Source organism: Amia ocellicauda, chromosome 14 (assembly GCF_036373705.1).
Source record: "Amia ocellicauda isolate fAmiCal2 chromosome 14, fAmiCal2.hap1, whole genome shotgun sequence".
In the NCBI taxonomy this organism is placed as follows: Eukaryota; Metazoa; Chordata; class Actinopteri; order Amiiformes; family Amiidae; genus Amia; species Amia ocellicauda.
Genome location: NC_089863.1, coordinates 36,003,871 through 36,075,604, shown reverse-complemented (window position 1 = coordinate 36,075,604; position 71,734 = coordinate 36,003,871). Strand labels below are relative to the sequence as shown.

The 71,734-nt window shown below is 42.5% G+C and overlaps 6 non-coding genes and 21 pseudogenes across 6 annotated transcripts; all 27 read right to left on the bottom strand.

Moving 5' to 3' along the window:
• Positions 1 to 41,959: 41,959 nt before the first annotated feature.
• Positions 41,960 to 42,078, bottom strand: LOC136768944 (uncharacterized; annotated as a pseudogene).
• A 213-nt stretch (positions 42,079 to 42,291) lies between these two features.
• LOC136769002 (uncharacterized) lies at positions 42,292 to 42,410 on the bottom strand (annotated as a pseudogene).
• A 215-nt stretch (positions 42,411 to 42,625) lies between these two features.
• Positions 42,626 to 42,744, bottom strand: LOC136768950 (uncharacterized; annotated as a pseudogene).
• Positions 42,745 to 42,960: 216 nt separating this feature from the next.
• Positions 42,961 to 43,079, bottom strand: LOC136768985 (uncharacterized; annotated as a pseudogene).
• Positions 43,080 to 43,291: 212 nt separating this feature from the next.
• LOC136769034 (uncharacterized) lies at positions 43,292 to 43,410 on the bottom strand (annotated as a pseudogene).
• A 215-nt stretch (positions 43,411 to 43,625) lies between these two features.
• LOC136769299 (5S ribosomal RNA) lies at positions 43,626 to 43,744 on the bottom strand. The gene has a single exon (XR_010822254.1). It is a non-coding gene; the product is annotated as a 5S ribosomal RNA (ribosomal RNA).
• A 216-nt stretch (positions 43,745 to 43,960) lies between these two features.
• On the bottom strand, positions 43,961 to 44,079 carry LOC136769254 (5S ribosomal RNA). Its single transcript, XR_010822211.1, has one exon. It is a non-coding gene; the product is annotated as a 5S ribosomal RNA (ribosomal RNA).
• A 220-nt stretch (positions 44,080 to 44,299) lies between these two features.
• On the bottom strand, positions 44,300 to 44,418 carry LOC136769397 (uncharacterized; annotated as a pseudogene).
• A 230-nt stretch (positions 44,419 to 44,648) lies between these two features.
• Positions 44,649 to 44,767, bottom strand: LOC136768877 (uncharacterized; annotated as a pseudogene).
• A 210-nt stretch (positions 44,768 to 44,977) lies between these two features.
• LOC136768958 (5S ribosomal RNA) lies at positions 44,978 to 45,096 on the bottom strand. The gene has a single exon (XR_010822051.1). It is a non-coding gene; the product is annotated as a 5S ribosomal RNA (ribosomal RNA).
• A 211-nt stretch (positions 45,097 to 45,307) lies between these two features.
• On the bottom strand, positions 45,308 to 45,426 carry LOC136769052 (uncharacterized; annotated as a pseudogene).
• Positions 45,427 to 45,642: 216 nt separating this feature from the next.
• LOC136769576 (uncharacterized) lies at positions 45,643 to 45,761 on the bottom strand (annotated as a pseudogene).
• A 220-nt stretch (positions 45,762 to 45,981) lies between these two features.
• Positions 45,982 to 46,100, bottom strand: LOC136769050 (5S ribosomal RNA). Its single transcript, XR_010822065.1, has one exon. It is a non-coding gene; the product is annotated as a 5S ribosomal RNA (ribosomal RNA).
• Positions 46,101 to 46,324: 224 nt separating this feature from the next.
• Positions 46,325 to 46,443, bottom strand: LOC136769632 (uncharacterized; annotated as a pseudogene).
• Positions 46,444 to 46,652: 209 nt separating this feature from the next.
• LOC136769658 (uncharacterized) lies at positions 46,653 to 46,770 on the bottom strand (annotated as a pseudogene).
• A 220-nt stretch (positions 46,771 to 46,990) lies between these two features.
• LOC136769051 (uncharacterized) lies at positions 46,991 to 47,109 on the bottom strand (annotated as a pseudogene).
• Positions 47,110 to 47,325: 216 nt separating this feature from the next.
• LOC136769287 (5S ribosomal RNA) lies at positions 47,326 to 47,444 on the bottom strand. The gene has a single exon (XR_010822242.1). It is a non-coding gene; the product is annotated as a 5S ribosomal RNA (ribosomal RNA).
• Positions 47,445 to 47,665: 221 nt separating this feature from the next.
• LOC136769068 (uncharacterized) lies at positions 47,666 to 47,784 on the bottom strand (annotated as a pseudogene).
• A 215-nt stretch (positions 47,785 to 47,999) lies between these two features.
• LOC136769372 (uncharacterized) lies at positions 48,000 to 48,118 on the bottom strand (annotated as a pseudogene).
• Positions 48,119 to 48,333: 215 nt separating this feature from the next.
• On the bottom strand, positions 48,334 to 48,452 carry LOC136769649 (uncharacterized; annotated as a pseudogene).
• A 223-nt stretch (positions 48,453 to 48,675) lies between these two features.
• On the bottom strand, positions 48,676 to 48,794 carry LOC136769335 (uncharacterized; annotated as a pseudogene).
• A 224-nt stretch (positions 48,795 to 49,018) lies between these two features.
• Positions 49,019 to 49,137, bottom strand: LOC136768908 (uncharacterized; annotated as a pseudogene).
• A 209-nt stretch (positions 49,138 to 49,346) lies between these two features.
• On the bottom strand, positions 49,347 to 49,465 carry LOC136769295 (5S ribosomal RNA). Its single transcript, XR_010822250.1, has one exon. It is a non-coding gene; the product is annotated as a 5S ribosomal RNA (ribosomal RNA).
• Positions 49,466 to 49,681: 216 nt separating this feature from the next.
• On the bottom strand, positions 49,682 to 49,800 carry LOC136769491 (uncharacterized; annotated as a pseudogene).
• A 219-nt stretch (positions 49,801 to 50,019) lies between these two features.
• LOC136768998 (uncharacterized) lies at positions 50,020 to 50,138 on the bottom strand (annotated as a pseudogene).
• A 211-nt stretch (positions 50,139 to 50,349) lies between these two features.
• Positions 50,350 to 50,468, bottom strand: LOC136769431 (uncharacterized; annotated as a pseudogene).
• Positions 50,469 to 50,683: 215 nt separating this feature from the next.
• LOC136769070 (uncharacterized) lies at positions 50,684 to 50,802 on the bottom strand (annotated as a pseudogene).
• Between the last annotated feature and the right edge of the window lie 20,932 nt (positions 50,803 to 71,734).

The window sequence follows — 71,734 nt, the reverse complement described above, 5'->3', positions numbered from 1 at the left end:
TACAGACAGGCAACCCAAGCTGGGTCTTGAACCTGGGACCCCTAGAGCTGTAAGGCAACACACCACTGTGCCACGACTGGCCAGGATCAAACATTGTATAATATAAAGTTCTTTACTGTCTGTGTTGATGGATTCTTTTTGTTTTCCTACATGAATCTTCCATTTTGAGGAGAGAGTTTTATTTTTCTAAACACAGTGTATTCTTAATGCTCAGTGTGAGAAACAGATATGATGTATGTGTGTGTGATTCTGACCCAATTCTTTGATTTTGAGGGCTGTGTATATAGTTTTTAGGCCAGAATTTTCCCCTGTGTGTGTTTAGCAGATGTGACTTTTTATTATGGGCATTGTGTTAACAGTTTAGGAGTATTGTGGTATAATAGTGTGTATGCAATTGGGAAAAACTATAAAACCATTCAAATGTTTTTAGAGAACTGCAAGAAAACCAGTATCTGGTCGACTGTTCACCCCAGAGCAGGAAACGCACATTGTAAATATAAAATAACTGCATCACACTCAGAGAACTGCAGGACCACATAATGGCAGATAACACACATTCCACAACATCAACAGAGTGAGTCTCTCGGCACTCTCTCGTCTACTGAAACTTAATAGAATTGGGATGAAGCAGCTATACAGAGTTCCTTTCGAACAAAACTCAGACCGTGTAAAACAACTGAGATATGAATATCTGCACGTAAGCTATACTATCCTATCATTGGTACTGGATCTGGAAGTGCACGGTGCTACATCATATTGACTGATCCCTGTCTTTTCATACTGTGCTACATTGTTTTGTCATGGAGCTAGAAGCAGATTCAGTGCATCGTGAGCTAATATATGTGGACGAGGCAGGTTTCAATCTTGCAAAAACAAGCGGCCACGGCAGAAATATCATCGGACACCGTGCAATCATCAACATCCCAGGACAACGTGGTGGCAACGTAACAATGTGTGCGGTCCTTCACCATCATGCAATCCTTGGCCCATACAACACTGCACACATCATCACATTTCTGGACACCCTCCACAAACAGACTAATCCCTAATGACTGGGTGCCAGAAAAGCCCAGGTACGTTATCATCTGGGACAATGTTAGTTTCCACCGGGCTGCTGTGGTCCGCAATTGGTTCACAGGTCACCCACTTTTCATCAAACTCAATCGCCCCCATAATCTGCGTTCTTGAATCCTATTGAAGAATTCTTCTCTGTATGACGTTGGAAGGTGTATGATCGCCAGCCCCACCAACGCATACCCCTTCTACAGGCAATGGAGGAGGCTTGTGGAGACATCGATCAGGGGTCATGCCAGGCCTGGATATGGCACTCCAAGCGATACTTTCCATGCTGCCTGGCTCAAGACAACATCGCATGTGATGTGGATGAAGTCTTATGGCCAGACCCACAAAGAAGGTGAGATGTAGCCTAATTTTTTCTGTTCTTTTTCCTAGCACAAATGTCTTTTCTTCTACTGCATTTTTGTTGTTTGAGGAGTGTTAGAACATTGAGAGAAAGAAAAAAAAACATTCCCCTTATTTGTATTGATAATGGGTTACAGTGAGGGAAAAAAGTATTTGATTCCCTGCTGATTTTGTACGTTTAAGAGAGTGCTCCCTTTAAGAGAGTGCTCCTAACCTCAGCTCATTACCTGTATTAAAGACACCTGGGAGCCAGAAATCTTGCTGATTGATAGGGGATCAAATACTTATTTCCCTCATTAACATGCAAATCAATTTATAACTTTTTTGAAATGCGTTTTTCTGGATTTTTTTGTTGTTATTCTGTCTCTCACTGTTAAAATACACCTACCATTAAAATTATAGACTGATCATTTTTTTGTCAGTGGGCAAACGTACAAAATCAGCAGGGGATCAAATACTTTTTTCCCCTCACTGTATGTTCGGGAATACACATTATTAGTATTATTTTTATTTCTTGGCAGACGCTCTTATCCAGGGCGACTTACAAAATAGAAGCGCAATACAAAGTGCAAGAATACAATTCAGTACAAGGCATCAAACATTACAAATTCAAATTTACATTATACAAGGCAATTCAAAACATAATACATTTTACAACTTCCAATTTACACAAGTAAATACAATAAGTAAAGTCATACATCCTGGAAAGTGAAAGCTAAGTGCTGTCAAGATGTTAGGTCCCAGTCAAGGGCTACGGGAAAGGGAGCAAGGGGGAAATCAATAATACAAGTATTAGTAATACAAGGCAAGAAGCATGGTAAAATGTTGTGAAGTGCTACCTTACAGGAGAGTAAAGGGACTAATATTACAACTAATATATCCTTCCGGCGCTAACTCAAGACATCTTTTCAGACAGTACTTGTAATATTAGTCCCTTTAATCCCCGTTAGATAGCACTTCATAGCATTTTGTCATGCTTCTTGGATTATTGATTGATTTTCCTCCTTGCTCCCTTTCCTGTAACCCTTGACTGTACCTTACATCTTGACAGCACTTAGCTTTACTTTCCAGGATGTATGTCCGCACTTACTGCACTTAACTGTATAAATTGGAAGTTGTAAAATGTATTATATCTTGAATTGCTTTGTTTAATGTAAATTTGAATCTGTAATGTTTGATGCCTTGTATTTAACTGTATTCTTGCACTTTGTATTGCACTTATTTTATAAGTCGCCCTGGATAAGGGCGTCTGCCAAGAAATAAAAAAAAAAATAATAATATTGTGTCGGTATCGGGAGCCAGTGGCGGGAGCGGAGCAGTGGAGTAGTGTGTGCGAGGGAAAGAGATTACCAGGCGAGCCGCAGAGTTCTGGATGAGCTGGAGCGGCGGGTAGTAATTGCAGGCAGGCCGGCCAGGAGGGAGTTGCAGTAGTCCAGGCGGGAGAGGACCAGTGACTGGACGAGCAGCTGAGTCAAGAAGTTGGTGCGGAAGGGACGGATTCGGCGTATGTTGCTCAGGAAGAATCTGCAGGTGCCTGTCAGTGTGGTGATGTGCTGGGTGTAGGAGAGCGCAGGATCAAGAATGACTCCTAGATTTTTAGCGGAAGAAGCAGGAGAAAGTGTGGTGGATTCCAAGGGGATTGAGATGGGGAGATCAGCAGAAGGTGAGGAAGAGTGGGGGAAAAAGAGGAGATCCGATTTAGAGAGGTTGAGCTTGAGGTGGTGTGACTGCATCCAGGCGGAGATAGCAGACAAACAGGAAGAGATGCGAGAAGGGATGAGAGGGTCAGAAGAGGGAAAAGACAGGAAGATCTGGGCATCATCTGCATAGAAGTGGTAGGAGAAACCATGGGATGCGATGAGGGGGCCCAGGGAGCGAGTGTAGAGAGAGAACAGGAGCGGGCCCAGGATGGAGCCTTGGGGTACGTCTATGAGGAGAGGTTGGGGGGTGGATGAGGAACCTTGCCATGTCACTTGGTAGGTCCAGTCGTTGAGGTAGGAGGAGATCCAGGTGAGAGCAGTTCCAGAGATACCGAGGTCAGCGAGGTAGGAGAGGAGGATGGAGTGATCGACAGTGTCAAATGCTGCAGAGAGATCAAGGAGGATGAGGACTGAGGAGAGGGAGGCCGCCCGAGCACACCGGGGGGAGTCAGTGACTGCCAGGAGAGCCGTCTCGGTGGTGATTCTGAGTCTGAGATGTCCAGGGGTGTCACGAAGAGTTGCGAAGGGGAACAGCCTCTAGACAAGATGAGGTCTAACTGGCAGCCTGCACTGTGAGTGGGTGGAGACGGAGAGAGAGAAGTTAAAGGAGTAAAAGAGAGGAAGAAATCCGGCAGAGTGGGAGGGTTTGGAGAGGATGGTAGGTGAGGACAGCGAGGGGAGGGAGGAGAGAAGAAAGTCGAGTTCATCCAGGAAGGTGGTGAGTGGACCAGGAGGACAGTAGAGAACTAGAAGAAAGAGGTGAGAGGGAATTCAAAGCTGTTGGAGGCGATAGAGGAGAGAGAGGGGGGTGGCACAGAGAATAGCAGAGAAGGGGAGAGCAGGAGCCCTATTCCCCCCCCACCCAGTAAGACAGGGGGAGTGGGACAGGACAAACACAGAGGATAAGGCAGCAGGGGTGGATGAGTTCTCCGGGGAGATCCATGTCTCAGTGAGAGCGAGGAAATCCAGAGAGTGGTGGGAGGCGAAGGCGGAGATGAAGTCGGCCTTGTTGGAAGCATACTTTACACATTTGGATGCCTGTGTGTATGTGTGTTTACTACATGTATGAATAAACTTTATTGCAAACTGCTATGCCCTGTACATGAAAAAGCAAAAGCCACAAGTGTTTTTCATTTATACTATCATTCATGCTTAGTTGGCGCTTTGTGTGCCTATTCAAATAATGGTTTGTGTGTACTGTATTGCATACGCAACCTATCGTTATCTTTCAAGTCGGAAGCACTGCCCAAGGGGGAGGGGTTGCTGTATAACAAAGCCGTCGCAGGGGCGGAGGCAGCGAGCTGATAAGGGAGCCTGCCACGAGGTGCACCGCAAGGGTGCCTAGGCAACACAACTCCAGACAGTTACCTCAGGGATCCCGTAGGGCCGCACCTGAGTCGTCCAGGAGCGAGGACCATAGTCACGCTCTACCGGGAGCTGTCTGCTATCAGCATATACAAAGCGGGGCTACAGAGGTTAACTCTTATGCCCTCCACTTACAAGAACAAGGCCGGCTGCTCTACTAGTGCAGCTAGGAGCGAGGCCGTAATCTACTTGCACAATGTCTGGTGTAGGCAATCAAGCACTTGTGCGGCCTCCGCGCAATATCATGGCAGTGGACCCCTGATCCAATAGGAGCGGGTCACAGACCCAATGAGAAAAATACAATATAATACATAGCTGGCTAATCAGAAAGAGTAGCCGAGCTGAACAATATACAATATAAACATATCGCATGACAGGAAGACAGGACAGGAAAACTTCGGAGGTTTCAGGAGAAGCATGCAATCTGCCTTAATGTTTCAAAATAGCCCTATTGTAAATATAAACCAAAGATATTAAATGTTGTAATTTCCAAAACAGGGCAGTTGCCATAATATCAGGTACTGTCAAATGTTCTCTAGCCGAAAACTGTTTTTTTCAGTTTGTTACGCCATGGCGTCCAACTGGTAACACCTTTTTTCACTATGTCACCATAGAGACATTTCAAGCCAGGCAGTTTATTAGGTTTACAAATAATAATAAATAATCTAACTGCTGTTTGACGTCTCCCATGTCAGCTTCTCCTTGTACTGCTTCGAGACAGGACAGAAGATTGCTTTAGTTTCTATGTCGCCACAGTTTCAATGAAGGCACTGTTCCTCGGAAGATGTCACAGAAAATATACAGTATCCTCTTGGACTGGGGCTGGTATTGCGAGACCATGACCGTGCAGGCCCCACACCCCCATCTCCACAGCCATACTTCGTCCCAGTCAGCCTCACTGCGGAGACAAAGGAGTCAAGGAAAAACATCCTTGGCAAGAATTCATGAGCTCGGCAGGATGACGCAAAGAAGGAAATACTACAGAGTAACGAAACAATCACCAATCTAGATGTACACGTAATGTCACTTAAGGAAATATTGAAAGTTTAAAGTTTTTAAATACTGATTATCCCCCAGTCCATTATACTGTGGGTGCAAATATTATATTTCCTCATAGTTTACATTTGCTTACTATAGTATGTTTTTCCAAGGTTTTGCATGTAAACAATACATTAGCTGGTCTTCTCTTATAATATTATTATTGTTATACTGTTTAAAGTTATTGGATCCTATAGGGTATAAAGTTAAAAGTCACACATAAAAGAAAACAACAACATGCCAAAAAATGCAACGAAGTATCCCATAACCACAATATGTAATCTTTACATGCAAAAGTTAATAGAAACAAGAATATCGAAGTTGCCATGGTAAGAATACATAATGTCTCCGTATAGAATAGTATTCAAAGTTATACAGTATATCTAACCTTTAATTAGTTATTTTAAATCAAACTTATGTGTAATGATTGTAGGCTATTCATATTGCAGATATTAAACAACTAAAAACATGATCCTAAGTCAAACTCACTAACAAGCCATTCAGCGGTGGTTCTAGCCCCTTTCATCTCGGGGGGCATGGCTGGGGCCAGTTGTAATCGTAGCGGGGCCATCATCGGGGGGGTGTATTGTCCATGATGTTAGTGGTGGGGGGGGTGCTGACAGTGTTTTGTCCACGGTGCCAGTTAGGGGGGCCACAGGGGGTATGTGCCAAATTTGAGGTATGTGCCTATCCTGCGTTTTCTTTTCTTTCTTATTTCTTTTTTTTTTTACATACCAAAGTAAAGCTGTGACCTTATTTGGCAAAGTAGGGTTCAGGATTTAAATTCACAGTGGCTACCTGAACTAACAGTAATGGGGCACACAACAAGTAAACAGAGAAAATAACTACACTATTCCTACCCTCCCAAATCTTACAGGACAGGTGAGATGCCCCTACTCCAAGATACTTATACAATAGAAAAACTATGGTAATAATAATATAGCCCAAGACAAAAAATATTAATCTTTCTAGACTGTATTAAAGTTCAGCACTTCGGAAAAATAGAATTATTTTGTATTTCAATAAAACAAAAATAATTATTGGTATCCACACACCCAACCAATGTAAATGTCACGGACGGTGTTAATTAGCTCCTTAATCACCATTACTTATTATATTTATATTTCACTTCACTTTATGCAATATGGCTTGTGTATTTTGTTTGGTTCTATATTGCCATTATTTTGTGTGTTGATTATCTTTCACTTTATTGTTTAATTTGTTATTCACTTAGTATTATTTTGATTGTTTGCACGCGTGCCTTATTATTTGTGTTTCTTTGAGCCAATCACCACCGCACAACTCACCTGGGTCCACCTGCACTCTTCACACGCGTCCCCACTTAATCACCCTGCCCTGGGAGAGGAGAGGAGGGAGCGTCTGATACGAGCCGCAGAGACCTCCCACATTGGAAAGTGGACTTCAGCAGACAGGAGGGGAGGTGGCAGACCTGGGAGCAGGACCCAGATCAACACAGCGCACAGGGACAGAATAGTGATGTCGTTCGCGAATGTGCCGGGTCCCATCTGAGAAAGGATGTCTGTTCTTATGTTTTTATTTCTTATAAATGAATACAAGACAGAATAAAAGTATGAATGTTGTGTTGATGTGCTGCGTATGATGACATTGTCCCGGTGCTCCCGTTTGGTGCAGCACACACACCTCAACACAACATTCAGTCAGTGCGAGTGGTGCGGCCGAGCAGTGTGGCGAAAAGTTCATCTTTAATTACGGGTCAGAAAACAAGATGAGTGACAGGCACAAACGAAGTAGCATTTGGATGCATTTTGATAATATAAACAACAAAGGCAGAATGTAAAAATTGTAAAGTATCATATCAAGCAGGGTCTACTAACAACCTTCACAGACACATTAGAATTATAAATCCATCAATGCAGTTGGAAGAAAACAGGCAAGCTAGCATGCCTGCTACTGAAAATGAAAATACCTGTGCGATTACTGGAACCATTGCTGCTGCAGTGCTCACAGCCACCCCTCAGGCATCAGGTACTGCGACCTATTGCAACCCATAGTTCTATAAGCCAATTTATGCCAAAGGCCATGACCCCAGCAAGACCAAACACAATTGATGAGGTATTGGCTAAAATTATTGCAAGGGAATTCCAACCATTCTCAGTCGTGGAGGACAAGGGATTTAGAAGCTACACCCATGCTCTCAATCCAATGTATGTTCTTCCAAGCAGGAAAACACTCTCCCAAACAACTATTCCAAGACTGTATGACAGACAATGTGCTTCACTGCAAGAAAGGGTTAAAAAGGCTACAGCACTTTGCCTGACAACTGACTGCTGGACATCCAGAGCCACCACTTCCTTCATGTCTGCTACATGTCACTTCATTGAAAATTATAAAAAATGGTGTCCAATCTTCTGGACTGTTTTGAGTTTAGTGGCAGACACACTTCAGATAACTTGGCAGAGGGACTGCTAAGAGTGCAAAAAAAGGGTGGCAAGTAGAAAACAAAGTGGATTGCTGTGTTACTGACAACGCAGCTAACATCACCAAAGCTTTTTAACATCTTGAAATGGACCCACCACCCATGTCTCGTGCACACAATCAACCTGGTTGTAAGAGATGCCCTGAAGGTGATGAAGCCCACTGTGAACAAAGTGAAGGCGATGCGGGAATTCTTCCATAAGAGCACACGAGCCACAGAGAAGCTGAAGTCTTCTCAACGCCAGATGGGTATGCCTGAGCTGAGGTCCAAACAAGAAGGTGGAATTCAACATTTCATATGCTGAAACGGGTTCTGGAGTCCAAGGATGCAATCATCTCTACCTTGGCCATTATCAATGCACCTGTTGATGCTCTGAGCCAAGAAGAGTGGGAGGAAGTGCGAGAGACATGCACTGTTCAGGAACCCTTTGAGCAGTCACTGTGGAGATCAGTGCAGACAGGTACAATGGACAACTGTTTTTACATTAGTATTACATAATTGCATATTTGAGGTGCATATTAGAGGGGAATGGCAGTAATAATAGACAAGAATAAACTGAACAAAGTCCATATACCACATAATAAAACAAAGCATAATTCTGAGTTTTCTCTTTTTTTTCAGCTACGTGACAGCCTCCAAAATGCTACTCCTGTGCAAGGGTCTGCAGAGAATAACAGCCCACCACCAGACAGGAGGAACAGTAACCAAAGGGAAAGAGAGAGAGTTGGTGACTGCTCTCTGTGCATCTATGGAAAGAAAGTTCCACAGAATGGAATACAATACCGTTCTCTCAGAAACCACCATAATGGACCCAAGGTTCAAACAGCTGTCCTTCAATGACAACAGAGCTGTTGATGAGGCACCTCAAAGAGTAACAGCAGCAGCAAGATGCAGCCCCAGCAGCCAGCAGGCTACACCACTAGGAGGCCAAGAGGGAGAAGAGGGAGCAGGGGCACTAGAAGTGGAGCCACAAACGTCTGCTGTTTGGAGGTTCTTTGATGAAAGAGCAACAGGAGACACTGCAAGAAGGAATCCCACAGCAGATGCTATACTGGAAGTAAGATCCTATCTTGAAGAGCCCCTTATCCAAAGAGCCACAGACCCGCTGAGCTGGTGGGAGACCGAGGCTTCAGTCTACCCACGACTGGTCAAGGTGATGGCAGGGAGACTCTGCATCGTAGCAACATCAGTCCCTTCAGAAAGAATCTTCTCCAAAACAGGGCAGATAATAACAGAAACCGGATCAGCCCCTGTAAGCTGAGGCACTTAGACTTTCTTAATGTCAGTCTGCACTAAAGACAAGGTCACTGGTAATATATACATCTAGAACTGTTGGATGCTGCCGTTATGCGCATTGTAATTCATTTTTTATTTGTTATATGGTTCCATTTTGAGTGTGGTTTGCTTGGAATGGTTTGTGTTTTGGATAGTTCAATATAAATAAAACGTTCAATACACATGTGTAATAGTGTTTGATGTTTTCACATGATTTACGTTTTTTTTTTTAATACAAAACATGTAAATTATGGTATTCTGGAAATTATAAGATTAAGTATAATTACATTGAATAAGTGATGTATGTGCACACATACCAATCATAGGTCCAAACATTGCTAAATTTGCCTGAATTATAAAAGCCAGAAGTGGTACTAAATGAAGAGCCATTTGGGAGCCGAAAGAGCCGGCTCTTATTGCTGAATTGAGCCAAATGGTCTGGCTCACTGAAACCAGCCGGAATTCCCATCACTAGGACAGAAGCAGAGAGAGATGGATTCCTCTGGAGGCTACAGTGAGTGCACCTTTGGTTTCGCTGATTTCCATGGAGTGTGGAAACGTAGAGAAGTTTAAGACGCCAAGCTGCGAGTGATTTCCTGCTGTGCCCACCCCTCTCCCCTCCTTGGATTATAAGCGATCGAGGAAAGACATTGAACATTACAGTGTCTGTTTACATACTGGACCTACTAACCTGGGCGCTGTGTTGCTTGGGTATTCCTCCATGCAGTGGGCAGGGCAGCTGGAAACCGGCAAACAGGGAAACCGGCAAACAGAGAAAGCGAGAAGAGGGTTAACATTAACGTTAACGAGGCTGACCCGGCAGTCCACTGTCCAGATTCCGCCCTGCAGTGAGATGGTGCTGTGGGCACAGGTGCCAGAGTTCCCCCACATAGCGGAATACTGTGTCCTGATCGAGGCTTGGGATGAGGAGCGAGAGCGGCAGGTGGCACGGACCATCACGTGGGTATGCCAGGGTAGGGTCCCGTTGCCAGTGTTAAATCTTTTCCCCTACCCTGTAGATGTGCCCCAGCGCTGCCCACTGGCTAGACTCTCCCGTATAGACCAGCAGGACATTATCACTGAGGATGAGGCGACATTCCAGTTCCGATATCCAGACATGGTAGAAGTGGGGGTCCGTCCGGTCCAGACACAGGGGGTGACAGGGACCGTGGACTGGACAGGGGGAGCCACCGACTTGTCCAGGGAGCAGTGAGGATGGTTAGGCCCTGTTGCAAAAGTGGTGTTGCGTCTAGTAATGTAACCATTCCTTATATCCCAGGACATTAGTTTATAGACACTGTTGCACCGTTTGTAGTAGAACACTTGCATTTACTCATAAGGCAGTTCCCTAATCTCAATCCCTTACACTGGTTTATTTATGGACTTCCTTCCTAATTGATAGGGTATTACTGTTTGTGAAAGAACTATTTCCATACAGTCAAAGTTTCATGACATTAGACTTTAAACTAACTCATATCTCATTCAATTATTTATTCATTTATTCTACATCAAGTTATATCTTCAGTAACGTCCGTATTTTCCCACGTTTCATTCAATCACCATCAGAAGCTCTCTGTGCTAAAAGTGGCAGCACATTTGTCTCACACACATCAAACTCGCCTTTTCCTGCTTCCCAAGCCTTATCAACTTACTCAGACCCTCGTCAACTTACTCAAACCCTCTTCAACTTTGGTCAACATTGCTCTGCATTCTAACAGCTATTCTTTCTCCTATTCTTAATTTCTTACAAGAAATGTATTCAGGTTTTTTTATCAATGTTTTATTTATATTTATACAGATGTCACTCCATTATTCGTTTATTGAAGTCATATATGTACCTAACAAAATATTAGCCAATAGGCCATTGATCTCAATAATGATTCCCATAATCCTAGGACACCTTCTCTTTTACTCTTCCTTTCCATTCTTACTTTTCTCCTGTAAAGCATTTTATATTACTTGAGCTTACTTATTCTATAGTTGTAATCTTATACTTCTGCGGTATCTTACCCTTTTCCTACATCACTCATCTTAAAACCATGGTCTACTTTGACTTTCATTTCAGGTATTATATGCTAGGCACCAATAACCAAACATTTTCTGAAAGACTGTAACATGTCACCAGACTGTTTACATTCTCCTGCTTTCACAGGCTGTCAGGGCTGCACCAGGCTCTCTTCTAGCCTTTCGTTTCCTTGAATTTGACTTTTGACAGAGCTTGTCCATAACATGATGTTTAACAAACAAATTCTGGTTCTTCTTGTGGAGACACCATGACTATTTATGTATTACTATTATTATCCATCTGTTTATTCAATGTATATTTTGGATTACTTTTCTTATAATAGTCTTTCTTTCTGATTTCTGATGCTTGAGGCACTCTGTATAGAGCCAAAGATCCTCATGAATATGATAAATCTGTTGTTACATTTTTAAATATAATTCTAAAATGATTGCCAAAACATAGACATTTACCTTATATCACCTTCAAACTATACATATACATAAACACACAAAGCACATACACATTGATATCTAAAGATAATTCAGATATCCGATCTGTGGCATGTTTTATTGACCCTGCAGTGTCTCAAACAGCCCTTATAACTTATTATTTAAGCTTATGATTAGTTAGAATAAAATGTCAAATAATCCCACTCGATTATTTCATTATTTCACTATCTCAGTTTTCTTGATCCATTGTGAAAAAGTTCTGTTATTTCCTCCTCATCTGTAGAGGCTACATTAGCCCACTCCCCGGTCTGATATTCTCGTAGTAACTGTAGCCAAATGTTGGGCGGACATTTAGCCTTCACGATGATGTGTACATCGTGCGGGTGAAGGAGGTGAATAACCATCTTTTCATCTAGAATATCCCAAAAAGTTGTGTTACCCTGGTTTGGTTTTAATTTTGGGAGGGACGCCCATATCATTTCTTTTTCTCCTGGGGAGAAGGGGACATGGGTTTTAGTCGTATAGACTATTGATTGACCTTCCTCTTTACTCTGTCTAGTTTTGACTTGCATGGGTGCAGCTGGGACCGTTTTCAGAGCGGTCAGATCTGGATACAATGTATTATTATAACCAAAATCAGTGATTGATTTATATTCCGGATTATATGGGGGAGGAGCGCTAGCAAAACCTCCTTTTTCATATTCCCATGCTTTGCGATCTAAATCATCCCAATCGGGCCTGTCGTCCTTGGAGTGATCTGTGTCGCGACGCGCTCCTAACACGGCAGCACATCGCGCACCTACACCTTCACCTTTTCTGACCACTTTTCTTGCCCTTCTAATTTGCCTTGTAGTTCTATTAATTCTATCACAACTTCTTCTCTCAATTCACATTACTGTTTATGATGATCTTCCATTTCTGTTATTTTCTTTTCTTGATTCTCACCAACCTGACACAATATCACAATTCCTTTCTCTGTCTTATCTGGTTGTTGTTGCTTCCACCAGTCCCGGTGCTCCTTCGGAGACCAGTCTTTCTCCCAACTTCCTTCCAACATTTTCTTCTCTACATTCTGTTTTTTTATTTCTCAAAAAACCAATAATGCTGGTGTCACTCACTGTGACGATTTATCTGAAATATTACATTATTATATATTATGTATATATATTATAATAAAAACAAACACTCCAGTAAGGTACGGACACCCGTACATGACACTGGCTAAGGTAAGGGAACCCATAAACAACCATAAGCACCCCCGGACCTAGGACAGCCTGTAACTTGCTAACTTGCTAACTGTTTTGTTTGCTTCTCATCGTTTGCTGCTAGTTGCATGCCAAACGAGTTCGTTCTGTCCAAAATATAAGCTTTTTTTCTTCTAATAAACTCAATAAAAATACAGTGCACTAGCAACTATTTCCCTTTCAAAAGTTGTAGTCCCGTTTCAGTTAAAACAAAATGTGTTCTTCAAACAAAGAAAATACTTGTGTTTCTTTTCCCTCTTTACCTGCTCTTATCACAAAGCTTCTCAACACAATCTCAGGTGCAGGTGCACTCTGCGCTATCCTTTGCCCGAGCTTTGTCCAGGAAAACTCACTGTAGCCATCTTAGTTCAACACGGGCTCTCCTTACCTGCGAGTCACACGGGTCCAGTTCACTTTGCAAGTGAACAGTCTCTTCTCAGAAACAATAAGGAAACTTGGAAAGAAACACAATCCCAGGTCGGTGTTAAAAAAAAGTTCTTTGTTTTCATATTAAAAGAAAACATTTGTATTTTCTCTGCACACTTCACAGCTCCAATTAGCACACTCAACTAATCCCTGCCCCCCTCAGAACCGTCACTAAAGAAAGGTACTCACAGTCATTTTAAATATGACATCCTGTAGTGCTTGTTTTCAAAATATGATCTTATTATCACTTGAACCAAATAAATCCTTTGACCCACTAATACCAAATTACAGTTAGGGGGGCCACAGATGTGATTTGAAAATACAATCTTCCATGTCTTTCTGTTGTGTTTTGACCTGGGGATCTGTAATTGTCCAAGTGGCTACTGCACATGTACTTATTTAATATTAAATGTGTTATTTAATTAGGCTTGGTTCTGGTGAGCATGTACAAGACGTCAGCTTTTTAAATAACTGTGTGTATTGGATCATACACATTTTAGAAATACTCTCTCAAACTTCCCGCACTGGTACCTCACCAGGGAGGTAGAAAACAGCAATAGCATTGAAAAAGTGTGATTGTAGTTCTGCTCTTCTGCAATATATTTCTACAATATCTTTAACATCTTCTTTAACATTGTTTTAAAGGCTGGGACCAATATGGTGGAATATCTCCAACACACGGACATTGAGAGACTCGACCCCTTTGTGCTGCTGCTCAGAGACCAACTCTCAGTTGTCTCTGAGTAGGCTATGGATCAACTTCCTTTCCTAATATGAAGGAGACAATGGATACAAAACCTATAGGCAACTATGAAAAACAGGCGATTATTGTTATTCTTCTCATTATAAACTACTTAATACATCTCTCGCATAAAGTACAACAGGATAGTGGTGACGTCATTCAGGATTGGATTGCCATTGGTCAAAAGCCCTCTGAGAGAAATTGTGTGGCGACACTCCACACTCTTAGAAGAAATTGTTCTGCACAGAACCATAAAGGGTTCCTCGAGTAATCGCTCTGGTGGATCCCTTTATGGTTCTATGTAGAACCCCTTCAAAGGGGTTACATGAAGAACCCCCAAACATAGCGTTCTATACAGAACCATTCGTTTTAAAATGTTATATATAGAACCCATTCAAAAGGGGGACACGTGCTATACCTGAATTTGTTTTCCAAATACAATCTTTAAAAAATGTATGAGTTCATATATACAAACACACATACACAACGTAGAAATCACACTACTAGTGAAGTAACTTCATTTACATTATATGCCACAACTCCTCAATTTGGAAAGCAAAAACAAGACATCTGATGTAAAAGTGTAAACTAATTACGAACAGCACTTTTGATTTTTATCTTCAATTCAGGGGCTACTTATTCGCACAGTAAACTGTATTCTCTCTTCAGAGTGACTGGAATGTTTTTGCCTACATTCAACTTAAATATGAAAGTTTCCAAAAACGGCATAGTTTTCTTTAAGGCTATTCAATGCCAAACACAAAATTCTCTCTGCTTTCAGTGCTTGTCCTTCAGCACAATTACACAGGTTCATGATGTTCTCATTTCAATACATTGTTTTCTTATTTAAACTATTTGACTTTGAGCTTACATTGAGAATAAAATCACTTTTGCAAGTAAAACCTGGCCAAGAAAGGAAGCAGCACTACAATAAAACAATACACAGAATACAAAGCAGTTCCTTCAAAAGTGAAAGTGATAAAGAGTGATGTCTGTCAGTAAATTACGTTGAGATACATATTGGTTATTTTGAATTAGGAGTCCAACTTCAATAACTTCTATTAACAAGCCAAAATACAAATCAGAATTACGGGTAATTGAAAAGAATATGTAGCGCCTAGGTAAGCTTGGATGTGTTCAGAGAAACACTAAAAACGGATTGGCTTCATTTGTGGAATGCAATCCTGAAGAGTATTTGATATTTTGGGTAATAAGCTGACCGAAAATATTAGGAGAGCCATATGCACAAAATAGTATAGTCTCCTAGTGCACGTCACCGCCCTCTATTGCATAATCTACAACACCTTATACATCAAACCCAATTTACTAATATTATTGTTATGCATTCATTTGTCACATCTGCCTTTGCTGGTAAGGATAACAGTACAGGATCATCAAAATGTACTGTAACGAAACCTGTCCTAGTAAGGTCGTGTCCTAACTGGATTTGACAGAGGAGCGTGTAGCTGCCACCACCTTTGGTTTACCGGACGGTCTGGTCGAATAACCCTGGAAGCTAAAATTAGTGATGTTAAAGGGAGAGTGAAAAGCCAAGAGGAAGTATATAACCAAGTCTTTTTAATAACCAATTTAATACGCTGGGTACACAATGTGCAATTTAGGCAAATAGAATAACAATCACAGTATCACTAAACAATCCATAAAAAGTCAATATCCATTAAACAGTTAAGTTAATTTCTCCCTCAAATACATACGACCAATTAATATAATAAAACCGCAATTGACCTTCATTAAAGAAATACTAAAATAAACCATACAATAAACACCAATGTAAGTGAAAAGAAACCACAATATAAACATCAGATAAACCATACAATAAACACACCAATATACGTTACCACAATTACAACAGCAATTTCAACTATAAAAGCAAAATACAAACTCTTCAATGTAAAGCCAAAAAAAAACAAAAAACGGGTTAATTGTTGTTTTAGATCAATTGATTGGAATATAGCTAATAGGATCAGCAAAATCCAATCAATCAATCACTCACTTGGCCCCGTTACACAGACTGATTAATAGCAGTATGTTTAAGTCTAACCATAAATTCATAAATTAGAGCAAAGAAACTGTTACTATGTTTAAACTTGGTTTTATACAAGTCCTTGCCCAATGAAAACATGTAATCAAATACACATAATCCCACAAACAAACACATATAGATTTAAAATAGAGTCCGAGAGCTCCCGTCAACTGAACAGCTCCCCAGCATTTGGCGCACACTGCACACTGCACACTGCACACTGCACACTGCACACTGCACACTGCACACTGCACACTGCACATGTAAAAACAAGCAGCCCCCTATTATCTGCACACAAACCAACACAAGCAATGCTAGCCGTAGAAAGAGTCTCTCTTGCGTCTTCTGAGCACTGCTTATATCCCCATCTGCTCCCGGTATGACATCCCGTGATTGGTCGCAATGCTCAGTCCAATTAGGGTTAATAAGAGCCAATTCAATCAGTGACAGAGCCGACTGGCTCATCACAGTACTACTATATTTACAGCATGACATAACAGCGCGGCGCTGGAGCGGGAAAGTGCGCTTCTTTTTGCACATCGTCTACATGCGCGAAAAGCCTGGACACTTGGGCTAAAAAAAAGACAAAAATAGAAAGTGTGAAATATGAACGTTAACATTGTAGCGCAAACATTGGGCTTCGAGCCACGTGTAACAGACAGTGCGATTCAGAACAAAGTCAAAAATAGCTTCTGCACAACAATACAACTGTTAGCTAGTAAATTCATGTGGAAAATGGACGCCCCGTCTACAGGGCTGCGGCAAGTCGTGGCCTATTTGTTGGGGAAGGATGTTGAGCTCGGTTTTCCAAACGAGCCGCTGCATATTGACCTATGTCTATTGTCTAAATGTCTATTTATTTATTGATGTATTCATTTATTTCTTTCAACATGTATTGATTCATTGATGATTTTCTCTGTGTATTCATTTTTAATTCTGGCATGGATTATCCTGCATACAAAAGCAAAGGCCCGGGACAGTGCGAGCATGACTTATACAGCGCAGTGCAATCATGGTCGCTGCTTGACATCGTCCTGCAAATAAAAAAACATTGGCTGGATGTCAAGTCACACATTGCCGGGCCAGACCTCGAACCCGGATCCTCCGGATCGTCACCCTGCTGCTCTCCAGCTGAGCTACTCCGGCAACGGAGCATCGGCGCGGAAGGGCGCTATTAACTGTGCGCTGTTTCTGCCGTCACTCATCTCCTGCAATGCCGTGTTTATGTGAGAGCTGTGACGCGCTGTAGCAGCAACTACATGTTTACTACATCTCATCTCCTCTGGGGTTTCAGTGTTTGTGAGACGGTGACACTAAACGCTGAAGTATAATGTCGGCCAATAAGCGCACTGGACACCGCCCACTGGCTGTGATTGACACAGCGGGCTTGTATGACGTCATTCACTGCTACAATGATCGAGCGCAGAAATACACCGTGGTCGTGCAAAAATGCTTTTTCTACTCTTGCGGTTTTTATTTTACACTACAGGAATAAATAACTAAACCAATATTAAATACATAGATACATGTCCCTGCCGATTCCAATGTTGGCGATTCATTGAACATGTAGCACTATTTGCACATGCATGTATTTATTGTCTCACATTAGAGATGAGATGTAGAAAACATGTAGTTGCTGCTACAGCGCGTCACAGCTCTCACATAAACACGGCATTGCACATGCCTGTAGCCAAAGTCCGTTTTTTTGTCTTCATTAAAATGATCCTTTACAGGAGTATTACATGCGAAGCCAAGGCCGGCCCTATCGGAATAGGCAAATGCTAGGGGCGCCCGAAAGAGTGAACATTTGTACGGAGGTTTGTTGCACTCAGTGCTTGTTATTGTGTGGAACCAAGTCACAGCAATTCCTGGTTATTAGCCAATAGGATGTGAGTGTTAATATGGGATGTCCTGTATAGAGCTGCTGTTAGGGAGTCAGTCAGTGAGTTGCACTGGGCAACAGCGGCACTTTGTACTGTCAAAAACAACACAAACACAGCTATTGGGTTTTGCTGATTTCTATACATAAGCAGCTAAAATTGGACATTGTCAACCTCGCCTCTAAAATATAAAAGTGCGCACACGACCGGGGGTCACGGTGCCATAGCTTGTGTTCACCTAGAAACTCGTCCGGCAGCGGCGGACGCAGCGGATTTCAGTGCAGACGCGTTTCAGCAGCGACACGTTTCCATCACACCCACCGGCACCGCGTCCAGTTTGCATATATAATGTTGCTTGATATGGGATTTTCCGCTGCTGATGTGTGGTTGTGAAGCAAAGATATGTTTGAGTCCAAATCTGCCTGATTTCATGGAGATTTTGAGCTGTTTTTTGACTTGTCTCCAGTTGTTAACATCTTCCCCAGAACCCGCACCCTGAATTACTCAATCGTCTTCGCCCTCATTTTTCAACACTAATTTTGTGCAGTGCACAGTGGGACAAAGGGAAATGGTACAGACTTTAATCTAATAAGACACAAAATGCTTGAAAGTTTCTATTATGTTTATCTATATGACTACAATAATCTTTAACAAATTAAAATGTAAGTGGTCTGAAACCGTTTTAATACAAATATATACATTTATTTAACCAGTTGATTTTTGTACTTTGTGAAATGAATGTACTAAATATAAGCAACGGGGTAAATGACTAATTCACAGATTTAGTCCATGTCTGGACCTTGATTATACCTTGACCAAGAAATGTGGACCCTGACACAACATAATTGACTACCCCTGCTGTAGAACATTGCTACATTATGCATATTGCACTAAGGTGTCTGTAATATCGTTTTTTCGTGCAATACTTTTATAATACTGTATTTATAATTCATTTTATGTCACTTGTTTCTTTAATACTGTTTTTATACTGTTTGTGTGGGGGTTTTGTTTCTAAAATAAAGAAGATCTCAAAGACATAAAGCTATGCAGTCTGTGAGTGTATGAACACAATGACCCTGCGATGCAGGGGGCACCACTTAAAATCTTGCCTAGGGCACCAAATTGGCCCTGTGCGCAGCAACTGACGTTATGCAAACGACATCAAGCTGGATAGTGAGTATGGGGTGAAAAGAGCAGGAGAGACGGGAGAGAAAGCAGGCAGCAGCGTCATTGTCGCAGAATATTGAACATATGTTCAAAAACACTGCCAAACAGGGTAAGGTTGTTATATTTACTACCTAATCTAACAGTTGAGATAGATAACGCTAACTACGTGCTAGCAAACAGTCGTCAACTCCACGCAGAAGGTAGCTAATGTTTTTACTCGTGTGTGTCTGTGTCTGTCAGATTACACAAAAACTACAAGACCGATTTTCACGAAACTCAGTGGAGGGGTGTAGCATGGGTCAAGGAAGAACACAGTAAATTCTGACCATTATCCATCCAGTGGGACTAGCTAGCTACAGTGACCGATTCAGAAGATTTTTACCCTGAATATGTGTGATGTGTCGGCGCTCCATTCACGTGTGTGTGTGTGTGTGTGCGCATGTGTCTGTGTGTCTGCGTGCGTGCATGCGTGTGTTTGGACTGAAAAAGGTGGTACATGATCTTGGTAAGCAATTTGACAACATTGTAGTAAATATTTTCGGTGCATCAAAAAGCGTCCTCGTTAAGATACCAGCAGACAAGCTAATCCAGCACAAATTAGTGCATAAAAAGTAACCAAAATGAAGTATTTAAACCTCATAATTGAATACAAAATGAGGGGAAAAACTGCAAAAAGGTCCACTTTTTGAAAAAAAGAACCCCCCTTCCACTAGGCTGGCTACGGGCCTGTTGCAGGAGATGAGTGACAGCAGAAACAGCGCACAGTTAATAGCGCTCTTCCGGGTCTTTCCGGAGTTGCCCGAGTAGCTCAGTCGGGAGCGCGTCAGACTGAAGGTTTGAAGCCCCAGGTCCGATCCCTGGCTCTGGCAATGAGCTACACTGTTTCCACTTCCACACTTTTACTCTGCACAACAATCTGACGCAGAGCAACCATGATTTTACAGCAAAGTGAAATCATGGTCACTCTGCTTCAGATTGTTCTGCAAAGTAAAAGCTTTCATTTCATGTTGTGTAAAAAAAGTGCAAAAGTCCAAAAGTGTCTTGACAAGTGTTGAAATTAAAGCTAGACCCACGCTAAAGCGATTCTTTAAATCCCAGACGATATTTAAAATGGTGGGCTGCTCACATTTAACGACAGGCAGGATTTCACGGAATTTAGGTCTTTTGCATCATGATGCCCCAAAACAACTATTGTTATTTGAGGTATTTGAATCAATACTTATGAAAGTCAAAATCAAAAACTCAAAATAATGTAACTTGTTTTCGTGGATGTGCTCGACTCTCATTGGCTGCTGCAGGTCTCGGACCCGAGTCGCATCTTTAATATGAATTGTGTTGGATCTACTCGCCTGCCTGGCGAGCTGCAGGTTTGAGCAGAGGGCAGCGGCTCATCGGTTAGGCCCCGACCTGCTGCTTTCTGTTCAACCGGACACTCAATGACTCCATTGAATGAACAACCGGCTTAGATTGTACTTTTCAAATTGTGTAAAAAATAGTTGGTTCTTTAATATGTTATTCATACAATTCTATGCTTAACTTAAACCCTCTACAGTTAAAAATAATGAAAATGCTCTGATTAAGGTTCAATTAAGCAATCGAGAGCTCTGTTGGAACAGATACCACAGGCAGTGCCCATCTTGCCCATCTTGCCAAAGACTATCAACATCAATATTATTAGCATTAGTAATGTAACTATTCTCAATTTCCCAGCTGAGCTCACAGACACTTTCACTGACCCCCCCCTCCTTCCTGGGGGGTGAATCCCTTCCTAATTGATAGGGTATTTCTGTTAGTGAAAGGACTATTTCCATACAATATCATGACTTTAGACTTTAAACTATATCTCATTCAATGATTTATTTATTTTACATTAAGTTATACCTTCAGTAACTTCCTTATTTTCCCTCATATTCCATTCAACCACCTTCACAACTCTCATGCTGAAAGTGGCAGCACATGTCTTTCACACATATCAAACTCCCTTTTTCCAGCTTCCCAAGCCTTATCAACTCTTAAACCCCTCGTCAACTTCCTCAAACCTTCCTCAACATCGCTCAGACCCACTAAATTGCTCTGTATCCTAACAGCTGTTCTTTCTCCTTTTCCTAATTTCTTACAAGAAAATTCAAGTTATATTTATTGACATGTATTATTACTATTTATACACACATTTCACTCCATTATTTTAACTAAAATATTTACTTAACAAAATATATTTTAGAAAATAAGCCTTTTAATTGATTTCAATAATGATTCCCAGGTACCTCAGGAAAACAAAGTTTCAAAAAATGTGTCCAGTCAATGATTTCCCCAATGAAGAGTTTGCGTGGGCACTAAGACTGTCCACCTGCGCGGCTCATATGTCCTTATTGTGTCAACTTCCTCCTATTGAAGTCCAATCTACACCGGTACATGTTCAGAAGAACTGTTCCCGAAACTAGGTTGAACTGATCAATAGTTAATTTCTTACCTACACATTGTATTTAGGGATCTTATATTTGGGAATTTCAAAAACTCTTCATTGTGGAACTCACAGCTACCAAACGACCCTTTAATTTCCTGGAGTATCTGGTTATCTATTGAAGACTCTGTAAAGGAAGTTGAAGAAAGTGTTTTGTGATAATTATATAATGTTTTATATTAATACTAGCATTAGAAGTAGTTTGTATACAGACTGAGCAGATTAGATTTAGCAGCACAAGTAAAGGGTCAACAAGGTTGATTTGTTAGAAACTCCTGTCAGAAATGAAAGATCACCCAGTGCCGAAATAGCCTACAGATGTCTGCTGAGAATTTGTTTATGACTTAATCGTTTCTCCAGATAGGCAGGAATTGTTTCTGTTAACGAGCGATTGACACTAGGTAAATGACGACCGTGGGATCGCATCTTCCTAGTGCACATCAAAGACGGACATCTGCTTTGGATCCATCACCTCTTCACGGGAGGACAGATCATAAAACGGACCCGGACCTGTATCTTCTGATTGGATGAACGGCCATAAGATGTTACGTCATTTTCCTATAAAGCTGCACTCATGTTGGTAAACATTAAGTTCTCACTGAAGGAATTATTCCTGACGTGGGGCTTCCGAGCGGCTCGATTAAAGTTCTATTTGCTTTATCTCCACGATTTCTCCACTGATTTCCGAGACGGTTCTACATCTATGTATTCATATCTTCACCATATTTTACTGTTTCCTCAGATTCCCATTTCAGAAATTAGCTCAAATTCAATTTTCAACATTTTATTTTGTATTTCTGGGTTGTAAAATAGTATTTTATTTTTATTTTCTCCTTTAAATGGTTCAATGTTAATTTAGCTCACTTCTTCAATGCTTGTCATTTTATATTTCTATAGTATCCTTCAAATTCGTACCCTTTGACTACTTCACTCATCTTAAATCCAAGGTCTAATTTATTTCAGGTATTTTATGCTGGCCCCAAACATTTTCTGAAAATAAGACTATAATATATCACTATTCTGTTTACATTCTCCTGCCTGGATTTTACATCAGGCTGTCAGGGCTGCACCAGAGTGCTGCTCCTGTGGATGTCAGCCTTTCATTTCCCTTTAATTTGACTTTATAGAATTTGTCCATAATATGATTTTTAACAAACAAACCCTTGTCCTTCTGGGTCTTAGACGACACCATTACTATTTATTTACTTTATTATTACTTTATTTTTATTATTTAGTGTATATTGTGTATTACTTTAACATTATTCTCATAATAGAATATATAATTTATTTATAATTTGTGATGCCTTATGCACTCTATATACAGTTAAATGTTTAGATCCAGCCTGGAGCTGAACCTCTGGAGCCACTGGGGAGCTGTTCAGTTGACGGGAGCTCTCTGACTCTATTTTAAATCTATATGTGTTTGTTTGTGGGATTATGTGTATTTGATTACATGTTTTCATTGTTTAAACTTGGTCCTTGCAAGTCCTTGCCCATAGTAACAGTTTCTTTGCTTTAATTTATGAATTTATGGTTAGACTTAAACATACTGCTATTAATCAGTCTGTGTAACAGGGCCAAGTGAGTGATTGATTGATTGGATTTTGCTGATCCTATTAGCTATATTCCAATCAATTGATCTAAAACAGCAATTAACCCGTTTTTTTTTTTTTTTTTGGCTTGTTGTGAATTTTGGCTTTACATTGAAGAGTTTGTATTGTGTGCTTTTATAGTTGAAATTGCTGTTGTAATTGTGGTAACTTATATTGGTGTGTTTATTGTATGGTTTATCTGATGTTTATACTGTGGTTTCTTTTCACTTACATTGGTGTTTATTGTATGGTTTATTTTAGTATTTCTTTAATGAAGGTCAATTGCGGTTTTATTATAATAATTGGTCGTATGTATTTGAGGGAGAAATTAACTTAACTGTTTAATGGATATTGACTTTTTATGGATTGTTTAGTGATACTGTGATTGTTATTCTATTTGCCTAAATTGCACATTGTGTACCCAGCGTATTAAATTGGTTATTAAAAAGACTTGGTTATATACTTCCTCTTGGCTTTTCACTCTCCCTTTAACATCACTAATTTTAGCTTCCAGGGTTATTCGACCGGACCGTCCGGTAAACCAAAGGTGGTGGCAGCTACATGCTCCTCTGTCAAATCCAGTTAGGACACGACCTTACTAGGACAGGTTTCGTTTCAGTACATATTGATGATCCTGTACTGTTATCCTAACCAACAAAGGCAGATGTGACAAATTAATGCATAACAATAATATTAGTAAATTGGGTTTGATGTATAAGGTGTTGTAGATTATGCAATAGATCTCAACGTAATTTACTGACAGACATCACTCTTTATCACTTTCACTTTTGAAGGAACTGCTTTGTATTCTGTGTATTGTTTTATTGTAGTGCTGCTTCCTTTCTTGGCCAGGTTTTACTTGCAAACGTGATTTTATTCTCAATGTAAGCTCAAAGTCAAATAGTTTAAATAAGAAAACAATGTATTGAAATGAGAACATCATGAACCTGTGTAATTGTGCTGAAGGACAAGCACTGAAAGCAGAGAGAATTTTGTGTTTGGCATTGAATAGCCTTAAAGAAAACTATGCCGTTTTTGGAAACTTTCATATTTAAGTTGAATGTAGGCAAAAACATTCCAGTCACTCTGAAGAGAGAATACAGTTTACTGTTCGAATAAGTAGCCCCTGAATTGAAGATAAAAATCAAAAGTGCTGTTCGTAATTAGTTTACACTTTTACATCAGATGTCTTGTTTTTGTGTTCCAAATTGAGGAGTTGTGGCATATAATGTAAATGAAGTTAGTTCACTAGTAGTGCGATTTCTACGTTGTGTATGTGTGTTTGTATATATGAACTCATACATTTTTTAAAGATTGTATTTGGAAAACAAATTCAGGTATAGCACGTGTCCCCCTTTTGAATGGGTTCTATATATAACATTTTAAAACGAATGGTTCTGTATAGAACGCTATGTTTGGGGGTTCTTCATGTAACCCCTTTGAAGGGGTTCTACATAGAACCATAAAGGGATCCACCAGAGCGATTACTCGAGGAACCCTTTATGGTTCTGTGCAGAACAATTTCTTCTAAGAGTGTGGAGTGTCGCCACACAATTTCTCTCAGAGGGCTTTTGACCAATGGCAATCCAATCCTGAATGACGTCACCACTATCCTGTTGTACTTTATGCGAGAGATGTATTAAGTAGTTTATAATGAGAAGAATAACAATAATCACCTGTTTTTCATAGTTGCCTATAGGTTTTGTATCCATTGTCTCCTTCATATTAGGAAAGGAAGTTGATCCATAGCCTACTCAGAGACAACTGAGAGTTGGTCTCTGAGCAGCAGCACAAAGGGGTCGAGTCTCTCAATGTCCGTGTGTTGGAGATATTCCACCATATTGGTCCCAGCCTTTAAAACAATGTTAATGAAAGGTACTCACAGTCATTTTAAATATTACATCCTGTAGTGTTTCCTTTCAAAATATAATCTTATTATGACTTGAACTAAATAAATCCTTTGACCCACTAATACCAAATTACAGTTAGGGGGGCCACAGGTGTGATTTGAAAATACGATCTTCCATGTCTTTCTGTTGTGTTTTGACCTGGGGATCTGTAATTGTCCAAGTGGCTACTGCACATGTACTTATTTAATATTAAATGTGTTATTTAATTAGGCTTGGTTCTGGTGAGCATGTACAAGACGTCAGCTTTTTAAATAACTGTGTGTATTGGATCATACACATTTTAGAAATACTCTCACAAACTTCCCGCATTGGTACCTCACCAGGGAGGTAGAAAACAGCAATAGCATTGAAAAAGTGTGATTGTAGTTCTGCTCTTCTGCAATATATTTCTACAAGATCAAGAACGGGCTCTGAAAACACTGAGGGTACAGGACGAGGACAGCGAAGCAATGAGCAACACTTGATACAGGATAAGAGCAATGGATACTTAGAATTTATAGGTGTAGGCCCCGTAGTAAAATATTCCCATCCGTTTTCATGGTACAATACTTTGATAATGACCCCCAATAGTCTTTCAAATGCCTGAATATCTGATAAACATTTTTTTTTCTGAATTGAAAACCCCAGCTGGCTATGCATTCGTTTGGCACCATATAACATTTCGGAATCTGTGCATTCTTTACCCTTCCACAGGCGGTACACACTGGCAGCAAAACATAAATTGTTACCTTGGTTTATGTCTATTATTTTACTAAATAATATACCTTTTAAGCGCCTCCGCACACCACCACCACCTTGCATATTTCTAATCACAGTGACCGTTATTCGCAAACTCACATGTGATAGAATTTTGTTGTGACTTTGTAGTAAATTAGCTATGCTCTCTAAGAAATCTGCAGCGTCCAGCTCCCCCACATTTCGCCTCCTCGATTAGAAAGGATTATTTAATGACCCCGAGCTCGGTCTCAGCTGTACAAAATCATTAGGACCCACATTGTGTGATATTTCATTTAGCAATCCTTGCACAGCTCCATGCACAATACGGACAGCATTCATATAAGATTGTACCAGATCCAGGTTCACAAACCTGAATTCTTCATAAAACTCCATAGCCCGAAACCTATTAATTTCTCGGTCATAGCGACGAATAATCTCCAAAAACCCCCGAGGAGGGTCCCCGCCAACGCCACCCTCAGCCATTTGTTCATCATTTTCATTATTCATCTCTAACATTGCAGCATCACCACCCCCGAACTGATTATCATTGTTATTAGCTACCGATGCTAGTTCCTTAGATACATCCTGATCTATATATTCCTGAATTTCCAAGTTTACCGGATGGCCTCCCGTCTGGAGAGTGTGCAACAGTGTCTGTGACCGTGCTAATTGTGACACATTTGTTCTAAATTTAAGCCTACGCAGCATTCTTTTCGCAGCATTAATTTTATTTCGCATTACCCCCCTAATTACACAAGCAGACTGACAGTTTTTGTGCTTCTCCTTTTTCATTGTTTGTCAATTGTTGTTTTCAGAATTGGTTGTTTTTTGTAACAACCCTTCTCGATCTTGCAGAGACTGATTGATTCACAGTGTGAATTACAGATTCATCAAACTCTCATCAGAAACGGGTCAATTCCCTATTTGTTTTAACAAATTTGTCAAAACATGTATTTTGCACTGAGCGGTGTTTAACGCCTCCACAAGCTGACTGCATATCTTGCTAAACACCAGGGCCCTACAATCACCAGGGGTCTGTATGTCAACACAGGGTGATTGATCACATTTCATCTCAGTATCCCCACTAGTGGTGGATTTAACTGTGCTTTTACCCCGTTTACCTCTTTTTACAGTAGCGGAGCTCGGTCGGTTCACTTTCACACATTGCACCCCCACATCGGTGGTGTTGTGTGCCACCCGGTTTGTCTTACTCAGGGCTTTTCTGGGCGCTGTGTTTCCCCTTTGTGTGACTGGTGGCTGTCTCCCCCGCTGTAGAACGGACCTCCCTTTATCAGCACGATCGGATCTCTTCAGCTGTTTTCCACTTGACACGCCTCTCAAGCAGGGCAATGCAGGCTGTGCCGCATTTTTAGCTATAATAAAACAAACATGTCAATTACACTTTATACAGTGACTTTTCACTACATTTCGAACAAATACAAAATATAATATTATTATTATTATTATTATTATTATTATTATTATTAATAACATTGGTAAAAACGGTGAATGTTACACACCTCCATTCAAAGTTTGCTCTGTGACTTGGGGTGGGTGGGGGAGTGTGTAGTTATGTGGGTTAAACAACTGTCAAATCAAAAAACAAACATTGGTCACATAAATGTACACGATATTATGTTTTAGAAGATGTAATTAATTCATAATATGTAACAACTTGTTCTATGGCATACCATGAAATCTGAATAAAACTGGCCATTAAACACATTGCTTTGGCCCACCTTCAGAACACGTGTCTCCTGCGGTTTGGAAGGCGCTGTTCGGGACGTAGGCGTTGGGGGTTGCGAGTTCCACTCTCCGTGGTCCCCTGCGGGGTGCTCGGCCCGACAGTCTCGGCTCTGTTATTCTGTGCTGTAATATCTCGGTTCTCTCTCACCTTAAATTATACAAACCATGAACTATGCATGATATACTAACACTTTTAAACCCAACTCTATTACTATAAAAAACATTCTTACCATCAATACATGACAACGCATTTACTAGCTCTTCCTCATCAAATGGACCCCAGTCAGATGCCATTATGAAGAGTGTGTCCCTTCATATATTATATTGGATGTGTAAAATTAACTGCTTGGAGCGGCTTATTTATGGGGGGGCAAAATGGTATTTCATAATTTTTCTAAGAATCACACAAAATTGTATTCCACATAACATACCAGGAAACCGCCAAAAATGTTGTTCTTATTACAGAATTCAGTTGGGGCGGTATGTTGGGGTGTCTATTTCACTCCGATAAAGTTGATCTCCAACAGACATCTGTATCTATGCGTGCTATGGTCATGGTCTCACGTTCAAAACAACGTGTACACACTGGGTGAGGTGACCATTTGGAGAGATAAATTGTTATCACATATTTGTTATGGACACGAGCCTAATGGGTACAAATGACTGTACCCACGTGGCACCCATACACGCACCCAACTCCGCCCACACTCCTCCTCCTCTGTAGAGCCACTGCCCCCCATTTACCCACGTGTCCCCACACACGCCCCCAACCCCACCCACACCCCGCCTCCTCTGTAGAGCCGCCGGCCACCATTTACAGTATAAAGAGCATGCTGGTAAACACAGAAAACATGTCACCCGTTCGGGACAGAACAGGTCTGCGGTAACTGGTGGAAACCCCCATAGCGCACTATGGCTACACCAGCTAAGAAGACACCCCATAGCGACCACGCTGCTGATGAAGATGCGGGGGCACCTAACACAAAATTAAGATGGTCGGAAGACAGGGACCCAAAAGAGGTAACACTTTATTTTACTTTAAAAACGTGTTTAGAATATTATTATTAATTTTAAACGTATGCCGGTGTTTACATGCTGTTAGGCCGTATGTGTGTATATATAAATTTCAATGCAAAGTGAATTTAAATGCATGTTTTCTTCTTTGTATGTTTATCAAAAGAATAGTGTCAGCGCTCCTCCTCCGAGCCCCAGGGATGCTCTCCCAATGTCTGATGAAGACGAAGGTGTCAACACTGGTGATGAGTCTGAAGATGATGACAAGGACCATGAACATGGCAGGGAGGATAAAACCTCAGACACTGATGATGGAGTTGGACCATCAATGGAAAGAGAGGTAAATATAGAGGTCCTACAACTGTGTATAGTTGTGTACTTCTTTACTGACCGACACACATTACAGTTTTAAGTGTTATTTTCTTTTCTCTTCATTAGAATAGTGGAGTACCAGACACCAGTGATATGGATTCCTCTGTCAACTCTTTAAGACCCCGAACAAGATTGAACATTGCATGCTTCTGTTCTTGCCTTGCTAGAACCCACAAGAGTTTTGATTCAGACAGGGAAGTTCCGAGATATAATTGTAAAAACTATGATGATCATGTAACACTAGTGATGACACACACCATAAAGGGCATTATTGCGCTAGTGTTACAACATTGTATTGGCCGTGAATTAGTTGATAAGTGTGAGGCCTGTCTGATAGGTGACCCCAGCCAAGCACAGCATCTCTGTCTAACTTTAGATCACGAGCAAGGGAGTGTCTGGAGTAGTGTCGCTCTTATATGTAACAAAATAAGTGTCACCCACTTTCTAAATGTTGTGTTATGTGTTGCACGTGCCCTATGTGGGCTATGCATCACCAGACAGACTGAGAAAGAAGTGAAATCTCTTTTGCATAGCTTAGAAACATGCACTCTACCTTCGAGATGGTTAAGTGACTTGTTGGAAAGTGTAGATGAGTAAGTGATACAATTAATTGAGAAGGTTATAAATAACAAGCCTTATAAGATGTTTTACAAATTTGTTTTGCAATAAGACATTATATATATTTTTTCCAGAGAAAGAAAACTCCTGCTGCCGTGGGTTTATGTATACGTATGTTTGAGGAATCTCTGCTTGAAGATGCCATCCTCACTCTAATAGCTCACAAGTTTGGTGATTTGTATGACACTAGTAATCCTAATGTGACATTGCTGGTTGAGGATATTGTGAAAACAGTGGATGCCCTCCCCAACATGCTCAAGAGAATGCTGTATAAAGATCCACGTCCTGGTGTACCTGCTTTTACAGCTGTTCAAAAAGTTCTCCAGAGTTCTTTTGGAAACACCATCCCTATCATGACCAAGTCCAATATATATGTGTGTATTTAAAACTTGTATTTTTTAATTTACTAAAACAGTATCATAAGACAATATAATCTTAAAAACACAGTTTATGCTATAAAACATTACACCTCCACACAAGCAGGGTGAGGTACACTCGGACCCTCACCATGATGGATGTCACCCTAGCAAAATGGCTACCATCTTACCAAATGACCTATGACCTTACAAATGGTAACAAAATGGCTCCCATCTTACCAGATGACCTATGACCTTACAAATGGCTGACATCCAATATGGCCGATATCATCCAAGATGGCTGACAAGGGAGGGTAAAAGGGTAACCCTGGGGGTGATGGGAAGGAGAGAGAAGTTCCGGTTCAAAGGTGGGGGTAACCGGAAGGTGAGGTGGGCCTTCCGGTCTATGGTACGTAGGGAGGGCGGGACTTCCGGCTGTCAAAATTGTAAGTGATGCTGCCATCATACCGTTTGACATTGTCTCCAAGGTTCTCATCGTGAATAACAAACAAAATTCAAACTACCTTCTGGCCTGACCTTCTAGCTTGACCTAATCTTTCTTAAGTATACAAGAGAGAAAAACAGGTGTGAGAAAAGAATTTCTAACTTTCCTTCCATACATACATACATACATACATACATACATACATACGGAAAATAAATAATAGAATTTTGAATCACAATAAGATGTTATCAAGTACAGAAAAAGAAAATGTAATAAAATGTGATCTTAAATACATACAAATAAAGAAAATTGGTTTACTATTTCCAGATTCCTTTTTTGAAATACAATGACATGCATTACAAATGAGTATTTACATTATATTTACAGCCGGTGCTCGTGTGTCACTGTGTCCCTCAGGCTGTGGTAGGCGCTGACATATTGGGCAGCCAGGGTGGCTGTGTGTCCCTCCCCCAGGAGGACTGACCGTTTTTCTTTTTTCTAAGTTTTGTCACAGGTTGGGTGGGCATCCATTATGTTGTTACAGAATGTGTCCCTTATTTTGGGCTAAAGCTTTCCGTGGAGGGGAACGTGGATCAGTTTGTACCATTTTTGGGAAGATCTGCCTTGTTGGGGCGGAGCTGTGATCCAGGTGAACAGCAGATCGGGCATAGGTGGGCATGTGGGCAGAGGAGTAGGAAGGCCGGTCAAGCAAATAAGCTTGCTAAGGTACGCAGCAGCAGCAAGCAGCCCCCCCATCCAGCCAGCCAGCCAGTCTGGCTAGCAGTGACTGAGTGGTTGACAGACGGCAAGCAACGGAATGTACGTGCTCTGTGATGTCATAGCAGTCAGCTGAGAGAGGCTCGTGATGTCATCGCTGAGCTGTCTGTCTGTCTGTCTGTCTCTCTCTCTCTCTCTCTCTCTCTCTCTCTCTCTTCCTCTCAATTCAATTCATTTGTATTGTCAAAGCAATTGGACATACATACATACATACATACATACATATATATATATATATATATATATATATATATATATATATATATATATATATATATATATATATATATATATATACATACATACAAACATCCATACATGCTAGAAAGTCATTACTATGTTATCTTAAAGGCTAACTAAGCAGAACATATATCATTATAGAACAGAGTTCATAGGTCAACACATGGTTTTAGGGAACAGGCTCGTAGGTCATACCGTTTGACATTGTCTCCAAGGTTCTCATCGTAAATAACAAACAGAAATCAAACTATCTTCTGGGCTGATCTTCTAGTTTGACCGTATCTTTCTTAAGTATACAAGAGAGAAAAACAGGTGTAAGAAAATAATTTCTAATTTTCCTTCTACACATATATACATACATACATACATATGTAGCGTTATGTTGGGTGTATTTGGATAAGAGCATTTGGGCTCTGAGCTGAAGCACGGATCTAAAGAAGACCTCTCCCCCCCCCAAAGTTATCAGATTTCCTTAGCTCATCAGCTTGGAACTGGTTTGCATCAAAGTGACAGTTTTGGGGAGGATGGCACCGAGAAGAGGCCAAATAGTTTGGAATTCTGCTATGAGATGTCTGGAGAAAGGGGCCTGTAGGTGATAAAAACTCTTTGAAGTGGATGAGAGCCGAAATCCCGACATAGAGCTACGAACCCGGGCCAACCGGCATTTCCAAAAGATGGCATGGATTGACATCAGTCATAAATCAAGCCCCCCTCCAATAGGACACTGGGGGCTGAAACCGAAATCCAATCTCAAGAACTCAGGGACCAATCACCTACTGATCTGACAGACTTTAAGGAACAGCGGACAGTCTTTCTCTCTCTCTTTCTCTCACCTGAACCAGAAACTCGCTGCCACAGCTCAACCTGTAGCTCTGTTGCCAGAACCGGAATCAGAAACCAACCAAGTCTTTGCCGGCAACAGAAGAGTTAAACTGGGAGAAGGAGATTGAGCCGTACGAAGAATTCTTTTAAAGGACTTTATTAAATAAATAACTTTACAGACCCACCTGATCAGTGGAGTTTTACAGCTGGACAATTGACTAAGTCGACTGAATACGAAAGTGTCAGTCACTTAAATAGCTATTTGAGTCTTAAGAAACTTGACCCTTGGAATAAACAGGGCCCTGCTTTCCTCAAAGACTTTGTCTTCAAGTAACTACGGTGGAACCCTGCTTACAAAGAAGATTTTGTGCACAACCTTGGAGCATTCAAACCAGTGGAAAATCTGTTTGGAAAAGACTCTACATTCCCGAAACCCCAACTTACAGGTGCATCGACTGAGTGGAAGTTCTTGGACAAAGCCGAACCAGACTGCCTTTGTTCCAAACCACACAGACCTCGTGCCGAGTGCTGTTATCTGAGCCCGAAGGCAGAGAGGCCTCTCTGCGACGAAGTTCACATAAGTTTAACAGTTTGGAGTTTGTGATTCATGACATTTGAGAAATCAATTAGAAATGTTAATCTGTGATTCATAACTCTAGAATGTGTAATATCATTTAGTTTTCTTAAATATAAATGTGTGTTGCATTAAACTGTTTTGTTGATAATTTTAGAAATAAAATCTGTCAACCCCGAGAAATATCTTCTCATTCCTGTTTAACTGTTTAGTCTGAAATTGACACAAGTTAATAGACATTAGATTATTGGTGGCCCTGCCTATCCTTAATCATTGAATAATAATCAGTTAAGGGAAATTGTGGTAACAAATAGGATCTTTCTCGGCACCTAAACGTAAATGAGACTGATATATATATAACGAGAAGTTACCCGACATAAAAACTAACCTGCGTAGTTATTTAATGTCTGACTAATAATACTAACGAGAGACTCACCTTCGTCTTACTAACCGGTATTGTAGTCAATGTGTTTATAACCTTTTTTGTTTAACGATTTGTTAAACGGAATGTACGTGCTCTGTGCTGTCATAGCAGTAAGCTGAGAGAGGCTCGTCATGTCATCGCTGAGCTGGCTGGCTGGCTGGCTGGCTCTCTGTGTGTGTGTGTGTGTGTGTGTGTGTGTATGTGTGTCTCTCTGTCTGTCTGTCTGTCTGTCTCTCTCTCTCTCTCTCTCCCTCTCAATTCAATTCATTTGTATTGTCAAAGCAATTGGACATGCATACATACATACATACATATATATGGAAAATAAACAATATGTGTACATCTCTTTCGGCATTAGTGGTGCCCTCACAGATGTGCAAGTTACATGACAGACAGACAGACAGACACACACACACTTTCACACACAGACAGACAGACAGACAGACAGACACACGCATATTATGGGTCTTTGTTGGGTAGTGAAATGGGTAGCATCAGTCGCAGTGTGGGTAATGTCAGGGAGCCAATCATAGTCCCCGTTATTTGCATATCGTGGCGCAAAGCATTCTGGGAAAAGCAACTAAACACGTTTAGTCATGTATTTGTCCATAGTTTACACATGAGATGAAAGAGACAGTATGACGTATTGAGCACCTAGGATTCCTCATGTGTATGTGAGGGGCAGAGGAACCGGATCCCAAGTGTGCGTCCCAGGTGCTATAGGTTTCAAAGCATGCAGGGGAATAGGCACCCCACCCTGACACCTACAGAAGACTGGATAGGGAGATATAAATAGCAATGGGGAGACTCTTGTACTTGGTGTGGCTCTATCCATATAGTGGGGCCAGCAGCCACTTAGCAGGTGCAGCAATAGAAGCTCAGCCTGGGGAGACTGGATTTAGCATTTCCTCTCCATTTTGATAACTATCCATAATCATTTCTGCAAAATACTTCTATGATACCTATGTATGTTTTTTACTTGTACTATATTATACTATCAAGTATCAGTGTACACATACAATTTGACCTGTTACATTAATACAGAGGCCACGGAAGGCCAGATCACTAATAGCCACTGTCCCCTGATATTACACTTTTTCACAATCACTTTGGCACTCATTTCAGAACCTTGATGTCATTTTTCAAAACTCTAGACACTAAACTCACACCCGATGATCAAAATGCACATTTTTCAAAACTCTAACACTTTTTTACAATTGCTTGGATACAATACACATCAACCTCAGATCATTTGTTCATTGAACTAAAATGACACAACTTACATCAAAGTATTACCATTTCAAAATGCAATTCACACATTACATCTGAGATCACTGTCTATTCATTTCATTACAGAGATCTAACTATCAATTGATACAGCTGCTCAAAATGATAAGTGACTGTTGCATTACTCTTAATGCATAGTTTTATGGAAACTGACAAACAGTATTCCATGTTTCGATCATGAAAGTTTCAGGATAATGAGATCCATTGACACCAATAACCGAGGAGCATGGTTTCTTAGGGTTACCATAGACTTGACTGTGTCTTCTTGTTTGTGAAGGAACAGGACTGTGTTTTCCTGTCTGGGTTCCCGCAGGCTTAAGTGGGTTTGACCTACTATTAGAAAAAAAAAAAAAAAAAAGGAGCGCTAATTAATTGTTCAATATCTGATACGCCGGTGATAATATAAAATAACGTGTTTATAGTTCATAGAAGTTTATAGTGTTTATGGTAAATGAAGAAAAGTCATTAAGTTATATACAAGTTCTATAAATGCAAACATTGAAAAGCATGTTTGTTGTTATTCCTATATAGGATTTAGTATTATTTGTGTTTTCTTGTTTTTTGCTATGTTTTCTCCCCTGTCGTTTATTGTTATTTTGCGGGCTTGCACGCCTTGGTTGTTGTGTACAAAACGATACATAGAAAATGGGAAAACGTGTTACTGTGTGGGAACAGCTCTAGTAAGACGGGCGACCCGCCACTTAAAGGTACACATGTAAGGTACATGTATGATAACTATGGAGTGAAGCGGTGCGTTTGACTGGACAATAGGTGACAGAAAATTAAGGTTTCCAGAAGATGGGACTTTTGATTCAGATAGACTTGAGCACCTAAAAACGGTTCTGCAAAATAGGAATACAAAGCATTAAGAAATGAGAAACCAAAGCTAGCTATCTTAAAACATTTGTTAGAGAAAAGAAAGAAAAGACAACAGGCATAATTCAATCTGAATGCCCCGAAGACAAATTAAAAATATATATATATATATGTTTTTCAGTATAAATGACAGTCCTCAAGATACTGAAGGAAAATTACTAGATAAGTAATAAATAAGGGTAGTTTGAGACACTGCAGGTCAATATGACATGCCAACCAAAACCATGGTATCTGAATTTACTATGGATATAAATTAATATGTGTCTCTTTGTATGTTTGTACGTTTTCAGTTTGCGCAAGGTAAATGTCCATATTTTGACTTTTTCATGTACTGTATAGTCCAGAATATGACTAAGAGAGTCATAAGTCACAAATAGTTACAGAATGATAGCTAAAAAACGCCAGTTAAATATGTTGTAATAACAGACCTACAAGAAAGTCAGCATTTAACTGTACACAGAATGCTATTGCAAACAGAAATAATAATACAAAATTAAGTTATTTAAATAGGTCTTACGAATACAGAAGTTAAAAGTAACATGTTAGAAATGGAATTAGAGCCAAATTTAGAAATAGGAATCCGAGGCAACCACAAACATTCGGTGAAGGTTTCTTACATATTGATAAATAGATAACCAGATACTCCAGGAAATTAACGATGTGCTCATTTGGAAGCTATGAGTTCCACAATGAAGAGTTTTTAAATCCCTAGTAATAGATCCCTAAATACAATGTGTAGGTAAGAAATTAACTATTGATCAGTTCAATCTGGATTCGGGAACAGTTCTTCTGAACCTGTACTGGTGTAGATTGGACTTCAATAGGAGGAAGTGACACAATAAAGACATGAGCCGCGCAGGAGGACAGTCTTAGTGCCCACGCAGGTTCTTAGTTGGGGAAATCATTGACTGGACACATTTTTTGAAAATGTGCTTTCCTGAAGTACCTGGACATCATTATTGAGATCAATGAAAAGGCTTATTTTCCAAAGATTAAATACATTCATTAACTACAATAATGTAGTGAAATGTATATAAATAGTAATAATACAAATCGATCAAATATAACTTGCATTTTCTTGTAAGAAATTAGGAATAGGAGAAAGAACAGCTGTTGGGATGCAGTGCGATGTTATCCAAAATTGAAAGCGGTTGAGAAAGGAGAGTTTGTTCTGTGTGAGACAAATGTACTGCCACGAGAGACTCTGATGGTGATTGACTGGAATATGAGGGAAAATAATGAAGTTACTACAGGTATAACTAAAGGTGTAACATAACTAATTTAATGAAACATAGTCATGGCAAGTTATAAAACTGTTTGGAAATAGTCCTTTCACAAACAGAAATACCCTATCAATTAGGAAGAGGGGGGCAGGGGGCAAGGGCCGTATGTGCTCCTCTGCTCCCCCTGTTCGCCTGAGCAGACAAGCAGCCTGAGATGAGAGAGAGAGAGAGAGAGAGAGAGAGAGAGAGAGAGAAGTCAGAGACAAGGCAGAGACTGTAAGTACGTGTAAGGGTTCATAACTTATTACAAACAGAGCAAGAGTGTAATGAATGGTAATTTACACTGCTTGTATTAATAATGATAATAATATTGATGTTGATACAGACGAATACATCACATACTAGATGACAACCGCATAAAACTAATAATAATGAAAATAGGAATAATAGGAGTATGGAAATAATTTCAAATTATGGTTTATTGGTAAAAAATGAATTGAGAAACAAAGATTAATAACTGCCATCATTTACCCAACTACTATTAACTATGGTGTTGAAGGAGCTGCTGTAATAGTTATTGTAATGTTCTCAGGTATTTAAGTTAGATAAAAGGACAAAGATAAGCACATTGTTTTGAAACTTTGACAACTCCACACAAAAAGAGTATCTACACTAGGAAGTAAAGCTGATTCAATAAACACAGGAGATATGATGCTGCTGACGACAGCTGAGTGCTGTACTGAAATAATTTGATAAATGAGATAAATTGGAATCAAGATTATTATTATTTTGAATTGTCCCTTTACTAGAAACCTTATAGATTGTGCGAATGTCAACTAATGTGATAGAGATGCCTTTTATAAGGATGATCTCTGATGTTGTGTGAACCACACATTGTGTCTTCAGACTGATTTATTCCACATGGCAGATATGCATATTATGAATCGTGTCCTGAAGGAACCGATGTCTGACCCATATGGAGAAGATGCTGGTGTTCTTGTTGAGACACAGTAGGCCGAGGGCGCGGCTTTAAAGACAGCCTCACAGCAACTTGAACAGACCAATGCTGAGGTCCACTACGCTGAAGTGATGCTTGACTCAGTGGAGAAATAAGTTAAAATACTATAATTAAAGGTTTTCCAGATTATAGGAATCTACAATATATTGTGAAACTGCTCAGATGACGTCCGCAGTAGCACATATTCTTCTATTGATAGTTTAATTTATAATGTACTATTAGTGGAGATGTCACATTATTCAAATGAATAGAATGACAGCCATGAAGTCAGAATCAGTCCATTGCCCTTCACTTAAGATTTGTACAATGTATAATGTTTATAAATCAAAACGCAACAAATATATGTACAATACAGTTTACAAACTGAATTTGTAAAAAAGAATGTTTTGCTGACTTTTGTATTCTCTTTGAAGCAACAAAATGTATGTGTTATGTATGTCGTAACTAGGGTTTGACTTTTATGACCTGGGGCTGGATGAAATTTAATTTGAGATGCACTGTAAAAGCTCCAGGAAATTGCAACTGGCCACTGCACCTTCCATAAGAGAGCTCAAACATTTGCTAATGCATTGGTTGCCTCACAGGCACTCTTTCCCTGGTTTGCCCATGTGGCGCATGGTGTTGGCCACACGGGCAAAGGGGGGATGTGTGCATCAGTCTTTTAAATTGGTTTGCCCCAGGTTTTATAGTAACAGCTTAGCAATATTGTAGAACTTGCCACATTTGTCAAGCTCATAATCCTGCAATATGCAAATAGATTGTGTTCAAAAGCTTAAATGTTGTGGATATGAATATATACTTGTAATAATATATAGGTGTTCTAAATGGGTTGAAGCCTATCCCGTAGGAAGGCTGAAGTAGTAAAAGTAGCAAAAATACAGTTAAGGGATGTTATATGTAGATTTCGCATTCCAGGGAAATTTCCAGTGATAGGAACACTCACTTCACTGGGACAATAGTGCAGGAACTATGCAAAGCCCTGCGAGGTAAACAACATTTTCACTGCCCCATCAGGCTCAGTCAGCTGGAGCAGTGGAGAAACAAAATGGGATATTAAAGAATAAGCTGTCTAATATATGCAAACAAACAGGACTCAAACGTCCAGATCCCCTTCCTATAGTCCTAATGACAATGAAATCGTCAGCAAATTGAGAAAAACAGGTCTTTCTCCGTGTGAGATTATTATGGGATGACTTATGAGACTCTCCATCACTCCTCCATTGTCTGTAAGGGAAATGGACATCCACTTGATGGATGATGCTATGTTGTCTCTTTGTATGGGACTAACACGTGCTTTCGAAGCTGTCCATTCACAGATGAAAGCCGCCCAGACTGAACCATCCCAGCAGGTTTACCACCCCTTCCAGCAAGATGACTGTGTATATCAAAGCACACAAGAGAAAGTCCTCCCAACAGCCCAGGTGGACAGGGCCCTACCAGGTGCTCCTGACCACCCACACAGCTGTGAAGTGCCTAGGAACGACGACATGGATCCACTCCTCACACTGCAAACTTGCCAATCGAGGCGATCAGCACAACCCTGGTGGAGAACAGAGGGATAAAGGAATTGTTCTTCCACATCAGATTTGACATTACTGTATGTATGCAGGCCCTTGTAATTGCTTTTCCAATACTGCCAACTGGTTATTGATGATTGATTTCACATTGTGGTACGAGTATCGAGTGAAATGCGTGCTATCCACCTCAACAACACAGCGATAACATGGAGCCGGCAGGTGATCCAGGTCACAATAGAGGTCAAGCAGTGGGAGGAGGAAGACGTGGTGGTCAAAGGTGTAGCGTAAGGTACACTTATAAAATTCAATTAAAGAAGTGAATTTATAGTATCACCTTATCACGAATCCTGGAATCTTGTAGAACTCATTTTCTGTAATAATTGGATGCAGACACCAATTCCAAAGATATAAATTGTCAAATTTATTCAAAAACAAAGACTAAATGTAGCACTACACTAATTATACAAAAGGGAAAAACTAATTAAAATTCAACTCTAGATCAACAAATCAAAGACAAATCACTTCCGTGACCAAATCAAAGACCATGGGATCGCATATGATAACACACAAATCATTAAACAAAAAAGGTTATAAACACATTGACTACAATACCGGTTAGTAAGACGAAGGTGAGTCTCTCATTAGTATTGTTAGTCAGACATTCAATAACTATGCAGGTTAGTATTTATGTCAGGTAACTTCTCGTTATATATATATCAGTCTCATTAACGTTTAGGTGGAGAGAAAGATCCTATCATTACTTGTTACCACAATTTCCCTTAACTGATTATTATTCAATGATTAAGGATAGGCAGGGCCACCTATAATCTGGTGTCTATTAACTTGTGTCAATTTCAGACTAAACAGTTAAACAGGAATGAGAAGATATTTCTCGGCGTTGACAGATTTTATTTCTAAAATTATCAACAAAACAGTTGAATGCAGCACACATTTATATTTAAGAAAACTAAATGATATTACACATTCTAGAGTTATGAATCACAGATTAACATTTCTAATTGATTTCTCATGAATCACAAACTCCAAACTGTTAAACTTATGTGAACTTCGTCGCAGAGAGGCCTCTCTGGCTTCGGGCTCAGATAACAGCACACGGCACGAGGTCCGTGTGGTTTGGAACAAAGGCAGTCCGGTTCGGCTTTGTCCAAGAACTTCCACTCAGTCGATGCACCTGGAAGTTGGGGTTTCGCGAATGTAGAGTCTTTTCCAAACAGATTTTCCACTGGTTTGAAGGCTCCAAGGTTGTGCACAAAATCTTCTTTGTAAGCAGGGTTCCACCGTAGTTACTTGAAGACAAAGTCTTTGAGGAAAGCAGGGCCCTGTTCGTTCCAAGGGTCAAGTTTCTTAAGACTCAAATAGCTATTTAAGTGACTGACACTTTCGTATTCAGTCGACTTAGTCAATTGTCCAGCTGTAAAACTCCACTGATCAGGTGGGTCTGTGAAGTTATTTATTTAATAAAGTCCTTTAAAATAATTATTCGCTCAATCTCCTTCTCCCAGTTTAACTCTTCTGTTGCCGGCAAAGACTTGGTTGGTTTCTGATTCCGGTTCTGGCAACAGAGCTACAGGTTGAGCTGTGGCAGCGAGATTCTGGTTCAGGTGAGAGAGAGAGAGAGAGAAAGACTGTCCGCTGTTCCTTATAGTCTGTCAGATCAGTAGGTGATTGGTCCCTGAGTTCTTGAGATTGGATTTCGGTTTCAGCCCCAAGTGTCCTATTGGAGGGAGGCTTTATTTATGACTGATGTCAATCCATGCCATCTTTTGGAAATGCCGGTTGGCCTGGGTTCGTAGCTCTATGTCGGGATTTCGGCTCTCATCCACTTCAAAGAGTTTTTATCACCTACAGGCCCCTTTCTCCAGACATCTCATAGCAGAATTCCAAACTATTTGGCCTCTTCTCGGTGCCATCCTCCCCAAAACTGTCACTTTGATGCAAACCAGTTCCAAGCTGATGAGCTAAGGAAATCTGATAACTTTGGGGGGGGAGAGGTCTTCTTTAGATCAGTGCTTCAGCTCAGAGCCCAAATGCTCTTATCAAAATACACCCAACATAACGCTACATATGTATGTATGTATGTATATATGTGTAGAAGGAAAATTAGAAATTATTTTCTTACACCTGTTTTTCTCTCTTGTATACTTAAGAAAGATACGGTCAAGCTAGAAGGTCAGCCCAGAAGATAGTTTGATTTCTGTTTGTTATTTATGATGAGAACCTTGGAGACATTGTCAAACGGTATGACCTACGTGCCTGTTCCCTAAAACCATGTGTTGACCTATGAACTCTGTTCTATAATGATATATGTTCTGCTTAGTTAGCCTTTAAGATAACATTGTAATGACTTTCTAGCATGTATAGATGTATATATGTATGTATATATATATATATATATATATATATATATATATGTATGTATGTATGTCCAATTGCTTTGACAATACAAATGAATTGAATTGAGAGGAAGAGAGAGAGAGAGAGAGAGAGAGAAAGAGAGAGAGAGAGACAGACAGACAGACAGACAGACAGCTCAGCGATGACATCACGAGCCTCTCTCAGCTGACTGCTATGACATCACAGAGCACGTACATTCCGATGCTTGTCGTCTGTCAACCACTCAGTCACTGCTAGCCAGACTGTCCCTAAGACAAAGTGTACAATACTTCAATTATATCTCCTCCAGACTGAAAGAGAGTATTACGAGCTACGATGAAGTTACCCAAGAGACGTATAAAGCTTGCAGCACCTGGTATTTCCAGGAGGTCACCCATCCAAGTACTGTCCAGGACCTGCCCCGTTCAGCTTACGCGATCTGACGAGATCGAGCGCGTTCAGGACGGTGTGGACACAAGCCGAGAGGCCTGGCTGCATGATGTCTCTTAATGGTTGGCGGGTATTGACGGAACTTCCAGCAAAAAAAAAAAAAAAGAAAAACGGAGGGAAAAATATCAGTGCAGCAAAGGATGTTGAAAGTAGCCAGGTACGTGTACAATACTTCAATTATATCTCCTCCAGACAGAAAGAGAGTATTAAGAGCTACGATAAAGTTACCCAGCAGACGTAAAAAGCTGGCAGCACCTGGTATTTCCAGGAGATCTCCCATCCAAGTACTGACCAGGTCCTGCCCCGTTTCGTTTCCGAGATCTGACGAGATCGGGCGCGTTCAGGTCTGTGTGTCCGCAAGCCGAGATGCCTGGTTGCATGATGTCTCTTAAAGGCTGGCGGATATTGATGGAACTTCCAGAAAAAATAAAAAATAAAAAGAAAAATGGCGGGAAAAATATCAGTGCAGCAAAGGGTGTTGAAAGTAGCCGGGTACGTGTACAATTCTTCAATTATATCTCCTCCAGACAGAAATAGAGTATTAAAAGCAACGATGAAGTTACCCAGGAGACGAAAAAGCTTGCAGCACCTGGTATTTCCAGGAGGTCACCCATCCAAGTACTGACGAGGCCCTGCACCGTTTAGCTTCCGAGATGTGATGAGATCGACCGCGTTCAGGACGGTGTGGCCGCAAGCCAAGCAGCCTGGCTGCATGATGTCTCTTAAAGGCTGGAGGGTATTGACGGAACTTCCGGCAAAAAAAAAAAGAAAAAAGAAAAATGGAGGAAAAAATATCAGTGCAGCAAAGGGTGTTGAAAGTAGCCGGGTATGTGTACAATTCTTCAATTATATCTCCTCCAGACTGAAAGAGAGTATTACGAGCTACGATGAAGTTACCCAAGAGACGTATAAAGCTTGCAGCACCTGGTATTTCCAGGAGGTCACCCATCCAAGTACTGACCAGGACCTGCCCCGTTCAGCTTACGCGATCTGACGAGATCGAGCGCGTTCAGGACGGTGCGGACACAAGCCGAGAGGCCTGGTTGCATGATGTCTCTTAATGGTTGGCGGGTATTGACGGAACTTCCAGCAAAAAAAAAAAAAAGAAAAACGGAGGGAAAAATATCAGTGCAGCAAAGGATGTTGAAAGTAGCCAGGTACGTGTACAATACTTCAATTATATCTCCTCCAGACAGAAAGAGAGTATTAAGAGCTACGATATAGTTACCCAGGAGACGTAAAAAGCTTGCAGAACCAGGTATTTCCAGGAGGTCCCACATTCAAGTAATGACCAGGCCCTGCCCCGTTTAGCTTCCGAGATCTGACGAGATGGGGCGCGTTCAGGACGGTGTGGTTGCAAGCCAAGAGGCCTGGCTGTATGATGTCTCTTAAAGGCTGGAGGGTATTGATGGAACTTCCAGCAAAAAAAAAAAAAAAAAGAAAAACGGAGGGAAAAATATCAGTGCAGCAAAGGGTGTTGAAAGTAGCCGGGTACGTGTACAATTCTTCAATTATATCTCCTCCAGACTGAAAGAGAGTATTAAGAGCTACGATGAAGTTACACAGGATACGTAAAAAGCTTGCAGCACCTGGTATTTCCAGGAGGTCACCCATCCAAGTACTAACCAGGCCCTGGCCCGTTTAGTTTCCAAGGTCTGACGAGATCGGGCGCGTTCAGGACGGTGTGGCCGCAAGCCAAGAGGCCTGGCTGCATGATGTCTCTTAAAGGCTGGCGGATATTGACGGAACTTCCAGCAAAAAAATAAAATAAAAAGAAAAATGGAGGGAAAAATATCAGTGCAGCAAAGGGTGTTGAAAGTAGCCTAGTACGTGTACAATTCTTCAATTATATCTCCTGGAGACAGAAAGAGAGTATTAAGAGCTATGATGAAGTTACCCAGGAGACGTAAAAGGCTTGCAGCACCTGGTATTTCTAGGAGGTCTCCCATCCAAGTACTGACCAGGCCCTGCCCCGTTTAGCTTCCGAGATCTGACGAGATTGGGCGCATTCAGGACGGTGTGGCCGCAAGCCGAGAGGCCTGGCTGAATGGTGTCTCTTAAAGGTTGGCGGGTATTGACGGAACTTCCAGCAAAAAAAAAAAAAAAAAAAAAAAAAAAAATGGATGGAAAAATATCAGTGCAGCAAAGGGTGTTGACAGTAGCTGGATACGTGTACAATTCTTCAATTAAATCTCCTGCAGACAGAAAGAGAGAATTAAGAGCTACGATAAAGTTACCCAGGACACGTAAAAGCTTGCAGCACCAGGTATTTCCAGGAGGTCTCCCATCCAAGTACTGACCAGGTCCTGCCCCGTTTAGCTTCCGAGATCTTACGCGATCGGGCGCGTTCAGGACGGTGTGGACGCAAGCCGAGAGGCCTGGCTGCATGATGTCTCTTAAAGGTTGGCGGGTATTGACGGAACTTCCAGCAAAAAAAAAAAAAAAAAAAAAAAAAAAAAAAAAGAAAAATGGATGGAAAAATATCAGTGCAGCAAAGGGTGTTGACAGTAGCTGGGTACGTGTACAATACTTCAATTATATCTCCTCCAGACAGATAGAGAGTATTAAGAGCTACGATAAAGTTACCCAGGAGACGTAAAAGCTAGCAGCACCAGGTACTTCCAGGAGGTCTCACATTCATGTACTGACCAGGTCCTGCCCCGTTTAGCTTCCGAGATCTGACGAGATCGGGCACGTTCAGGATGGTGTGGCCGCAAGCCGAGATGCCTGGCTGCATGATGTCTCTTAAAGGCTGGCGGGTATTGACGGAACTGCCAGCAAAAAAAAAAAAGAAAAATAGAGGGAAATATACCAGTGCAGCAAAGGGTGTTGAAAGTAGCCGGGTACGTGTACAATTCTTCAATTATATCTCCTGGAGACAGAAAGAGAGTATTAAGAGCTACGATGAAGTCACCCAGGAGACGTAAAAAGCTTGCAGCACCTGGTATTTCTAGGAGGTCTCCCATCCAAGTACTGACCAGGCCCTGCCCCGTTTAGCTTCCGAGATCTGACGAGATCGGGCGCATTCAGGACGGTGTGGCCACAAGCCGAAAGGCCTGGCTGCATGATGTCTCTTAAAGGTTGGCGGGTATTGACGGAACTACCAGCAAAAAAAAAAAAAAGAAAAATGGATGGAAAAATATCAGTGCAGCAAAGGGTGTTGACAGTAGCTGGGTACGTGTACAATTCTTCAATTAAATCTCCTGCAGACAGAAAGAGAGAATTAAGAGCTACGATAAAGTTACCCAGGAGACGTAAAAGCTTGCAGCACCTGGTATTTCCAGGAGGTCTCACATTCAAGTACTGACCAGGTCCTGCCCCGTTTAGCTTCCGAGATCTGACGATATCATGCGCATTCAGGACGGTGTGGCCGAAAGCCGAGAGGCCCGGCTGCATGATGTCTCTTTAAGGCTGGCGGGTATTGACGGAACTTCCAGCAAAAAAAAAAAGAAAAAAGAAAAATGGAGGGAAAAATATCACAACAGCAAAGGGTTTTGAAAGTAGCCGGGTACGTGTACAATTCTTCAATAATATCTCCTACAGACTGAAAGAGAGTATTAAGAGCTACGATGAAGTTACCCAGGAGACGTAAAAAGCTTGCAGCACCTGGTATTTCTAGGAGGTCTCCCATCCAAGTACTGACCAGACCCTGCCCCGTTCAGCTTCCGAGATCTTACGCGATCGGGCGCATTCAGGACGGTGTGGCCACAAGCCGAAAGGCCTGGCTGCATGATGTCTCTTAAAGGTTGGCGGGTATTGACGGAACTTCCAGCAAAAAAAAAAAAAAAAAAAATAGAAAAATGGAGGGAAAAATATCAGTGCAGGAAAGGGTGTTGAAAGTAGCCGGGTACGTGTACAATTCTTCAATTATATCTCCTGGAGACAGAAAGAGAGTATTAAGAGCTACGATGAAGTTACCCAGGAGACGTAAAAAGCTTGCAGCACCTGGTATTTCTAGGAGGTCTCCCATCCAAGTACTGACCAGGCCCTGCCCCGTTTAGCTTCCGAGATCTGACGAGATCGGGCGCGTTCAGGACGGTGTGGCCACAAGCCGAAAGGCCTGGCTGCATGATGTCTCTTAAAGGTTGGCGGGTATTGACGGAACTTCCAGCAAAAAATAAAAATAAAAAAATAAAAAATAAAAATGGATGGAAAAATATCAGTGCAGCAAAGGGTGTTGACAGTAGCTGGATACGTGTACAATACTTCAATTATATCTCCACCAGACAGAGAGAGAGTATTAAGAGCTACGATAAAGTTACCCAGGAGACGTAAAAGCTTGCAGCACTAGGTATTTCCAGGAGGTCTCACATTCATGTACTGACCAGGTCCTGCCCCGTTTAGCTTCCGAGATCTGACGAGATCGGGCGCGTTCAGGATGGTGTGGCCGCAAGCCGAGATGCCTGGCTACATGATGTCTCTTAAAGGCTGGCGGGTATTGACGGAACTGCCAGCAAAAAAAAAAAGAAAAATACAGGGAAATGTACCAGTGCAGCAAAGGGTGTTGAAAGTAGCCGGGTACGTGTACAATTCTTCAATTATATCTCCTGGAGACAGAAAGAGAGTATTAAGAGCTACGATGAAGTTACCCAGGAGACGTAAAAAGCTTGCAGCACTGGTATTTCTAGGAGGTCTCCCATCCAAGTACTGACCAGACCCTGCCCCGTTCAGCTTCCGAGATCTGACGAGATCGGGCGCATTCAGGACGGTGTGGCCACAAGCCGAAAGGCCTTGCTGCATGATGTCTCTTAAAGGTTGGCGGGTATTGACGGAACTTCCAGCAAAAGAAAAAAAAAAAAAAAATAGAAAAATGGAGGGAAAAATATCAGTGCAGGAAAGGGTGTTGAAAGTAGCCGGGTACGTGTACAATTCTTCAATTATATCTCCTGCAGACTGAGAGAGAGTATTAAGAGCTACGATAAAGTTACCCAGGAGACGTAAAAGCTTGCAGCACCTGGTATTTCCAGGAGGTCTCACATTCAAGTACTGACCAGGTCCTGCCCCGTTTAGCTTCCGAGATCTGACGATATCATGCGCATTCAGGACGGTGTGGCCGAAAGCCGAGAGGCCCGGCTGCATGATGTCTCTTTAAGGCTGGCGGGTATTGACGGAACTTCCAGCAAAAAAAAAAAGAAAAAAGAAAAATGGAGGGAAAAATATCAGTGCAGCAAAGGGTTTTGAAAGTAGCCGGGTACGTGTACAATTCTTCAATAATATCTCCTACAGACTGGAAGAGAGTATTAAGAGCTATGATGAAGTTACCCAGGAGACGTAAAAAGCTTGCAGCACCTGGTATTTCCAGGAGGTCACCCATCCAAGTACTGACCAGGCCCTGCCCCGCTTAGCTTCCGAGATCTGATGAGATCGGGCGTGTTCAGGACGGTGTGGCCGCAAGCCAAGAGGCCTGGCTGCATGATGTCTCTTAAAGGCTGGCGGGTATTGACGGAACTTCCAGCAAAAAATAAAAAATAAATAAATAGAAAAATGGAGGGAAAAATATCAGTGCAGGACAGGGTGTTGAAAGTAGCCGGGTACATGTACAATTCTTCAATTATATCTCCTCCAGACTGAATGAGAGTATTAAGAGCTACGCTGAAGTTACCCAGGAGATGTAAAAAGCTTTCAGCACCTGGTATTTCCAGGAGGTCAACCATCCAATTACTGACCAGGCCCTGCCCAGTTTTTCTTCCGAGATCTGACGAGATCTTGCGTCTTCAGGACGGTGTGGCCTCAAGCCAAGAGGCCTGGCTGCATGATGTCTCTTAAAGGCTGGAGGGTATTGATGGAACTTCCAGCAAGAAACAAAAGAAAAAAGAAAAATGGAGGGAAAAATATCAGTGCAGCAAAGCGTGTTGAAGGTAGCCGGGTACGTGTACAATTCTTCAATTATATCTCCTCCAGACAGATAGAGAGTATTAAGAGCTACGATAAAGTTACCCAGGAGACGTAAAAGCTTGCAGCACCAGGTATTTCCAGGAGGTCTCACATTCAAGTACTGACCAGGTCCTGCCCCGTTTAGCTTCCGAGATCTGACGAGATCGGGCGCGTTCAGGACGGTGTGGCCGCAAGCCGAGATGTCTGGCTGCATGATGTCTCTTAAAGGCTGGCGTGTATTGACGGAATTTCCAGCAAAAAAAAAAAAAAAAAAGAAAAATGGATGGAAAAATATCAGTGCAGGAAAGGGTGTTGAAAGTAGCCGGGTACGTGTACAATTCTTCAAATATATCTCCTCCAGACAGATAGAGAGTATTAAGAGCTACGATAAAGTTACCCAGGAGACGTAAAAGCTTGCAGCACCAGGTATTTCCAGGAGGTCTCACATTCATGTACTGACCAGGTCCTGCCCCGTTTAGCTTCCAAGATCTGACGAGATCGGGCGCATTCAGGACGGTGTGGCCACAAGCCGAAAGGCCTGGCTGCATGATGTCTCTTAAAGGTTGGCGGGTATTGACAGAACTTCCAGCAAAAAAAAAAAAAAAAAAAAAAAAAAGAAAAATGGATGGAAAAATATCAGTGCAGCAAAGGGTGTTGACAGTAGCTGGGTACGTGTACAATTCTTCAATTATATCTCCTCTAGACAGAAAGAAAGAACTAAGAGCTACGATAAAGTTACCCAGGAGACGTAAAATCTTGCAGCACCAGGTATTTCCAGGAGGTCTCCCATCCAAGTACTGACCAGGTCCTGCCCCGTTTAGCTTCCGAGATCTTACGAGATCGGGCGCATTCAGGACGGTGTGGCCACAAGCCGAAAGGCCTGGCTGCATGATGTCTCTTAAAGGTTGGCGGGTATTGACGGAACTTCCAGCAAAAAAAAAAAAGAAAAAAAGAAAAAAGAAAAATGGATGGAAAAATATCAGTGCAGCAAAGGGTGTTGACAGTAGCTGGATACGTGTACAATACTTCAATTATATCTCCTCCAGACAGAGAGAGAGTATTGAGAGCTACGATAAAGTTACCCAGGAGACGTAAAAGCTTGCAGCACTAGGTATTTCCAGGAGGTCTCACTTTCATGTACTGACCAGGTCCTGCCCCGTTTAGCTTCCGAGATCTGACGAGATCGGGCGCGTTCAGGATGGTGTGGCCGCAAGCCGAGATGCCTGGCTGCATGATGTCTCTTAAAGGCTGGCGGGTATTGACGGAACTGCCACCAAAAAAAAAAGGAACAATAGAGGGAAATATACCAGTGCAGCAAAGGGTGTTGAAAGTAGCCGGGTACGTGTACAATTCTTCAATTATATCTCCTGGAGACAGAAAGAGAGTATTAAGAGCTACGATGAAGTTACCCAGGAGACGTAAAAAGCTTGCAGCACCTGGTATTTCTAGGAGGTCTCCCATCCAAGTACTGACCAGGCCCTGCCCCATTTAGCTTCCGAGATCTGACGAGATCGGACGCATTCAGGACGGTGTGGCCGCAAGCCAAGAGGCCTGGCTGCATGATGTCTCTTAAAGGTTGGCGGGTATTGACGGAACTTCCAGCAAAAAAAAAAAAAAAAAAAGAAAAATGGATGGAAAAATATCAGTGCAGCAAATGGTGTTGACAGTAGCTGGGTACGTGTACAATACTTCAATTATATCTCCTCCAGACAGATAGAGAGTATTAAGAGCTACGATAAAGTTACCCAGGAGACGTAAAAGCTTGCAGCACCAGGTATTTCCAGGAGGTCTCACATTCATGTACTGACCAGGTCCTGCCCCGTTTAGCTTCCGAGATCTGACGAGATCGGGCGCGTTCAGGATGGTGTGGCCGCAAGCCGAGATGCCTGGCTGCATGATGTCTCTTAAAGGCTGGCGGGTATTGACGGAATTTCCAGCAAAAAAAAAAAAAAAAAAATAGAAAAATGGAGGGAAAAATATCAGTGCAGGAAAGGGTGTTGAAAGTAGCCGGGTACGTGTACAATTCTTCAATTATGTCTTCTCCAGACAGAAAGAGAGTATTAAGAGCTACGATGAAGTTCCCCAGGAGACGTAAAAAGCTGGCAGCACCTGGTATTTCCAGGAGATCTCCCATCGAAGTACTGACCAGGCCCTGCCCCGTTTAGTTTCCGAGATCTGACGAGATCGGGCGCATTCAGGACTTTGTGTCCGCAAGCCGAGAGGCCTGGCTGCATGATGTCTCTTAAAGGTTGGCGGGTATTGACGGAACTTCCAGCAAAAAAAAAAAAAAGAAAAATGGATGGAAAAATATCAGTGCAGCAAAGGGTGTTGAATGTAGCCGGGTACATGTACAATTCTTCAATTATATCTCCTGCAGACTGAAAGAGAGTATTAAGAGCTACGATGAAGTTACCCAGGAGACGAAAAAGCTAGCAGCACCTGGTATTTCCAGGAGGTCTCCCATCAAAGTACTGACCAGGCCCTGCCCCGTTTAGCTTCCGAGATCTGACGAGATCGGGCGCGTTCAGGCCGGTGTGGCCTCAAGCCAAGAGGCCTGGCTGCATGATGTCTCTTAAAGGCTGGAGGTTATTGACGGAACTTCCAGCAAAATAAAAAAGAAAAAAGAAAAATGGAGGGAAAAATATCAGTGCAGCAAAGGGTGTTGAAAGTAGCCGGGTATGTGTACAATTCTTCAATTATATCTCCTCCAGACAGAAAGAGAGTATTTAGAGCTACGATAAAGTTACCCAGGAGACGAAATAACTTGCAGCACCTGATATCTCCAGGAGGTCACCCATCCAAGTACTGACGAACCCTTGCCCCGTTTAGCTTCCGAGATCTGATGAGATTGGACGCGTTCAGGACGGTGTGGCCGCAAGCCAAGAGGCCTGGCTGCATGATGTCTCTTAAAGGCTGACGGGTATTGACGGAACTTCCAGCAAAAAAAAAATGGATAAAGAAAAATGGAGGGAAAAATATCAGTGCAGCAATGGGTGTTGAAAGTAGCCGGGTACGTGTACAATACTTCAATTATATCTCCTCCAGACAGAAAGAGAGTATTAAGAGCTACGATGAACTCACCTAAAGGATTATTAGGAACACCATACTAATACTGTGTTTGACCCTCTTTCGCCTTCAGAACTGCTTTAATTCTACATGGCATTGATTCAACAAGGTGCTGAAAGCATTCTTTAGAAATGTTGGCCCATATTGATAGGATAGCATCTTGCAGTTGATGGAGATTTGTGGGATGCACATCCAGGGCACGAAGCTCCCGTTCCACCACATCCCAAAGATGCTCTATTGGGTTGAGATCTGGTGACTGTGGGGGCCAGTTTAGTACAGTGAACTCATTGTCATGTTCAAGAAACCAATTTGAAATGATTCGACCTTTGTGACATGGTGCATTATCCTGCTGGAAGTAGCCATCAGAGGATGGGTACATGGTGGTCAAAAAGGGATGGACATGGTCAGAAACAATGCTCAGGTAGGCCGTAGCATTTAAACGATGCCCAATTGGCACTAAGGGGCCTAAAGTGTGCCAAGAAGACATCCCCCACACCATTACACCACCACCACCAGCCTGCACAGTGGTAACAAGACATGATGGATCCATGTTCTCATTCTGTTTACGCCAAATTCTGACTCTACCATCTGAATGTCTCACCTCTTTTTCCTATTTGTAGTGGAGATGAGTGGTACCCGGTGGGGTCTTCTGCTGTTGTAGCCCATCCGCCTCAAGGTTGTACGTGTTGTGGCTTCACAAATGCTTTGCTGCATACCTCGGTTGTAGCGAGTGGTTATTTCAGTCAAAGTTGCTCTTCTATCAGCTTGAATCAGTCGGCCCATTCTCCTCTGACCTCTAGCATCAACAAGGCATTTTCGCCCACAGGACTGCCGCATACTGGATGTTTTTCCCTTTTCACACCATTCTTTGTAAACCCTAGAAATGGTTGTGCGTGAAAATCCCAGTAACTGAGCAGATTGTGAAATACTCAGACCGGCCCGTCTGGCACCAACAACCATGCCACGCTCAAAATTGCTTAAATCACCTTTCATTCCCATTCAGACATTCAGTTTGGAGTTCAGGAGATTGTCTTGACCAGGACCACACCCCTAAATGCATTGAAGCAACTGCCATGTGATTGGTTGATTAGATAATTGCATTAATGAGAAATTCAACAGGTGTTCCTAATAATCCTTTAGGTGAGTGTATATGTATGTATGTTTATGTATGTCCAATTGCTTTGACAATACAAATGAAATGAATTGAGAGAGAGAGAGAGAGAGAGAGGAATATGAGCTCCTAAAAAACATTTGTTTTTATACATAAGCGGATTTAATTTGTGATTTACAAATGAATATATAGCACTATAAACATACACAGAAGACATGGAATAGAAATTCAGAAGAAAAAGTATTCAAAAAATAATAATTTTAAGAGAAACACAAAAAGAAGAAAGCAGAGAGACAGTTCAGGAAGAAAAGTCAGAAAAGAAAAGCTGAAGACAAGAATTGGAGGTAAGAGACAAATAATTAAACAAAAAAATATGTATTAATAAAATAAATAAGCATTCTCAGTAGTTGACTCAGCCAATGAAAATGCAGAGCTCCGATTTGAATAGAGTGACAGTAGGAGAGAGCCCAACTGCCACTGAGACTGATAGAAATCTATCGAACAGCAGTCTGACTGCAGAGCTGCCTTTTGAAATCCGATACCCTGAAGACATTCGCTCTGCACAGGCTAAGAAGGACTACAAACAAGCTGTGATGAGAGCATCTCCTGAGACCCTCATCCTAGACTACACCGGTAAAGGAGAAAACAGGGTCAAGAACAATCTACTGTTCTACACCGCCTTTCACAAAACCCTGTGCCAGACATACCCCAATAACAACAAGAGGGGCATTAGCAGAGGCAGGCAGATCTCAGTGCTGGTAGAGAAAGACACAGACAGTGTGATGCTCACTTTTAATGTATACCACAACGGGACCATCATGGTGCAGGGCAGCGAGAGCAGCCTGGACCAATTAGCTCTCGGCTTCCACACCTCAAAGCAGCAGACTGAGGTAGAGAAACAAGAGCCAGAGCCGGCCACCCTGCAGTCTGCCCCCAGCCACACGGAGCCAGACAGTGCCCCATCTCCCACAGACTGCCCCCCTGTCTCCCCAAAACTCTCCAGCAACATTAAAACACTAAAGGAATGCCTATCAGTGCTGGAGCTGGAGTTTGCGGAGTTCAGGGAGCAGACCTTGAGCACCCTGGCCCAGACCTCCTTGTGCGATCAGCTCCGGGATGAGATGCACAGACTAAAGATGCAGCACAAGGCTGAGATCCATGAGCTGAGAGCAGCAGTGAGAGACCTGGAGGAGCAGAGCCAAACCCTGAGGACGGAGCTGCGCAGAGCGAGGGAGGAGCTGACCAGGACACCCCAGCACAGCCAGCTAAGGAGCCTGCAGAGCCAGCTGGAGGAGCTAAGAGAGGAGCTACACATCACTGGAGCACAGAGACTGCACTGCACTGACCCCACAACACCTCCAACCCCTGACGCACCCACTGATCCACCCACACTCCCCACCACTCCTGACACACCCACTATCACCAGACCTGCCACTAATACACAACCCCCTGAAACGCCACTCCCCCAAAACACACCCGCTGCCCCCACCACTCCCGACGCAAACCCGGAGTGGCAGGTCAACGCAGAGGTGGTCATTCTGAGCGAATCCAATGGGAAGTTCCTGGTTGAGAGGCGCCTCTTCCCTGGGCGAAAAGTGAAAAAGCTTTGGTGCTCCACAGCACAGAGAGCCCTGGAGCTGCTCTCCAAGAGGAGGCTTTGCCAAGTCAAACACATCCTCATCCACACCGGCACTAACGACCTGAGTGCCCGCAGGGGCGATGTGGCCTCAGCCCTGAGACAGGTAGCAACGAAAGCCACAGAGGAATTCCCAACTGCCAAAATTTCCATCTCCACACTGCTGCCCCGCACAGACGTGCCCCTGCACATCATCCAGGCCATCAACGCAGAAGTGTCCCGAAGATGTGCCCTCCTCCCCAACGTCCACCTGGCACACCACTGAGACATCCAGCCACATCACCTGTATGACCACGTCCACCTCAACAAGACGGGTGTGAGGATCATCTCAAAGGTCCTCAAGGACACAACCCTGGGCCGAAACCCCACACACCCCCACCTCGAGACCAGGAGCAAACCCCCCAGCCCCCGGCCACATCCCCAGCCACCGGCTCCACCCCAGCCCCAGCCCCTGAGACCCCGCGGCCCCATTCCCCACCCCCCCATCCCCAGAGGGCCCGTCCAGCACAGCAGAGCGGACAGCCGGGGACCAGCACAGCCACACAGCCACGCAGCAGCGGCTTCCAGAGCCTGGAGGCCCGATGCTGCCCAGCTGGCCCAGATAAGGCAACTCCTCAGTGTCATCTGTACCACACTGCTGAGTTAACTGAGCCTCAACACACATATATATGGTTGTGGAGATGGAGAGTAAGAAAAAATGTGATTTAATTATTCTGATATTTTGATGCAAAGATAAAATCTTTGAGTGATTATTATGTATATCCATATATAATTATTAATAGTAATATAATATCAGTTGTAGACCACAAATTAAACTTTCTTATGTAGAAGAGACAAGTATAATAAAATATATTAACATGTCCTTTAAAATAAGCAGTTGGAATATGCAGGGTTTACGCTCCTCAACTTTTGGAATGAAGAGCACAGGCCCTGAACTGATCAACACTGTAAATAGTTCAGATGTTTTCATTCTTGTAGAGACTTGGTGCTGTGCAGATATGTCTATACACTGGATGGATACAATGGATACAGGGAGCTGATTGTGCCCTCCTATAAAAAACCCAAAGTCAGGTGTGGCAGGGCCTCGTGGGGGATTATCGTGTGGTACAGGGAGGAGCTCCGAGCAGCCCTATGCCCAGTACAGAGAGGAGACACACACCTGTGGATGAAAATCAGAAAAGACACCCTACAAAATAACACAGATATATACCTATGTGCAATTTATATGCCACCCGCAGACTCCCCCTACTATAATGAGGAAGGCTTTCATGAGCTTCAAAACGAAATCTGCCACTTCCAGACCCTGGGCTCTGTACTGCTGTGTGGCGATCTCAATGCCAGGACTGGCAGAGAGATGGACTACATCAATACAGAGGGGAACACACACCTGTTCGGAGACTCCCCGCTGTGCCACACACACACCTCCACACTGACACAGCCACGACAGCGTGGTAAACAAGAGCAGGAAGCAGGTAGTGCGCCTATGTAAAAGCCTGGGTCTATATATCATCAATGGCAGGACCAGGGGGTACTCTCTGGGGAGATTCACATACTGCTCGGCTCTGGGCAGCAGTGTGGTGGACATAACTGACCTGGACCCACAAGCCAACAATGCGTTTATAGTCAGACAACAATCTCCACTATCAGACCACAGCCAAATAACACTTTACCTAAAAAGATCAGCGCAGCCACAAGTCAGAGCCAAACTTCCCACAAAACTGGTCTCCCTGCCACCCAGTTAGAGATGGTCAGAGCCCAGCACAGAGAACTACACAAGAGCCCTGAATAGTGATGAGATTGAAAACATGTTAGACAGATATCAATCCTCACACTATCAAATAAACCAAAACGGAATAAACTCAGCCACCAAAACACTGAATGAAATATTTGAGAGACTGGCTTTAAAATCAAACATTAAAACAATTAAAAACCAAAATATGAAATCGTCTAAAAGAAAAAAAGAACAGTGGTGTGACCAGGAGTGTGAAACTTCTAGGAAACACCTGAGACATCTCTCCAACACTAAACACAGAGAGCCCGACAACCAGGAGGCTCGCCTCAGCTACTGCCAGGCCCTGCGGCACTACAAGCAACTCCTCAGTAAGAAAAAAGACCACTATATGGGCAGAATAAATACCCCAAAAACAAAAAATGAAATACCAATTCAAAATGGAGAAATCTGGAAAACACACTTTGAAAAACTTTACCAAAATGTTGAAAACAATCCAAAGCCAGAACAGGTTAAAATATTAAAAAACCTAAATAAATTGGAAGAAATCATTAAGAATAACCAAAATCCCTTAGATAACCCATTTACAATACAGGAACTAAAACATCAACTCAAAATCCTCAAACCCAGGAAAGCCAGCGGCCCCGACAGCATCAGCCCTGAGATGCTGAAGCACAGCAGCCCGCAGCTGCAGGAGGCTCTGCTCAAACTCTTTAACCTGGTGCTGAGAGCCGGGTGTTTCCCTGAGGTCGGGAATCAAGGATTGATCACCCCGATTTTTAAAAGTGGAGACAAATTAGACCCCAATAACTACTGGGGCAGCTGTGTGAGCAGTAACCTGGGGAAGGTGTTCTGCAGTATCATCAACGCCCAGATACTGGCCTTCCTTACCAAGCACAGTGTCCTGAATAAGAGTCAGATTGGCTTCCTACCAAAACACCGCACAACCGATCATATTTACACTCTACACACCCTCATAAATAAATATACCCAAAACAATAAAGGAAAAATATTTGCCTGTTTTGTAGACTTTAGAAAGGCATTTGACTCAATCTGGCACAAGGGATTATTTTATAAACTTCTACAGAGTGGTGTAGGGGGTAAAGTTTATGACATCATTAAATCAATGTATTCTGAAAACAAATGCGGAGTTCAAATTGGCAACTCAAGAACAGAGTTCTTCACTCAGGGGCGGGGAGTGAGACAGGGCTGCAGTCTGAGTCCAACACTGTTCAACATCTACATCATCGAGTTGGCCACAGTGTTGGAGCAGTCTGACGCCCGCAGCCTAACTCTCCATGACACAGAGATCAAGTTCCTGCTCTACGCAGACGACCTGGTGCTGCTGTCGCCCACAGAGCAGGGGCTTCAGCAGAACCTGGCGCTGCTAGAGCAGTACTGTCAGAAATGGGCCCTGGCAGTCAATCTGGACAAGACCAGAGTTATGGTTTTCCAGAAAAAAGCCCCATCTCAGGGAAACAGGTACCGCTTCACTCTGGGCAGCACTGGATTAGAGCACTGCACCAGATACAACTACCTTGGCCTGACCATCAGTGCGTCAGGGAGCTTCAGCCTGGCTATAAACGCATTAAAAGACAAGGCACGCCGGGCATTTTATGCCATAAAGACACAATTTGGGAAAACAACAATACCAATAACTATTTGGATTAAAATATTAAACTCCATCATCCAACCAATCCTGCTATATGGGAGCGAAGTGTGGGGTCCCCTCATGAACCTCAATAACAGCAATTGGGACAAAAGCCCCATGGAAATATTCCACCTAGAATTTAATAAAAACATCTTACACGTACACAGAAACGCCCCCACGGCTCTGAGGCTCACAGAGCCCGAACACACAATGACCAAAACAACTACAATTGGGAAAATTGACATGTACCTGAAAAGCAAATACACAAAAGATTAGAGACACGAATTAGAATTACAAAACAAATTGGAATGCTACCGGGCCCTGAATAGAAACATTACATTGGCTGAATACTTAAAAATCCAAAATATAAAAGAGAGACAAAATCTAACTAAATACAGGCTCAGTGACCACAGCCTCGCCATTGAAAAAGGCCGCTACAGAAAATTCTGGGTCGCCAGAGAAGAGCGGCTGTGCAGCCAGTGTGACCTAGGGGAGGTCGAAACACAGGCGCATTTCCTGCTGTCCTGCCCTAAATACACAAAAATCAGGGAGACATACTTTAAAATATTAAAAATGCATATCCCTGAGTTCAGCATGATCCCCGATTGCTGCAAACTCCCCGTCCTGCTGGGAGAGGAGGAGCGCACTGCCTTCTTAGCAGCGCAATATGTATCCACCTGCCACAGCCTGCGAGACAGTGTGTAGACACCAGCCTGTGGCACTCCATTTGCAAAACAAAATAAAAACAGTGATTTTTCTGATGTCATGACACAAATTTTGATACAAACAACAAATATGGTTTATATCCTACTTAATTTTATTTCAATGTGTACTATATTTGTTCCACTGAATCTTGTATTGCAATGTTTTGTCTTGATTGATAGAACATTTGTATCTGCTTTGGCAATATTGTGATAGATCATGCCAATAAAGCACCTTTGAATTGAATTGAAATGAATTGACAGACAGACAGACAGACACAAGCACACACACACACACACACACACACACACACACACACACACACACAGAGCCAGCCAGCCAGACAGCCAGCCAGCTCAGCCATGACATCACGAGCCTCTCTCAGCTGACTGCTATGACATCACAGAGCACGTACATTCCGTTGCTTGCCGTCTGTCAACCACTCAGTCACTGCCAGCCAGACTGGCTGGCTGGCTGGATAGGGGGGCTGCTTGCTGCTGCTGCGTATCTTAGCAAGCTAATTTGCCTGACCGGCCTTCCTACTCCTATGCCCAAATGCCCACCTAAGCCTCGTTTGTAATGCATGTCATTGTATTTCAAAAAGGAATCTGGAAATAGTAAACCTATTTTCTTTATTTGAATGTATTAAAGATCACATTTTATTACATTTTCTTTTTCTGTACTTCATTACATTATATTGAGATTCATAATTCTATTATTTATTTTCCGTATGTATGTATGTATGTATGTATTATTGTATGGAAGGAAAGTTAGAAATGATTTTCTCAAACCTGTTTTTCTCTCTTGTATACTTAAGAAAGATAAGGTCAAGCTAGAAGGTCAGGAGGCCATAAGGTAGTTTGATTTCTGTTTGTTATTTACGATGAGAACCTTGGAGACAATGTCAAACGGTATGACCTACGTGCCTGTTCCTTAAAACCATGTGTAGATCTATGAACTCTGTTCTATAATGAAATATGTTCTGCTTAGTTAGCCTTTAAGATAACATAGTAATGATTTTCTAGCATGTATGTATGTATGTATGTATGTCCAATTGCTTTGACAATACAAATGAATTGAATTGAGAGGGAGAGAGAGAGAGAGAGAGAGAGAGAGAGAGAGAGAGAGAGAGAGACAGACAGACAGACAGACTGACAAACACAAACAGACACACACACACACACACACACACACACAGACACACACACAGCCAGCCAGCCAGCCAGCCAGCCAGCTCAGCGATGACATCACAAGCCTCTCTCAGCTGACTGCTATGACATCACAGAGCATGAACATTCCGTTGCTTGCCGTCTGTCAACCACTCAGTCACTGCTAGCCAGACTGGCTGGCTGGCTGGATGTGGGGGCTGCTTGCTGCTGCTGTGTACCTTAGCAAGCTTATTTGCTTGACCGGCCTTCCTACTCCTCTGCCCACATGCCCACCTATGCCCGATCTGCTGTTCACCTGGATCACAGCTCTGCCCCAACAAGGCAGATCCTCCCAAAAATGGTACAAAATGATCCACGTTCCCCTCCACAGAAAGCTTTAGCCCAAAATAAGGGACACATTCTGCCCAATATGTCAGCGCCAACCACAGCCTGAGGGACACAGTGACACACGAGCACCGGCTGTAAATATAATGTAAATACTCGTTTGTAATGCATGTCATTGTATTTCAAAAAAGGAATCTGGAAATGGTATACCTATTTTCTTTATTTGTATGTATTAAAGATCACATTTTATTACATTTTCTTTTTCTGTACTTCATTACATCTTATTGTGATTCATAATTCTATTATTTATTTTCCGTGTATATGTATGTATGTATGTATTGTGACAAACCAAGGGGCAGGGTCATACATGGCAGATATGTCAGGCCAGGTCTGCTGCAAGGTGTGTACTCTAGGGTAGAATACCGACCCTAGGCAACTACACTCCCCAGAAACCCTCAGGCAGCCATTCTAGCACCTAATGTGGTCACTTGGTGTTACTTCCTCAATTATTCACCAGGTATATAAGGCGGGCCTGAGAGAGAGAGAAGTGAGAGACAATAGGGTGAGTTATCTGGAAAACAGAGGTAGCTCATAAGGAGAAAGCCAAGACTTATTTATTCCAGACTTTGTTTAAAATAGAATGATTATGTAAGATTAGTTACAACTCCAGTGTGAGTTAGGTTTTGTTTTCAGATTTGTTTTGTTTGAAGTAAACATACAGGCACAGCCCTGTATTTGCAACCTCCTCCCTGGGTCATGACTGGTTTTTACTCCTAAGAAGATCACAGAGAAGACCCGCACATGTGTACAGCCAAGGCGTTTTGTCACATTTGGTGTAGAATGCGGGCAGCACCTCATGAAACCCAGACTGGCTGAGTGAATTTTTTTATCCAAAAAAAAAAAAACTACAGGCTGTAATAGCCCAACAGGAAGCGACCAGGGTGCAGCAGGTGGCTCACCAGGATGCTATGCGGATGCATCAGGAAGCACTACAGGTCCAGCATGATACAAATAAAATGTTTAGAGAAGAGCAGGAAAAGGTGACTAAAGAGCTGAAAGAGAGTGTTGAAGCACTTGCAACCAGGATTGGGCCACAGGGGGCTGCAACCCATTCCACTCCCCGCACCAATCACTTTCTGCAGAAAATGACAAAACAGGACGATGTTGAGGCCTTCCTTATGACCTTTGAGAGGACAGCAGAGAGAGGGATGGCCAAAAGATTCCTGGGCAGGGCTTGTGGCACCTTATCTGGCAGGGGATGCACAGAAAGCGTACTTTGATCTGGAGCTGAAGGACGCCCAGGACTATGATAAATTGAAAGCGGAGATAATGACCCGATTGGGCGTGACCACCGCAGTGAGGGCACATCGGTTTCAGCAGTGGGCCTACCAACCAGGACAACCAATCCGAACGCAGATGTTTGATCTGATCCATCTGGCCAGGAAATGGCTACAGCCAGAGGTCCATTCATCAGCCGAGGTGGTGGAGGCCATAGTCCTTGACAACTACCAACGCTGTTTGCCCAAGGACGTTCGACGCTGGGTTGGCCAGAATGAGGTGCTGTCCGCTGACACCTTGGTGGCCATTGTAGAGCGGTTCTATACAGCCGGAGCAGCAGAGCATGTACCGGAGGTTAAAAACTCGTTCCCCAGGCCATGACGAACCAGCGGACCGGGTAAGATGGTTCCAAAGTACTCTGGGAAACATGACGCGCTGGACTGGAAGAAAAGAGCAAGACTGGGGGGGGCAAAGGTGGGGCCTAAAGCCGAGACTAAGGGTTATAGGGGGTCACCATCACAACCAATTGTCTGCTACAATTGTGACAAAGTAGGACATATTGCGGCCCACTGCCCAGGTAGAGAGGAACCAATGCAATGTAATGTGTGTGATATGGGGAAAGAGAAACCGGTATTTTATGCCTGCCCTGTTGGGACGGATGTTTTCATAGGCGGAGTACCTAATCCAAAACACATGTGTACAGTGATAGTCGATGAGAAAGAAGTGGCTGCTCTACTCGACTCTGGCAGTATGGTTACACTGGTCACAGAAAAATTAGTAGCGACCAACAAGCTGGATAGACATCAGGAGCTCAGTATCACATGCACACATGGTGACACACGCCCCTATCCCACAGCCCTTGTAAACATACAGACAGAGGCCGGGAAACTAGATTACGAAGTCGGTGTGGTACCCAACATGCCATATGATGTGATACTGGGACGATATTTTCCTAATTTTGGAAAACTAGATAGAAAACATAGTAAATTGGAAATGCACACTGAAAACTGTAAGCCAGAAGTTGCCTCGATCCCACAACTAGAGCTAAAAGTAGACCTGGTTCCAGTTGAGTCGACAGTGAAGGTTTTGGTTGGGGAAAATTAAACTGAAAACATAGGGGTGGAATGTAGTGACGTAGATGACCCTATGGAGGGTGAGGAACCCAGCACTAGCAGGGTGGGTGAGAATCCATTCATAGAGACCCCTGAAGCTGACAATGTAGAAGTGTCAGTGTTAGAGGGACTCCCCACTGATTTTGGCAGCGCACAGGTGCGAGATCTCACTCTACACTATGCTAAAGAAAATGTGAAGGTAGTAAATGGGACCCCTATGACTACTGCAGACCCGCCAACAGCTTATCCTTATTTTATGGTAAAAAATGACCTATTGTACCGTGTAAATAAGATAGGGGTGGACATTGTGGAGCAATTGCTAGTTCCCACCCCATTCAGACGAACAGTTCTCAGTCTGGCACATGGGCATATCCTGGGGGGACATCTGGGGATGGACAAAACCAAGGATAGACTCCTGAGGAGGTTTTACTGGCCAGGCGTACATGCAGACGTGACAGAACATTGTAGCTCATGTCCTGAATGTCAACTACATGCTCCTAAACCAGCCTTCAGAAGCCCACTGGTCCCTTTGCCCATCATAGAGACCCCCTTTGCTAGGATAGCTATGGATGTGGTGGGACCTCTCCCAAAATCAGCCAGAGGGCATCAGTATATACTGGTTATTTTGGATTATGCCACCAGGTACCCAGAAGCCATTCCACTGCGGACCATGGCTTCAAAAGGTATTGCAAAAGAGCTAATGTTGATGTGTAGTAGGGTGGGGATACCGAGGGAGATATTAACAGATCAGGGCACACCCTTTATGTCTAAGGTTATGACCGATCTGTGTAAATTGTTGCAGGTTAAGCAGTTGAGAACATCAGTCTACCACCCACAAACAGATGGGTTGGTTGAGAGATTTAATAGGACCCTGAAGTCCATGCTAAGAAAGGTAATCGATAAGGATGGGAAAAATTGGGAATTCATGCTGCCCTACTTGATGTCTGCCATTAGGGAAGTCCCACAGGCTTCCCTGGGCTTTTCGCCTTTTGAACTGTTATATGGGAGGCACCCCAGGGGGATATTAGACATAGCCCGTGAAACGTGGGAACACGAGTCCACTCCTTTCCGGAGTGTAGTCGAGCACATCAATGCTATGCAAGAGAGAATAGCCACAGTCACTCCCATTGTGAGAGAGCACCTAAGGCAGGCACAGGAACACCAACAATTCGCCTATAATCGTCAGGCTACACTGAGGGTGTTCCAGCCTGGTGATAGGGTGTTGGTGTTGGTTCCCACTGTAGAATGTAAATTTCTGGCTACGTGGATGGGACCTTATGAGATTATAGAGCGAATACGGGAAGTGAACTATAAGGTTCAGCAACCCGGCCGCCGACCCCCAGAACAAATATATCATGTCAACTTAATAAAAGCCTGGAAGGACAGGGAAGTGTTGATGTTGACTTACCCCCCTCAGCCACTAGGGACACCGAAGGTGAATATTGCAGCTGCCTTGTCACCTGACCAGTTGAAGGAGGTGAACGACTTGATAATACGTAATAGGGAAGTTTTCTCAGGCATACCGGGGCGTACCCATTTAGTCTCTCACAACATTGTGTCTCTCCCAGGAAAGAAGGTAAATATGAGGCCTTACAGGGTACCAGAAGCTCGCAGGAACACTATTAGAAATGAGGTTAAGGAAATGCTGGAGGCAGGGGTTATTGAAGAATCCCACAGTGAGTGGTCCAGCCCTATAGTCATGGTTTCCAAACCTGATGGCTCCTGGAGATTCTGTAATGATTTTAGAAAGGTTAATGAAATTTCAAAGTTTGATGCATACCCAATGCCCCGAGTAGATGAATTGTTAGAGAATATTGGGAATGCTCGCTATATTTCAACTATTGACTTAGCCAAGGGCTACTGGCAGATTCCCTTGACCCCGGGTGCCAAAGAAAAAACAGCCTTTGCAACCCCAGATGGTCTGTTTCACTACACAGTGATGCCCTTTGGCCTGCATGGTGCTCCTGCCACCTTTCAAAGGTTGATGGACCACATACTTAGACCACACAGGACGTATGCGGCAGCATATTTAGATGATGTGGTCATTCACAGTCCAGATTGGGAATCACATTTGTCTCAGCTCCAAGCGGTATTGGATTCAATACATGCAGCAGGCCTGATGGCTAATCCAACCAAATGCAATTTGGGGTTGGAAGAGGCCAAATACTTGGGCTATACAGTAGGGAGGGGTATGGTGAAACCCCAAATATCCAAGGTTGAAGCCATAAACTCTTGGCCTAGGCCTGTCAATAAAAAGCAGGTTAGGGCATTTTTAGGGTTAACTGGGTATTACCGGAGGTTTATTCCCAACTATGCTACCTTAGCGGCCCCTCTGACTGATATGACTAAGGCTACAGAACCCAATATGGTTAGATGGGGTGATACAGCAAACCGGGCTTTCCGGAGCCTACAGGAGGCGCTCTGCCGCAACCCCGTTTTAATGGTACCTGACTTTCAGAAAGAATTTATAGTCCAGACGGACGCCTCTGAGGTGGGGATCGGAGTGGTTTTGTCCCAAAGAATGGGTGATCACGAACACCCGGTGTTGTTCCTTAGCAGAAAGTTGGAATCCAATGAAATAAATTATTTGGTAGTTGAAGAAGAATGTTTGGCAGTGAAGTGGGCTTTGGACAGTCTTCGATACTATTTGTTGGGCAGGCACTTCACCCTGATCACTGACCATGCCCCCCTCACTTGGATGCATCGTTCGAAAGACAGGAATGCCCGTGTGATGAGGTGGTTTTTGAGTCTCCAACATTTTCATTTCACCCTGCAGCACAGGCCAGGGAAGGCCATGGGGAATGTTGATGGGCTGTCCCGGGTGCATGCTTTTTTGCGGCTGTCGCTCGACCTATGGGGTCGCAGCTGGGGGGGAGGATGTGGGACAAACCAAGGGGCAGGGTCATACATGGCAGACATGTCAGGCCAGGTCTGCTGCAAGGTCTGCACTCTAGGGAAGAAAACCGACCCTAGACAACTACACTCCCCAGAAACCCTCAGGCAGCCTAATGTGGTCACTTGGTGCTACTTCCTCAATTATTCACCAAGTATATAAGGCGGAAAGATAGAGTCAAGCTAGAAGGTCAGGCCAGAAGCTAGTTTGATTTCTGTTTGTTATTTACGATGATAACCTTGGAAACAATGTCAAACGGTATGACCTACGTGCCTGTTCCCTAAAACCATGTGTAGACCTATGGACTCTGTTCTATAATGATATATGTTCTGCTTAGTTAGCCTTTAAGATAACATAGTAATGACTTTCTAGCATGTATGCATGTATGTATGTATATATATATATATATATATATATATATACACTCACCTAAAGGATTATTAGGAACACCATACTAATACTGTGTTTGACCCCCTTTCGCCTTCAGAACTGCCTTAATTCTACATGGCATTGATTCAACAAGGTGCTGAAAGCATTCTTTAGAAATGTTGGCCCATATTGATAGGATAGCATCTTGCAGTTGATGGAGATTTGTGGGATGCACATCCAGGGCACGAAGCTCCCATTCCACCACATCCCAAAGATGCTCTATTGGGTTGAGATCTGGTGACTGTGGGGGCCAGTTTAGTACAGTGAACTCATTGTCATGTTCAAGAAACCAATTTGAAATGATTCGACCTTTGTGACATGGTGCATTATCCTGCTGGAAGTAGCCATCAGAGGATGGGTACATGGTGGTCATAAAGGGATGGACATGGTCAGAAACAATGCTCAGGTAGGCCGTGGCATTTAAACGATGCCCAATTGGCACTAAGGGGCCTAAAGTGTGCCAAGAAAACATCCCCCACACCATTACACCACCACCACCAGCCTGCACAGTGGTAACAAGGCATGATGGATCCATGTTCTCATTCTGTTTACGCCAAATTCTGACTCTACCATCTGAATGTCTCAACAGAAATCGAGACTCATCAGACCAGGCAACATTTTTCCAGTCTTCAACTGTCCAATTTTGGTGAGCTTGTGCAAATTGTAGCCTCTTTTTCCTATTAGTAGTGGAGATGAGTGGTACCCGGTGGGGTCTTCTGCTGTTGTAGCCCATCCGCCTCAAGGTTGTACGTGTTGTGGCTTCACAAATGCTTTGCTGCATACCTCGGTTGTAACGAGTGGTTATTTCAGTCAAAGTTGCTCTTCTATCAGCTTGAATCAGTCGGCCCATTCTCCTCTGACCTCTAGCATCAACAAGGCATTTTCGCCCACAGGACTGCCACATACTGGATGTTTTTCCCTTTTCACACCATTCTTTGTAAACCCTAGAAATGGTTGTGCGTGAAATTCCCAGTAACTGAGCAGATTGTGAAATACTCAGACCGGCCCGTCTGGCACCAACAACCATGCCACGCTCAAAATTGCTTAAATCACCTTTCTTTCCCATTCAGACATTCAGTTTGGAGTTCAGGAGATTGTCTTGACCAGGACCACACCCCTAAATGCATTGAAGCAACTGCCATGTGATTGGTTGGTTAGATAATTGCATTAATGAGAAATTGAACAGGTGTTCCTAATAATCCTTTAGGTGAGTGTATATATATATATATATATATATATATATATATATATATATATGTATGTATGAATGTATGTATGTCCAATTGCTTTGACAATACAAATGAATTGAATTGAGAGGGAGAGAGAGAGAGAGAGAGAGAGAGAGAGACAGACAGACTGAAAAACAGACAAACAGACACACACACACACACAGACATACACACACACACACAGAGCCAGCCAGCCAGCCAGCTCAGCGATGACATCACGAGCCTCTCTCAGCTGACTGCTATGACATCACAGAGCACGTACATTCCGTTGCTTGCCGTCTGACAACCACTCAGTCACTGCCAGCCAGAGTGGCTGGCTGGCTGGATGTGGGGGATGCTTGCTGCTGCTGCGTACCTTAGCAAGCTTATTTGCTTGACCGGCCTTCCAACTCCTCTGCCCACATGCCCACCTATGCCCGATCTGCTGTTCACCTGGTCACAGCTCCGCCCCAACAAGGCAGATTCTCCCAAAAATGGTACAAACTGATCCACGTTCCCCTCCACGGAAAGCTTTAGCCCAAAATAAGGGACAAATTCTGTAACAACATAATGGATGCCCACCCAACCTGTGACAAAACTGAGAAAAAAGAAAAACGCCAGTCCTCCTGGGGGAGGGACACACAGCCACCCTGGCTGCCCAATATGTCAGCGCCTACCACAGCCTGAGGGACACAGTGACACACGAGCACCGGCTGTAAATATAATGTAAATACTTGTTTGTTATGCATGTCATTGTATTTCAAAAAAGGAATCTGGAAATAGTAAACCTATTTTCTTTATTTGTATGTATTAAAGATCACATTTTTTTACATTTTCATTTTCTGTACTTCATTACATCTTATTGTGATTCATAATTCTATTATTTATTTTCCGTGTAGATGTATGTATGTATGTATGTATGTATGTATATGTATGTATGTCCAATTGCTTTGACAATACAAATGAATTGAATTGAGAGGGAGAGAGAGAAAGAGAGAGAGAGAGAGAGAGAGAGAGAGAGAGAGAGAGAGAGGAATATGAGCTCCTAAAAAACATTTGTTTTTATACATAAGCGGATTTAATTTGTCATTTACAAATTAATATATAGCACTATAAACATACACAGAAGACATGGAATAGAAATTCAGAAGAAAAAGTATTCAAAAAATAATAATTTTAAGAGAAACACAAAAAGAAGAAAGCAGAGAGACAGTTCAGGAAGAAAAGTCAGAAAAGAAAAGCTGAAGACAAGAATTGGAGGTAAGACCTTTCACCTATAGAGACAAATAATTAAACAAAAAAATATGTATTAATAAAATAAATAAGCATTCTCAGTAGTTGACTCAGCCAATGAAAATGCAGAGCTCCAATTTGAATAGAGTGACAGTAGGAGAGAGCCCAACTGCCACTGAGACTGATACAAATCTATCGAACAGCAGTCTGACTGCAGAGCTGCCTTTTGAAATCCGATACCCTGAAGACAATCGCTCTGCACAGGCTATAAGGACTACAAACAAGCTGTGATGAGAGCATCTCCTGAGACCCTCATCCTAGACTACACCGGTAAAGGAGAAAACAGGGTCAAGAACAATCTACTGTTCTACACTCAGTACCCCACCGCCTTTCACAAAACCCTGTGCCAGACATACCCCAATAACAACAAGAGGGGCATTAGCAGAGGCAGGCAGATCTCAGTGCTGGTAGAGAAAGACACAGACAGTGTGATGCTCACTTTTAATGTATACCACAACGGGACCATCATGGTGCAGGACAGCGAGAGCAGCCTGGACCAATTATCTCTCGGCTTCCACACCTCAAAGCAGCAGACTGAGGTAGAGAAACACGAGCCAGAGCCGGCCACCCTGCAGTCTGCCCCCAGCCACACGGAGCCAGACAGTGCCCCATCTCCCACAGACTGCCCCCCTGTCTCCCCAAAACTCTCCAGCAACATTAAAACACTAAAGGAATGCCTATCAGTGCTGGAGCTGAAGTTTGCGGAGTTCAGGGACTAAAGATGCACCACAAGGCTGAGATCCATAAGCTGAGAGCAGCAGTGAGAGACCAGGAGGAGCAGAGCCAAACCCTGAGGACGGAGCTGCACAGAGCGAGGGAGGAGCTGACCAGGACACCCCAGCACAGCTACCTGAGGAGCCTGCAGAGCCAGCTGGAGAAGCTAAGAGAGGAGCACAGAGACTGCACTGCACTTACCCCACAACACCTACAACCCCTGACGCACCCACTGACGCACCCACTGATCCACCCACACTCCCCACCACTCCTGACACCCCCACTATCACCAGACCTGCCACTAATACACAAACCCCTGAGCCCTGGAGCTGCTCTCCAAGAGGAGGCTGTGCTAGGTCAAACACATCCTCATCCACACCGGCACTAACGACCTGAGTGCCCGCAGGGGCGATGCGGCCTCAGCCCTGAGACAGGTGGCAAAGAAAGCCACAGAGGAATTCCAAACTGCCAAAATCACCATCTCCACACTGCTGCCCCGCACAGACGTGCCCCTGCACATCATCCAGGCCATCAACGCAGAAGTATCCCGAAGATGTGCCCTCCTCCCCAACGTCCACCTGGCACACCACTGAGACATCCAGCCACATCACCTGTATGACCACGTCCACCTCAACAAGACGGGTGTGAGGAAGGTCCGTTTTTAGTGTTTCTCTGAACACATCCAAGCTTACCTAGGCGCTACATATTATTTTCAATTACCCGTAATTCTGATCTGTATTTTGGCTTGTTAATAGAAATTATTGAAGTTGGACTCCTAATTCAAAATAACCAATATGTATCTCAACGTAATTTACTGACAGACATCACTCTTTATCACTTTCACTTTTGAAGGAACTGCTTTGTATTCTGTGTATTGTTTTATTGTAGTGCTGCTTCCTTTCTTGGCCAGGTTTTACTTGCAAAAGTGATTTTATTCTCAATGTAAGCTCAAAGTCAAATAGTTTAAATAAGAAAACAATGTATTGAAATGAGAACATCATGAACCTGTGTAATTGTGCTGAAGGACAAGCACTGAAAGCAGAGAGAATTTTGTGTTTGGCATTGAATAGCCTTAAAGAAAACTATGCCGTTTTTGGAAACTTTCATATTTAAGTTGAATGTAGGCAAAAACATTCCAGTCACTCTGAAGAGAGAATACAGTTTACTGTTCGAATAAGTAGCCCCTGAATTGAAGATAAAAATCAAAAGTGCTGTTCGTAATTAGTTTACACTTTTACATCAGATGTCTTGTTTTTGCTTTCCAAATTGAGGAGTTGTGGCATATAATGTAAATGAAGTTACTTCACTAGTAGTGCGATTTTTTCGTTGTGTATGTGTGTTTGTATATATGAACTCATACATTTTTTAAAGATTGTATTTGGAAAACAAATTCAGGTATAGCACGTGTCCCCCTTTTGAATGGGTTCTATATATAACATTTTAAAACGAATGGTTCTGTGTAGAACGCTATGTTTGGGGGTTCTTCATGTAACCCCTTTGAAGGGGTTCTACATAGAACCATAAAGGGATCCACCAGAGCGATTACTCGAGGAACCCTTTATGGTTCTGTGCAGAACAATTTCTTCTAAGAGTGTGGAGTGTCGCCACACAATTTCTCTCAGAGGGCTTTTGACCAATGGCAATCCAATCCTGAATGACGTCACCACTATCCTGTTGTACTTTATGGGAGAGATGTATTAAGTAGTTTATAATGAGAAGAATAACAATAATCACCTGTTTTTCATAGGTTTTGTATCCATGGTCTCCTTCATATTAGGAAAGGAAGTTGATCCATAGCCTACTCAGAGACAACTGAGAGTTGGTCTCTGAGCAGCAGCACAAAGGGGTCGAGTCTCTCAATGTCCGTGTGTTGGAGATATTCCACCATATTGGTCCCAGCCTTTAAAACAATGTTAAAGAAGATGTTAAAGATATTGTAGAAATATATTGCAGAAGAGCAGAACTACAATCACACTTTTTCAATGCTATTGCTGTTTTCTACCTCCCTGGTGAGGTACCAATGCGGGAAGTTTGAGAGAGTATTTCTAAAATGTGTATGATCCAATACACACAGTTATTTAAAAAGCTGACGTCTTGTACATGCTCATCAGAACCAAGCCTAATTAAATAACACATTTAATATTAAATAAGTACATGTGCAGTAGCCACTTGGACAATTACAGATCCCCAGGTCAAAACACAACAGAAAGACATGGAAGATCGTATTTTCAAATCACATCTGTGGCCCCCATAACTGTAATTTGGTATTAGTGGGTCAAAGGATTTATTTGGTTCAAGTGATAATAAGATCATATTTTGAAAACAAACACTACAGGATGTCATATTTAAAATGACTGTGAGTACCTTTCTTTAGTGACGCTTCTGAGGGGGGCAGGGATTAGTTGAGTGTGCTAATTGGAGCTGTGAAGTGTGCAGAGAAAATACAAATGTTTTCTTTTAATATGAAAACAAAGAACTTTTTTTTAACACCGACCTGGGATTGTGTTTCTTTCCAAGTTTCCTTATTGTTTCTGAGAAGAGACTGTTCACTTGCAAAGTGAACTGGACCCGTGTGACTCGCAGGTAAGGAGAGCCCGTGTTGAACTAAGATGGCTACAGTGAGTTTTCCTGGACAAAGCTCGGGCAAAGGATAGCGCAGAGTGCACCTGCACCTGAGATTGTGTTGAGAAGCTTTGTGATAAGAGCAGGTAAAGAGGGAAAAGAAACACAAGTATTTTCTTTGTTTGAAGAACACATTTTGTTTTAACTGAAACGGGACTACAACTTTTGAAAGGGAAATAGTTGCTAGTGCACTGTATTTTTATTGAGTTTATTAGAAGAAAAAAGCTTATATTTTGGACAGAACGAACTCGTTTGGCATGCAACTAGCAGCAAACGATGTGAAGCAAACAAAACAGTTAGCAAGTTAGCAAGTTACAGTCTGTCCTAGGTCCGGGGGTGCTTATGGTTGTTTATGGGTTCCCTTACCTTAGCCAGTGTCATGTACGGGTGTCCGTACCTTACTGGAGTGTTTGTTTTTATTATAATATATATACATAATATAATATATAATAATGTAATATTTCAGATAAATCGTCACAGTGAGTGACACCAGCATTATTGGTTTTTTGAGAAATAAAAAAACAGAATGTAGAGAAGAAAATGTTGGAAGGAAGTTGGGAGAAAGACTGGTCTTCGAAGGAGCACCGGGACTGGTGGAAGCAACAACAACCAGATAAGACAGAGAAAGGAATTGTGATATTGTGTCAGGTTGGTGAGAATCAAGAAAAGAAAATAACAGAAATGGAAGATCATCATAAACAGTAATGTGAATTGAGAGAAGAAGTTGTGAAAAATACGATAGAATTAATAGAACTACAAGGCAAATTAGAAGGGCAAGAAAAGTGGTCAGAAAAGGTGAAGGTGTAGGTGCGCGATGTGCTGCCGTGTTAGGAGCGCGTCGCGACACAGATCACTCCGAGGACGACAGGCCCGAT